Source organism: Bidens hawaiensis, unplaced genomic scaffold (genome assembly GCF_021521415.1).
Source record: "Bidens hawaiensis isolate Kalapana, Puna unplaced genomic scaffold, B.hawaiensis_p1.1 tig00000369_1, whole genome shotgun sequence".
Classification (NCBI taxonomy): domain Eukaryota; kingdom Viridiplantae; phylum Streptophyta; class Magnoliopsida; order Asterales; family Asteraceae; genus Bidens; species Bidens hawaiensis.
Genome location: NW_027491028.1, coordinates 2869306 through 2941394, shown reverse-complemented (window position 1 = coordinate 2941394; position 72089 = coordinate 2869306). Strand labels below are relative to the sequence as shown.

The following is a 72089-nucleotide window of genomic DNA, read 5'->3' as shown; positions in this document are numbered from 1 at the left end:
ATACTAGGTCTAAGGTTTATCTTTAAACAAGCCGCACCTATTGCAGGTCCTGTAAGTTCGTTTTAGCCTCAAGTTTACAACTTTATGTTTCATTTACACCCAATCCATTCTCGTTCTAAGTTTCAAGGTTAAACGTTAATAAAAACGTAAACTTTAAGGTAAAAGACGTACCTTTAGTGCTCGTTTGGATTTCGTTAAACTTGGTTAACAACTCTAGATCTTGTATGTAGCTTGTGTGATAAAGATCTACTTGAACTAGCATCCACTCGATCTCTAACTTCGCTCAAATCTCTCGGCCGTGTATAGTGGTGTAGGATGTGTGTGTTTTTGAGTGTGTAGAGAATAAGATGGAAAGAAATGAGGGTTTAGGGTTTAAGGGTGGTTTAAGGGAGTATTTATACTCCTAAGGCCCATGGACCCTAAGCCCATCTTATCCATAATCCCATTTTGATTAATCTAAGCCCACGATCTTTTAATTATTAACGCGAAATCACTAAACGTAACTTTCTTTATTAAATATGAAAATTTAGGATGTTACAAGTCTTCCCTCCTTGAAGAGGTTTCGTCCCCGAAACCTAACTATCTACTTAAACAAATTAGGGTAGAACTTGCGCATCTCATCCTCAGCTTCCCAAGTAGCATCTGATCCTTTTCGATGCTTCCATATTACTTTTACCAAGGGTATAACCATTTGACGAATTTGCTTCTCCTTGCGATCAACGATCTCTATCGGTTACTCGATGTAGTTCAGTTGTTTATAAACGTTGAAGTCCATTAAGGGCACGTGAGACGTGTCATCAGCTAGACACTTCCTCATATGAGAAACATGAAAGGTTGAATGTATTCCTTCTAAAGCATCGGGTAAATCCAGCTTATAAGCTACTTCACCCACACGATCTAAGATTTTAAATGGTCTGATGTACCTCGGACTCAACTTCCCTCTCTTTCTAAAACGAATAATTCCCTTCCAAGGTGAGACCTTGATGTAACATCCCGAAATATCTAAGAATAAATAATTAATATAGTATTTATTTAAGAGGGAAAATTTTACTTAAGTTAGTAGAGAAATAAAATAATAAAGATGGAAGGATAAGTAGTCTAATTAGATGGATTAATTATGGACCAAAAAGGAAAGATGGGCTTAAGGGAGTATAAATACCCCTTAAAACCCTAATCCTTTCCATTTTCATACATCTCCACACCATAGCCTACACCATCAAAACACACACTTAACACAATTCCCATTTTTGAGAAAACCACCCACAAAGACACAAAGATTCCCGGAGATCTAGCTGTCGGATCGGTCTCAAATTTTAACTGAGTGTTCAAGGTATATAAATAAAGATTTCCACCGATTAGATCTTTGATCAGAGGTAGGGAAGTCCGATTTTTATAAGCAAAACCATAACAGCTCAAAAGTGAAGATTCCGGCAACTGTTCAGGTGTTCCGGCGACTTTAACGGCGGTTTCCGGAGAAGGTGAGCTGATGGGTTTGTAGATCGGGACGAGACGGTTCCGTGGACGCTTGAATCATCAGAGTTCTTTTGAGATGGTTTTGAGCATCTCGAGCGATTTCATACAAAAACCTCAAATGTACGTTTTTGTTAAAAAGGCTTACTTTTCATGAACGGATTTACATGAAAATTGGTAGGATGATAGATCGGGTCATGATTATTGATAAAGTAATAAACATGATAGTAAACGGGTTAGTTGGTTCGTTTCGGGTATAATGAGTAGTGTTCGGTTTATGAAAAGGACGGGTTAACGAAGTCGGTTTTGCATGAAACTTGGTTGGATAGTAAATCGTACCTATTATGTGAGAAAGATGTAAACTTTAATCTAAATAAGTTGTTTTGAATGAAAAACGGGTAAATGGGGTAAGATCCCGGTTTTCCGGCGATGACGGCGCCAGAAAGACGTATACAAGGATGAAAAGAATATTAAAACCCTAACCCTAATTCGTTATGTGAAACTAACGAATTAAAGGTAACTCGTTAACAGACTAGCCTTAATTCGTGAACTGATTCGTTAATGAAGGAATGAAGAACTAGCTCCGATTCGTTAAATAATTCGTTATGATGATTCGTTAAGGAAGAACAACGAACTAGCTTCAATTCGTTAAAGCCAGTTTGTTATAAAAGATCAGTTCGTTATAAAGAGTCCAGTTCGCTATATTCTGAATAACGAATTAGAAGTTTGAAAGAATGACAGAAAGGTCCTTGGACTTAGAATAAATGGCTTAATTACATATTAGCCCCTGGACTTTATTAATTTATGAAAGATACCTTTAAAGGTTAACGTGTAACGATTAACTAACCGGGTAATGACTCAATGGAGTAACATCGGCTTAGACACTTAAGATTAGTTAAGAAGGGCTAGAACAATATTTAATATTGTAAGCAGTAAGAAGGGCTAGAACAATATTTAATATTGTATCTATCAAACAGTTAGTCGCGCACTGCAAAGGAAGGGAATAACCTTAAACGGCGGACGCAACCGAGATCAGGTGAGTTTCTAGGCCCATTCCTTGTTATGTTTTCGGAGTTGTGTGCATACTCGATGTGATTAGTAATACACTTACATTAAGTGGTAAGTGTATGCCTTATATGATTTATGAATGTTTGACGGTGCGTGAACGATCTTCGGATATTGCATGAACCGCCAGGTGATAGTTTGAAGATATGATTGTTATATATGATGTGTAAATGATGTGTGTTTGTATGAAAGTTATAATTATGAATATATAGAAAATTATGGTATGGTTGTATGGAAGAAAGGGAGACCGGACCCTAATAATATCCGAGGATGGAAGGGAGACCGGACCCTAATAATATCCGAGGATGGAGGGTGACCGGACCCTAATAATATCCGAGGATGGAGGGTGACCGGACCCTAATAGTATCCGAGGATGGAGGGTGACCGGACCCTAATAGTATCCGAGGATGGAGGGTGACCGGACCCTAATAATATCCGAGGATGGAGGGTACCGGACCCTAACAATATCCGAGGTATGTAGGACGAAATGCTCTTTATAATGTAAGGTTAGTTATGTGTGTATTGTGTATGTTAATGAAAGAAAGCACGAACGAATGAAAGTGTGTGTATGGCAGAACGATGACCATGTTAAGTATGTTATATGTATCTTCGGATACGTATATAAGTAAGTATGTGAATGTATTGTATGTTGCCTGGTTAACTAGAACTCACTCAGCGTAGCTGACTTTTAGTATGCACACATGTTAACAGATTGAGACAGCTGGTTTGAGTAGGACACATGGCAAGATTGTAGAGGCTGGCATCTAAAGATTTGTCGTGATATTTTGATATTATCGATTATGTTATGTTTTAAAAGACAAGTTAAAAATGCTTGTAATAAATGGTTGACTATTATTATTATTATTATTATTCCGCGAAAGCTTTAATTAACTCTGATATTTAGAACTGTGTTTATGAGTAAATCCAACACCAAATGTAGGGCACCGGGAGCGGGGCCTTACAAGTTGGTATCAGAGCAAAGTTCGAGAGATTTAAGCATCCTACATGCTTAGACTCGAACAGAGAATACGATTTAAGTAAGAAAAGAAAGAAGATGCCGGTCCAAGAAATCCATGTGTCACTCAAGCAAGCTCGGTAAAGGTAAAGTATATGATTAATTTCATGTATAATGTAAGAATGTGTAAGGAAGTTATATTAATTGCTATAGAAAGAATATTTGAATGTTAGCTTAATTGCTATAGAAAGAATATGTGTATGCTAGCTTAATTGCTAGGGATAAGAATGTAGGTTATATGTATGTTATGATTGTGTGTGAAGTAGAAACTAGCACAAGTGAAATCCCAAAGGGAAATATGTAGAACCTGAGGAGTAATGTAAAGAGTTAATTACACTTCGCCACTGTCATTAACTACTTACCTTACGAATCATGTGTTAAATAATTCGTAGAGTGATAACGTTTGTGTTTCCTTAGAGATAAGATAGATGACTTACAAAGGGACGAGCGCGAAGAGGTCGTATTGGACGCTGTGGTAAGACATGTGCCAACCAGACACCTGTTGAAGAAGGTGTGACAAAGTAATACACGAAAACAATAGGACTTCGACTTTAGGAAGAAAAGAAGAAGGATCACGCCTGGAGCTTGTAATCATATACACCAAGGGAGTTGCTCAAATGTTTCGCACTACAATGCCAACAATGTTCGCCGAAGCATCAAAGGTAGCCCGAACTGTGAAGTCCAAATGGAAGTAGCATGAAAGAAACAAAGATAAGCCAACAAGAATGAGTCAATATATGTAGTATGTCTGCAATATTAACTCCATAAAGGAACTTGCTGGGATCGTGAGTAACGAAGCGAATGACGAGAAAGTAGAGATGATCGAGAAGGACGGGTGAAAGTCGAGGCATCCTAATTGAAAAGGAATGAAAGTACGAGACTACATAGTTTAGCAAATATGAAAGAAGACGTTAAGAAGAATGTAGTTGTGTACCTGATACTTTATGGAAGAGACCAATAGCGATACTTTCGTCAAAGTATGAGAATGGCTAAGAATTGTAAGGTAAAACTAGAGGGACGTGAGTTCCTTTCAACTCTTTATGATTGACCTTAAAAGAGTTCGATGTCGGTTAGGAATCGATTTGACGTCTGAGTTAAAGATCGTATAGCATGTAAGAGTAAGTTGATAAGGTTTATGTCATTGGATGGTGGTACAGTGACGGTTTATGGTTATAAGGAAAGTTCAAGGCCTAACGTCATTCCGATGATAGAAGCTGAAGGTTTGTTAAGGTGAGGGTGCAGTGCCTACCTGGCATATGTTGTCAAAGCTACGGCCGACACGAAAGAAATGAAAGATGTTCCTGTAGTGTGTGACTAACCAGAAGTGTTCCCGTAGGACCTTCCGGGGTTACCACTGGAACGAAAGGTAGGATTCCAGATAGAGTTAATACCAAGAGCACAACCCATCGCGAAAGCACCTTACCGTCTGGTGCCGTCCAAGATGAAAGGGTTAATGTCCCGACTACAAGAACTCCTCGACGAAGGGGTTTTATGCCGAGAATTTCCCTACGAGGTGTACCAGTGATGTTCGTGAAGAAAAAAGACGGAAGTATGAGAATGTGTATAGATTTCTACTAGTTGAACAAGCTTACTGTGAAGAATATATATTTGTTGCCACAGATTGATAATTTGTTTGATCAAATGCACGGTGTGAGTCGGTCCTCGAAAATAGACCTCAGAGCAAGCTATTAACAGTTGAAAGTGAAAGAGGCAGACATCCCTAAGACAACGTTTCCGACACGATATGTACACTAAGAATTTCTCGTGATATCGTGTGGATTGAAGAATGCTCCAGCAACGTATATGCTTATGATGAATAGGGCGTGTCATCCGATCTTGGACAAATCTGACATTTGATTTTGTTGATGATAATATTGAAATATTTAAGGATAAGTCCGATCATGCTGAACACTTGAGAGAAGTGTTGGAGACGCTGACGAAAGAGTAATTGTATGCTATGTTTTAAAGGTGTACCATTGATACATGGATACCTCTTCAATAGGAAATAACGGAATTCGAGGCAAGAAGATGGGCAAGGCTGATAAAGGATTATGATTGTGAAAACAAGTATTATCCTAGAGAGGCTAACGAGGTCACTAACGCACTAAGTCGTAAAGGTGGAGATGTTATCACGACAATTAAGTTGTATAAATTAGTTAGTACTTCGGATTACATGAGCGAGATCCACGAGGTTCAGCTAAAAGTTATAAAGGATTAGAGCAAGATGAAAAATAAATGAATTCTCTAGTTACACCAAGAGTTGAAAGATAATACTTATGATGTAAAAATCAGGTTTGGTCGCCTGAGGATTCCACGTCATGGATATCTTCGAGGCCAAATCCTAAATGAAGGTCATAAGTCTAGATGTCGGTTATAATGAAGGCATATACTAATAGAAGTGAAACGCTTAAGTAGAAGTCAAATGAAGACTAGTCCATGATAATGTATGGTTGTGGATAGACATGATACCTTGCCTACACAGATAAGAACAACCCCAAGTGTTATGAATGTGGAGCCGAAAGTCACACCACAAGAGGATGCTAGAAACCAGGGACAAAAGGTGCAAAGACATGCGAGGAAAGCGTAGATATGGTTTAGACTTATGTCTACCTGAATTGAGTCTTGACACAAATGATTAGTGTGTAATTGATAATCATGTGATCATGGAAGGGAAGTCCTCTGGAATGGAAAGGATAGGAGAGTATTATAAACGAAGGTCGAGACGTACCCGAAGGGAAGTCGGTTGAGGTAATTGGTTATGATAAGATAAGGCAGCCTGATATGCAACGGAAAACAACAATGGATTCATAGGACAACGTGAGACTTGATTAGTCAAGAAAAGGTAGATTTATCGTCATGGACTTCATGATCAAGCTACCTTAGACAGCTATAACTCAAGAACCCTACGTGTTGATACAGTTCTGAGAATGAAAGAAGGTTTAAGTGGTAACTTAAGGAGTTCTCCAACAAGTTATGCAATTGATGTACTCAAGGATTGCAAGAAGTGTGCTACCTTAAGGGATAGACAAAGGGGTTTCAAAAAATATTCATTAAGGAGGAACTGGGAGTGCTTCCTTATGTTTTGAATGCATCGCAAACAGTATATTTTCTAAAGGTTGCAAATGGACAGAATGGTCATTCAGTGCTCAGTGTAATGATAGTAAGTGCAATATTTCTATTTAAAGGACAAGAAAGAAGAGTATGCTTATGGAAGTGATATGCACTAGCAAAGTCTAGATAAGGAAATGTATCATCAAGGACATCATGGACAAGCTACCTAGAAAGCTAAAGCTAATTAACATTACTCGATGATTGTGAGACAAAGTATAAACCGCTAAGTTAGGAAGCTAAGCCGGTTCAAGAAAGAATGTGAATATAGGAAGTAGTCCTTTTACAAGGACTAAGTAGGTAATAAGGATGAAACCTCTTATAAGGAGGGTAGACTTGTAACATCCCGAAATTTCTAAGAATAAATAATTAATATATTATTTATTTAGGAGGGAAAAGTTTACTTAAGTTAGTAGAGAAATAAAATAATGAAGATGGAAGGATAAGTAGGCTAATTAGAAGGAATTAATTATGGACCAAAAAGGAAAGATGGGCTTAAGGTCCATGGGCTTAAGGGAGTATAAATACCCCTTAAAACCCTAATCCTTTCCATTTTCATACATCTCCACACCATGGCCTACACCATCAAAACACACACTTAACCCAATTCTCATTTTTAAGAAAACCACCCACAAATGCACAAAGATTCCCGGAGATCTAGCAGTCGGATCGATCTCAAATTTTAACTGAGTGTTCACGGTATATAAATAAAGATTTCCACCGATTAGATCTTCGATCAGAGGTAGGGAAGTCCGATTTTTATAAGCAAAACCATAGCAGCTCAAAAGTGAATATTTCGGCAACTGTTCAGGTGTTCCGGCGACTGTAGCGGCGGTTTCCGGCGAAGGTGAGCTGATGGGTTTGTAGATCGGGATGAGACGGTTCCATGGACGCTTGAATCATCGGAGTTCTTTTGATATGGTTTTGAGCATCTCGAGCGATTTCATACAAAAACCTCAAAGGTACGTTTTTGTTAAAAAGGCTTACTTTTCATGAACGGATTTACATGAAAATTGGTAGGATGATAGATCGGGTCATGATTATTGATAAAGTAATAAACATGATAGTAAACGGGTTAGTTGGTTTGTTTCGGGTAAAACGAGTAGTGTTCGGTTTATGAAAAGGACGGGTTAACGAAGTCGGTTTTGCATGAAACTTGGTTGGATAGTAAATCGTACCTATTATGTGAGAAAGATGTAAACTTTAACCTAAATAAGTTGTTTTGAATGAAAACGGGTAAATGGGGTAAGATCCCGGTTTTCCGGCGATGACGGCGCCAGAAAGACGTATACAAGGATGAAAAGAATATTAAAGCCCTAACCCTAATTCGTTATGTGAAACTAACGAATTAAAGGTAACTCGTTAACGGACTAGCCCTAATTCGTGAACTGATTCGTTAATGAAGGAATGACGAACTAGCTCCGATTCGTTAAATAATTCGTTATGATGATTCGTTAAGGAAGAACAACGAACTAGCTTCAATTCGTTAAAGCCAGTTCGTTATAAAGAGTCCAGTTCGCTATATTCTGAATAACGAATTAGAAGTTTGAAAGAATGACAGAAAGGTCCTGTTCCTTGGACTTAGAATAAATGGCTTAATTACATATTAGCCCCTGGACTTTATTAATTTATGAAAGATACCTTTAAAGGTTAACGTGTAACGGTTAACTAACCGGGTAATGACTCAATGGAGTAACATCGGCTTAGACACTTAAGGTTAGTTAAGTAAGGAGTAAGAAGGGCTAGAACAATATTTAATATTGTATCTATCAAATAGTTAGTCGCGCACTGCAAAGGAAGGGAATAACCTTAAACGGCAGATGCAACCGAGATCAGGTGAGTTTCAAGCCCCATTCCTTGTAATGTTTTCGGGGTTGTGTGCATACTCGATGTGATTAGTAATACACTTACTTTAAGTGGTAAGTGTATGCGTTATATAATTTATGAATGTTTGACGGTGATTGAACAATCTTCGGATATAGCATGAACCGCCAAGTGATAGTTTGAAGATATGATTGTTATATATGATGTGTAAATGATGTGTGTATGTATGAAAGTTATAATTATGAATATATAGAAAAGTATGGTATGGTTGTATGGAAGAAAGGGAGACCGGACCCTAATAATATCCGAGGATGGAGGGTGACCGGACCCTAATAATATCCGAGAATGGAGGGTGACCGGACCCTAATAGTATCCGAGGATGGAGGGTGACAGAACCCTAATAATATCCAAGGATGGAGGGTACCGGACCCTAACAATATCCGAGGTATGTAGGACGAAATGCTCTTTATAATGTAAGGTTAGTTATGTGTGTATTGTGTATGTTAAAGAAAGAAAGCACGAACGAATGAAAGTATGTGTATGGCAGAACGATACCATGTTAAGTATGTTATATGTATCTTCAGATACGTATATAAGTAAGTATGTGAATGTATTGTATGTTGCCTGATTAACTAGAAATCACTCAGCGTAGCTGACTTTTAGTATGCACGCATGTTAACAGATTGAGACAGCTGGTTTGAGTAGGACACATGGAAAGATTGTAGAGGCTGGCATCTGAAGTATGCACGCATGTTTTGGTATTATCGATTATGTTATGTTTTAAAAGACAAGTTAAAAATGCTTGAAATAAATGGTTGACTATTATTATTATTATTCCGCGAAAGCTTTAATTAACTCTGATATTTAGAACTGTGTTTATGAGTAAATCCAACACCAAATGTAGGGCACCGGGAGCAGGTCCTTAGAATTGAGCATCACATTGTCACCAAAGTTAAACTCAATCGGTCGTCGCCGCTTGTCAGCATACGACTTCTGTCTGTCTTGAGCGGATTTCATTCTTGCTTTGATCTGATCAAACTTTGAAGATGTTTCTTGAACAACTTCTAAACTTCCCATCTCCTTCTGACCAATCTCTCCCCAACATACCGGGGTTCTACATCGTCTACCGTAAAGCATCTCAAATGGTGGCATACCAATACTTGAATGGTAGCTGTTGTTATAGGAGAACTCTGCTAGATGCAGGTGATCGTCCCAACTTCCACCAAAGTCTAAAACACAAGCACGTAGCATATCCCCAAGGGTTTAGATCGTCCTTTCTGACTGCCCATCTGTTTGAGGATGATACGCCGTACTGATATTCAATCTCGTTCCCATAGCTTCATGGAACTTCTTCCAAAACCTCGAAGTAAACCGAGTATCTCTATCGGACACGATCGATAACGGCACTCCATGTTTAGATACAACCTCTTTTATGAACAAGCTTGCTAACGTTTCTGACGAGATAGCCTCCCGTATAGGCAGAAAGTGAGCACTCTTGGTCAAACAGTCCGCAATCACCCAGATGGTATCATGATGCTTAGCTGTACGAGGTAGCTTAGTTATGAAATCCATGGTGATGTGTTCCCATTTCCACTCAGGTATCTCAAGCGGTTGCATTTTCCTATAAGGCTTCTGATGTTCGGCTTTGACTTGTAAACAGGTTAAGCACTTACTAACATAATCCACCACATCATTCTTCATTCCTGGCCACCAGTAGTCTCTTTTCAGGTCTTGGTACATTTTGTTGGATCCTGGATGAATCTAGTATCTTGACTTATGAGCTTCATCTAAGATTAGACCTCTAAGATCTCCATGCGTGGGATCCACATGCGGTCAAATCTAGTCTTAACGCCATGAGTGTTTACCGTCAACTCATCTTGCTGGCCGTAAATTCTTTCCTTTTTCACTAACCCTTCATCAGCTAATACTTCTGTCTGCACTTTGACGATTTCTTCAAAAAGGCTTGAGTTCATAATCAGCTGGTAGGACTTCACTGTTGCAATGACCTCCTCATTCTTACGACTTAGCGCATCGGCGACCACATTAGCTTTACCGGGGTAATACTTTATGTCACAATCGTAATCTTTTATCAGCTCCAACCACCTTCTCTGCCTCATATTCAGTTCTTTCTACTCAAAGAAGTACTTCAAGCTCTTATGGTCGGTGTAGATAGTACACTTAGTACCATATAAGTAGTGTCTCCAAATCTTGAGAGCATGTACAACTGCCGCTAGTTCCAAATCATGCGTCGGATAAGTACTCTCATGGACTTTCAACTGTCTAGATGCATAGGCTATCACTTTTCCTCGTTGCATCAACATGCAACCTAATCCTTGATGCGAGGCATCAGCACAAACAACTAAATCCTCGTCACCATCAGGTAGAGCAAGGATTGGTGCTTGTGTGAGCCTTTTCTTTTACTCTTCAAATGCTTCTTCTTGGAACTTTCCCCAACTGAATACTACCGACTTTCGGGTCATACTGGTCAACGGCGCGGCTATCTTGGAGAAACCTTTGATGAATCTCCTATAGTAGCCAGCTAACCCTAAGAAGCTTCGTATATCAGTCGGATTCTGCGGAGTCTTCCAATTTGTTATCGCTTCAATCTTTGCGGGGTCTACCATAATCCCTTCCGGATTAATCACGTGTCCTAGGAATTGCACTTCTCGTAACCAGAACGCGCACTTTGAAAATTTAGCATACAACTTCTCCTTCTTCAGAGTCTCCAATACCTCCCTCAAATGATCGGCATGATCAGTCTCATTCTTTGAATAAATCAATATGTCATCAATAAAGACGAATACCGATTTATCCAACATAGGTTGCCATATCCTATTCATCATGTCCATAAATGTTGCGGGAGCATTCGTTAGACCGAATGACATCACGAGGAACTCGTAGTGTCCATATCGCGTCCGAAACGCTGTTTTTGGGATGTCTGCCTCTTTCACTTTCAGCTGATGATAGCCTAATCTGAGATCTATCTGTGAGAACCAACTTGAACCTTGCAGTTGGTCAAAGAGATCATCAATCATTGGCAAAGGATACCTATTCTTCACCGTCAGCTTATTCAGCTCGCGATAATCTATGAACATTCTCATACTTCCATCCTTCTTCTTTACGAACAACACCGGTGCGCCCCACGGGGAAACACTTCGTCTTATGAAACCTTTGTCGAGGAGTTCTTGCAGTTGGGACATCAATTCTTTCATCTCGGACGGTGCTAGACGGTAAGGCGCTTTTGCGACGGGTTGGGCTCCTGGTACTAAATCTATCTGGAATTCTATTTCTCGCTCCGGTGACAACCCCGGAAGATCCTCAGGAAATACTTCTGGATAGTCGCACACGATAGGAACATCTTTCATCTCTTTAGTCTCGGTCGTAGCGTTGACAACATACGCCAGGTAGGCACCGCACCCTCGCCTTAACAAACCCTTGGCTTTTATCATCGAAATGACATTAAGCCCAGAACTTTCCTTATCACCATAAACCGTCACCTCACCACCATCAAAAGACTTTAACCTTATTATCCTAATCTTACATACTATCTGAGCTTCAAACTCAGATAACCAATCCATCCCCAAAACTACATCGAACCCTCCTAAGGTCATAACGTACAAGAAGGGAATTCATGTCCCTCCAACTCAATCTTACAGTCCTTAACCATTTTCATTATTTTAACCGAAGTGTCACTAGCGGTTTCTACTATAAAAGCTTCAGAAACTCGGCAATATTTCATTTTAGCTAGTTTACTAAATGGTGTGGCTACAAAACTCCTATTCGCACCCGAATCAAATAATACTGAAGCGGAAATACCGTTTACTAAAAACGTGACGACATCCGGAATCTGCTTGGCTTGTTCTTGGGTCAGCATGTAGGCTCTAGTTATTGGCCTAGCCTGATCAGCATCTTTCTTTCCACTACCTCCAGCTCTACCATCAGTACACTCCCTCGCCATATGAACCGTCTTACCATATTTGTAGCATGTGGGTTTTGTATCATATTCATTAGCATAGTTCCCCACCTTCCCACACTTATAACAGGCATTTGTTCCCAGCCTACACTCTCTGCCATGAGCCTTTCAACACTTGTGACACACATCCGAACCAGTACCCCACTTGCACTCACCACCGTGCACCTTTCCACAGGTCTTGCATGTCCTTCTCTCCCACACCTTCTGCTTCTTGTCCTTAGGGTTCCACAGCTGAGTACCGGGTCTTTTAACAGGAGCGACCCACTTCTTGTCTTTCTTCTCTTCCCCCACCACAATATCGTCCGCGACCAGGTCTTCATAAACCATCTCTACGAGTTCGAAAGCAGAGTCAAAAGTAGCAGGTTTATTCGCCCTGACCAGCATGCGAACTTTCTGTGGCAATCCCCTCACGTAGCACTTGATTCTCTTCGCCTCAGTGTTGACCATATCGGGCACAAACCTGGACATTCGGTTGAACTCAGTGGTGTACTCACGATGTGTCATCGTCCTAGCTTACAAGTTTAGGAACTTCATCTCCGCCCTCTCAACCTCGGTGTCAGCACAAAATTTCATCATAACCAGTTCCTTCAGATCCTCCCACTTCAAAGTCTTGATTTCTTCCGGGCTCTTTCTTTGCTCAACCACTTCCCACCAATACATCCCCTCATCTTCAAATGATTGGGTGGCGTAACCGACAGCTTGGTCAGGGCGACACTCGCTGATTCGGATAATTTTATCTATAGCGGTTATCCATTGGAGAGTAGCGATTGCATCTCCCAGACCAGTCAGCTTCGGCGGGTCACATCCCTTGAAGGACATATAGTTGCACCCACCTCGGCCTCTCTTCCTGTCACCGGCTTTCACAGACCTAACTCCACTCGAGGCCTCCCTCTCTTCTTCCTCATTTTTCTCACCATCACCACCTGCCCCTCCAGCAGTTCTTTCACGGCTTCCAGCAGACCCTCCCGGAGTAATATTCTTCACAGCAGTGGCTACAGCTTGAACAATAGCTGCCTGAATTGCGGGATCCAGTTGAACCCCTTCGTTGTTGACTGGACCTCCTCCAACTGCACTCCCTCCATCTCTGGTGTTGGAAGCTGTCTCAACCGAAGATCGCTGGGCACGACGAGGCCTGCCACATCGTCCAGTGTGAACTCCTGCTCCCACATTTCCTCCCATTCCAGCCATCGTATTCTAAAAAGGGAAAACACAAACATCATCACTCAAGGAATTATTTAGTACAAGGATAGTAAGGCTAACAGGTAATAACAGTGGCCAGCTGTGATTAGCTGATCACGTTACTATCCGTGTCCTATACACTTCCCTTTATGAGTCTATTTGTGTTGGTTCTACTTAAACAGTTAGTCAATCAAAACAATCAATTAATCATATCCCTATCGTTCACATATTCTATCTTTATCACTTAACATACATCATTTAATCATACATCTTACCTTTACTGAGCTTGCTTGAGCGACACATGGCATTCTTGAACTGGCACCTTCTTTCTTTTCTTACTTAAAATCTCATTCTCTGTTCGAGTCTAAGCATGTAGGATGCTTAAATCTCTCGAACTTTGCTCTGATACTGTCACACCCGGCCCTAAACGGCGGAAACAGCCGGGTGCGCGCGAGTGGGAATTGATGCACGGGTCATTGCAAACATTCAAATAAATTTTCCATTGCGCATGAAATGTCTAGTACAAAATACATTACATTGTTTAGAATTACATATAAAAAACATCCACATATGAAAAACGTTGAAGATTTCCGCGCCATATCCCCTTACACGGCGGGAACAACCACGCGTGTGGAAGGGATAGAACTAAAATCTTCCAAAAACCATTTTTATAGATGTTCTGCGTGAAGTGCTCTATGTGTGACTCCTTGCGCTACTAATTATCACCTGAAAGACACGTAAAAACATTTGAATCAGTATAAACTGAGTGAGTTCACAAGTTTTGGTGACTTGATAAATCGTATTGCATCATATCCTTGATAAAACCATATTGAAACATATTTCTGATAACATCATTTAAAACATATGCTTGATAAAGCCATATTGAAACATATTTCTGATAACACCATTAAAACATATGCTTGATAAAACCGTCCCGCGGGTTACGCGCGGACATTTCTGTAAACCGTGCTCGTCCATGCAAAGTGGCGCTGCCACTACGAGCTAAAACAATACCGTCCCGCGGGTTACGCGCGGACGTTGTGCTCGGAAAACTAGGCGCTCGTCCATGCAAAGAGGTGCGACCCCTACGAGCGGGCTTTACAACCAGTAGTACTACCCCATGACCATACTAGGCACTCGTCTATGCAAAGAGGTGCGACCCCTACGAGTGGGTTGATCAAACACTGTAGTCCCTACCCTTAGAGTTCCATGACAAAGTGCTCACTTTCTAAATCTTGCGCACTCATTGAAAACCAAGATAAACACCATGAACAGATAATCGTTTGCATTGCATGTAAATATACCATGATAAAACATAATTTAAACACGTGTCCCTCACCCCGAAAACAGTTTAAAAACAGTGAAAATAGGGGCTGTGAGACTCACCTGTGATTCTTGTTAAGTGATGGTTTAGAGAGAGATTAAACGAGATTCGGGTTTCCTGATGTTAGCCTCGAAATTGGAAGTCTAGAATATGTTTAAATAACAAGAAATATGTGTATTAAGACCAATTAATCGAAGAATATAAGGGCTGGTCAGAAAACTAAATCTCAAGACTAAAGTTTCGGCTTACCTAGCGATGGAACTGGAAACGGATGCTTGGGAGATGGTTAGTGCAGAATTATAGGTTTAAGAGAGGAGTTTGAAGTGTGTTTGTGTGATATTTTTATTCAAGAATTGATACTTATTTATAGGCAAATTCAAGGGAACACAATCCCTTGATTTAGGGGATTGAAATCTTATCATATTGGGTGTAATGATGACAAGGTATTGGGGTTTATTATTATTTATTTTAGGGATGGGGGTGATGGTCCTAGGGAGTGGTTATAAAGATTCTGATGGATTTGACAGTACATGCAGGACTTTGGTTGGTGAGAGTAGGTGCGGCTGACAGCTGACATTTCGTGTTACAGTATACTTTTCCTGGTACTGTTGTCAGTGTGCAGTCAAAAGGTAAAAATCTCTGAAACACGCAACTGGTTCTTTCTGGGCGGGGGTAATCCCCTTACATCTGAAGAATAGACTAAGTGTTTTGTGCGTGTAGCCTTGCGCGTATAGCCTTCTGCGTGAAGGCCATTTCTTTGAACGTTGTAGGTCCGGCGGCTCCAGTTGGTCTTCGCGCAAGCGTCCTTGTAACGAATCCTGCGCGTATCACTGCGCAGGCGTCCTTATAAGGAATCCTACGAGTCCATCTGGCTCTGCTGGAACCAGCGTTCTCAGAGTTTATTAATAGGGTGAACTTTTGGATTTAAGCGAGAAGGTGGTTGGTTTCTGTGCAGACGTTCATGCGTAAAGGGTTTAGTTTTAAGGTGTCCCGCGGGGATTCTTCCCGCAGGTGTCTCACATAACTCCTTTTTATTTGATGCGGGTAGGTGCGTAACCTTCTCGTAGTCAGGGACGTTGAGTTTCATTTGTAGATTCTCCATGAGGTCTTGGTATTTCAACATAGTGATCAGTTATGTTGAAGTCAATTCCATCTTGGAGCTTCACACAAACTAGCTCTCAATGTTCCCGCCATGCGGGGAGGTTAGTTCCCTTTTTCCACGCGTGCATAAATGATTTGATTATTGAAGAGGCATGCACCCGCCTAAGCATCAAGCGAGGCGGCTAACCCATTAGACAAACGACATGAAATTAAGTTATGAAAACACAAAACCTGTGCGCGTGGCGCACATAACATATGCCCGCGCTGATCCTAACATGGCGCGCATCGCATCCGCGCATGGCGCATATAACATATGCCCGCGCTGATCCTAACATGGCGCGCATCGCATCCGCGCATGGCGCATATAACATATGCCCGCGTTGATCCTAACATGGCGCGCATCGCATCCGCGCATGGCGCATATAACATATGCCCGCGCTGATAATGGCGCGCATAACATTCACAATCACCTAATAGTTAGGTTGATTACTTGGTTTATGGGATTGGGAAATTACCGGGTGTCACATTCTCCCCCCGTTAGGAGAATTTCGTCCCGAAATTTAGGAGGTGTCGCTGGTAGGAGCTATTCCTTGGAAGAGGTATGGGTACTTTTTTGCGCATTTGGTCTTCTCTTTCCCACGTGAATTCAGGTCCACGCTTTGAGTTCCATTGAACCTTTACTAACTTGATTCGGCTCCTTCGCAAATTTTGTTCTTTCCAATCGGTTACTGCTATAGGCTCTTCCACGAAGTGTAGCTGTTTGTCGATATGAACCTCGTCCAACGGTAAAATTAACGTTTCATCAGATAAGCACTTCTTGAGGTTGGACACATGAAACGTGTCGTGAACTCCACTAAGTTCGGCGGGTAAATGGAGTTTATAAGCAACTGGACCGATCCTTTCAAGGATCTCAAATGGTCCGATGTATCGCGGATTTAACTTTCCTCGCTTGCCGAAACGGGGGACTCCCTTCCATGGAGAGACTTTCAAAAGTACTCTATCCCCTACTTGAAATTCCAACGGTTTTCTTCTCACATCTGCATAGCTTTTCTGTCTGTCGCGCGCTGCCTTAAGGCGATCCCGTATCTGGAAAATTTTGTCCGTCGTTTCTTGGATCAATTCTGGACCAGTCATTTGCTTGTCACCCACTTCAGCCCAACACAGTGGGGACCTACACTTGCGCCCATACAAGGCTTCAAATGGCGCAGCCTTGAGGCTTGTGTGATAACTGTTATTGTATGAAAATTCAACCAATGGGAGATGAGTATCCCAGCTACCCCCGAAATCGATTGCGCACGCGCGCAACATATCTTCTAATGTTTGAATGGTTCGCTCGCTTTGTCCATCCGTTTGGGGATGATAAGCCGTACTCATGTCAAGACGAGTACCTAAAGCCCCTTGTAACGATCTCCAAAATCTTGAGGTGAAACGACTATCTCTATCAGAAATGATGGATACCGGAACTCCGTGTTTTGAAACTACTTCTCGAATATACAATCGGGCTAACTTTTCCATCTTATCGGTTTCCTTGATCGGCAGGAAGTGTGCTGACTTAGTTAGCCGGTCTACAATAACCCAAATCGTGTTGTAACCCCCAGGTGTCCTTGGCAGTTTGGTAATGAAGTCCATGGAGATTTGTTCCCACTTCCACATGGGAATTTCTGGCTGTTGAAGCAGCCCCGACGGTTTCTGGTATTCAGCCTTCACCTTCGAACACGTCAGGCACTTACTGACATACGTCGCGATGTCGCCCTTAAGATTGGGCCACCAATACAGCGCTTTAACATCTTGGTACATCTTGTCTGCGCCAGGATGTACGGAATACCGCGCTTTGTGAGCTTCGCTTAACACTTGCTCGCGCAATCCTCCCTTGAGAGGGACCCATATGCGGTTAGCAAAATATCGAGTGTCGTTCTCTTTGAGCTCCAAATTCTTAATCATACCCCCAAGGGATTCGTTCTTGACAAACTCTGATTTCAAGGCTTCTTGTTGAGCTTCTCGGATGCGGGTAGTGAGGTCTGCGCGAATGGTCAATCTTAGAGCCTTAACTCGTAGCGTCTTTGCTCGCTCTTTCCTACTTAAAGCGTCTGCTACCACATTCGCCTTTCCAGGATGATACTTTATTTCACAATCATAATCATTCAATAATTCAACCCATCTTCGTTGCCTCATGTTTAAATCCTTTTGATCAAATATATGTTGAAGGCTCTTGTGATCCGTAAAAATCAAACACTTTGTACCATAAAGATAATGACGCCAAATCTTTAGCGCGAAAACAACTGCTTCAAGTTCCAGATCATGCGTTGTATAATTCCTTTCATTGGCCTTGAGTTGACGAGAGGCATACGCTATGACTTTGTTTCTCTGCATAAGGACACATCCGAGTCCTTGATGTGAAGCGTCGCAGTAGACGACGAGGTCGTCCGTCCCCTCGGGTAGCGACAAAATTGGCGCACTACATAACTTTTGCTTTAACATTTGAAACGCTGCTTCCTGGTTTTCGCCCCAATCAAACTTCTTATCTTTCTGAGTTAGCGCAGTCAGAGGTAAAGCTATCTTGGAGAAGTTCTCAATGAAACGTCGATAGTAGCCAGCTAGTCCTAGGAATTGCCTCACCTCAGTTGGTGTTTTTGGCGCTTCCCAATTCTCGATGGCTTTGACCTTGGAAGGATCGACGTGTATTCCTTTCTCGTTTACAACGTGACCGAGAAAGTGAACCTCTCTAAGCCAAAACTCACATTTAGAAAACTTTGCATACAACTTTTCTTCCTTCAGTAACTCCAAAATTAATCTCAGATGTTGTTCATGCTCAGCTCTGGTTCGGGAATAAACCAGAATATCATCTATAAATACAATCACAAACTTATCCAAGTATGGTTTGCACACACGGTTCATCAGATCCATGAATACAGCCGGCGCATTAGTTAGCCCGAAAGGCATCACTAAGAACTCATAATGGCCGTATCTAGTTCGGAAGGCTGTCTTCGGCACGTCTTCCTCATGGACCCTAAGTTGGTGGTAACCTGACCGTAGATCTATCTTCGAGTAATAACTGGATCCCTGCAACTGATCAAATAAGTCGTCAATCCTTGGTAAGGGGTACCGATTCTTGACTGTCAGCTTGTTCAGTTCCCTGTACTCAATACACATTCTAAATGAACCATCCTTCTTCTTTACAAAAAGCACTGGAGCTCCCCAGGGTGAAAAGCTTGGGCGTATGAAACCCTTATCCAATAGTTCCTGCAACTGATTGGATAGCTCTTGCATCTCGGATGGAGCTAGTCGATAAGGTGCTCGAGCTACTGGTGCAGCTCCTGGAACCAAGTCGATTCGAAACTCGACTTGTCGCGGTGGCGGTAATCCGGGCAAATCTTCAGGGAAAACTTCTGGAAATTCGCGCACCACTGGTAAGTCTTCAATCTTTCGCTCATCTCCTTTCTTCTCTACTACGTGCGCCAGGAAGGCGTAGCATCCTTTCCTCAGGCACTTGCGCGCCTTTAGACACGAAATGAGTTTTATCGCAACTCCACTTCTTTCCCCTTGAATTACTAAGGTTTCCCCGCTCAACAGTGGGATCCGAACCTGCTTCTCATGGCAAATAATTTCCGCGTGGTTCTCGACTAACCAATCCATGTCTACCACAATGTCAAAACTTCCCAAGTCTATCGGCAATAAGTTAATATTGAATCCGTGACCTCCCATGACCAATACACATTGCTCGGTCCTCTCGTTCGCGCGTATCTGCCTTCCATTGGCTAGTTCTATAGTATAAGGCGTGTCTAGCCTACTGGTTGCTAGGCGTAGGGAGTTTTTAAACTCAGTGGATATGAAACTTAGGTCAGCGCCAGTATCAAATAAGACAGATGCAAAATGGTCGTTAAGTAGAAACGTACCGGTTACCACATTCGGTTCTTCTTTTGCTTCGCCCGCGCCGATCACAAAGGCTCTCCCACGAGCTTGGTTTCTCTTTTGCGGGCAATCCCGACTGAAATGTCCTGGCTTCCCGCATGCGTAGCAGTTGTCGTTTGCTCCAGCTTCCTTATGGCAGTTTATCGCCTTGTGCCCTGGTCTGCTACATTTGGCGCATACGATGCTTGCGCATTCACCCTCGTGGTGATACTTGCATCTGCTGCACCATGGGCGAGGCCCATTATACCCTTTTCGTGATGGCTCCAGGGCTTGTATCGCGTAAGCCCTTACGCTCTCCTGTTTCTTGAATGGTGGTTGCTTGGAGTCGGACCCTCGGTGGTGAGAGTTCCATTTTCTCTTGGGGTCAGAGGTTCGCTGCTCGTTCCCGCGCGAGGTCAACATGCCCGCACGGACCGTATCTCTTGTAAGAGTGATGGCCCGCGCCACTGCCTCATCAAAGGTTGGAGGCGCTGCGGCATTGAGCGGAACTCTGATAACATGGGGTAACCCAAAGATATACCTCTCGATCTTTTTCTCCTCCGTGTTCGCCATATCCAGCACCATCTGGCAAAGTTCGTTGAATCGGTTGTTGTAGGCGTCGATATCAGTTCCTATCATGGTGTGGTTCCAAAATTCCTGCTGTAGACTCTGAATTTCGGCGCGAGAGCAGAACTTTTTCATCATCATTTCCTTCAGCTCCTCCCAGGTCTTGTGGAGAGCAACTCCTCGTCCCAATGTTTTCACTTGAAGCTTCCACCAAGACGAGGCCGCTTCTTGAAACATGCAGGTCGCGTAAAGGACCTTTTGATTTTCACTACACCCGCTAATGGAGAGAACCGTCTCCATTTTGTCGATCCAGTTGTAGAGCCCAATGGCCCCTTCGGTGCCCTTGAATGGCCAAGGCTTACAGGCCATAAATGTCTTATAGGAGCATCCTTTGTCCAAAGCTCCTGATTCGGGTTCTGGGGTTTCGGTCTCTTGACGACCCTGACTTGATTCGGCCTTGCTGGCCTCATACGTTGCGATCACCTGTGCGATTATTTCTGCGAGTTCCTCGGGTGTCATGGTAATTCCCTTGGCTCTGGTTGGAGGCATTCTCGTTTTTCTTAAAAGAGAACGAAAATATATCAAAGTTAGCGCATGTACCCTGAGCACATAATGTTCTTATCCCTAGTGTTCACTAGACATTGTGTGACCCGTGTTCCTAAGTGTGTGTGTGGTTTTTCTTTTGAAAATATTTTCTTTGCAAATTATTTCATGCGATTCCCCTACGGTTATAGTCTAGGTTAAAACTTCTTTCCTAGTTCGCTATAACCAGTGCTCTGATACCAATCTGTCACACCCGGCCCTAAACGGCGGAAACAGCCGGGTGCGCGCGAGTGGGAATTGATAATCAAGCACGGGTCATTGCAAACATTCAAATAAATTTTCCATTGCGCATGAAATGTCTAGTACAAAATACATTACATTGTTTAGAATTACATATAAAAAACATCCACATATGAAAAACGTTGAAGATTTCCGCGCCATATCCCCTTACACGGCGGGAACAACCACGCGTGTGGAAGGGATAGAACTAAAATCTTCCAAAAACCATTTTTATAGATGTTCTGCGTGAAGTGCTCTATGTGTGACTCCTTGCGCTACTAATTATCACCTGAAAGACACGTAAAAACATTTGAATCAGTATAAACTGAGTGAGTTCACAAGTTTTGGTGACTTGATAAATCGTATTGCATCATATCCTTGATAAAACCATATTGAAACATATTTCTGATAACATCATTTAAAACATATGCTTGATAAAGCCATATTGAAACATATTTCTGATAACACCATTAAAACATATGCTTGATAAAACCGTCCCGCGGGTTACGCGCGGACATTTCTGAAAACCGTGCTCGTCCATGCAAAGTGGCGCTGCCACTACGAGCTAAAACAATACCGTCCCGCGGGTTACGCGCGGACGTTGTGCTCGGAAAACTAGGCGCTCGTCCATGCAAAGAGGTGCGACCCCTACGAGCGGGCTTTACAACCAGTAGTACTACCCCATGACCATACTAGGCACTCGTCTATGCAAAGAGGTGCGACCCCTACGAGTGGGTTGATCAAACACAGTAGTCCCTACCCTTAGAGTTCCATGACGAAGTGATCACTTTCTAAATCTTGCGCACTCATTGAAAACCAAGATAAACACCATGAACAGATAATCGTTTGCATTGCATGTAAATATACCATGATAAAACATAATTTAAACACGTGTCCCTCGCCCCGAAAACAGTTTAAAAACAGTGAAAATAGGGGCTGTGAGACTCACCTGTGATTCTTGTTAAGTGATGGTTTAGAGAGAGATTAAACGAGATTCGGGTTTCCTGATGTTAGCCTCGAAATTGGAAGTCTAGAATATGTTTAAATAACAAGAAATATGTGTATTAAGACCAAGTAATCGAAGAATATAAGGGCTGGTCAGAAAAGTAAATCTCAAGACTAAAGTGTCGGCTTACCTAGCGATGGAACTGGAAACGGATGCTTGGGAGATGGTTAGTGCAGAATTATAGGTTTAAGAGAGGAGTTTGAAGTGTGTTTGTGTGATATTTTTATTCAAGAATTGATACTTATTTATAGGCAAATTCAAGGGAACACAATCCCTTGATTTAGGGGATTGAAATCTTATCATATTGGGTATAATGATGACAAGGTATTGGGGTTTATTATTATTTATTTTAGGGATGGGGGTGATGGTCCTAGGGAGTGGTTATAAAGATTCTGATGGATTTGACAGTACATGCAGGACTTTGGTTGGTGAGAGTAGGTGCGGCTGACAGCTGACATTTCGTGTTACAGTATACTTTTCCTGGTACTGTTGTCAGTGTGCAGTCAAAAGGTAAAAATCTCTGAAACACGCAACTGGTTCTTTCTGGGCGGGGGTAATCCCCTTACATCTGAAGAATAGACTAAGTGTTTTGTGCGTGTAGCCTTGCGCGTATAGCCTTCTGCGTGAAGGCCATTTCTTTGAACGTTGTAGGTCCGGCGGCTCCAGTTGGTCTTCGCGCAAGCGTCCTTGTAACGAATCCTGCGCGTATCACTGCGCAGGCGTCCTTATAAGGAATCCTACGAGTCCATCTGGCTCTGCTGGAACCAGCGTTCTCAGAGTTTATTAATAGGGTGAACTTTTGGATTTAAGCGAGAAGGTGGTTGGTTTCTGTGCAGACGTTCATGCGTAAAGGGTTTAGTTTTAAGGTGTCCCGCGGGGATTCTTCCCGCAGGTGTCGCACATAACTCCTTTTTATTTGATGCGGGTAGGTGCGTAACCTTCTCGTAGTCAGGGACGTTGAGTTTCATTTGTAGATTCTCCATGAGGTCTTGGTATTTCAACATAGTGATCAGTTATGTTGAAGTCAATTCCATCTTGGAGCTTCACACAAACTAGCTCTCAATGTTCCCGCCATGCGGGGAGGTTAGTTCCCTTTTTCCGCGCGCGCATAAATGATTTGATTATTGAAGAGGCATGCACCCGCCTAAGCATCAAGCGAGGCGGCTAACCCATTAGACAAACGACATGAAATTAAGTTATGAAAACACAAAACCTGTGCGCGTGGCGCACATAACATATGCCCGCGCTGATCCTAACATGGCGTGCATCGCATCCGCGCATGGCGCGTATAACATATGCCCGCGCTGATCCTAACATGGCGCGCATCGCATCCGCGCATTGCGCATATAACATATGCCCGCGCTGATAATGGCGCGCATAACATTCACAATCACCTAATAGTTAGGTTGATTACTTGGTTTATGGGATTGGGAAATTACCGGGTGTCACAGATACCAACTTGTAAGGCCTCGTTACCGGTAGCCCTACTTTGGTGTTGGATTTACTCATAAACGCTGTTCTAAAATCAGAGTTAATTAAAAACTTTCGCGGAATAATAAAACATCAACAGTCGTTACAAACATTCAAATTTGTCTTTAAAACATAACTTAAAACATATATTTTAGTTCAACATTAACAAGTAAAACTTCAGATGCCATCTTCTTTATTAATCCGCCATGTGTCTCCCTTCAAGCCAGCTGCCTCATCCTACTCACCTGCGTGCATACTAAAAGTCTGCTACGCTGAGTGAGTTCTAGTTAATCACATAATTTACTTTTCATACACTCGTACGTGCCTTAAGGTACGCATTAAATACATAACCTGTACTTCGTTCATCCATACTCATGCTTTCATTCTTTCTTACTTTCTTTCTTTAACATACACAATACACACGTAACTAACCTTACATTATAAAGAGCATTTCGCCCTACATACCTCGGATATTATTAGGGTCTGGTACCCTTCATCCTCGGATATTATTAGGGACCGGTCACCCTCCATCCTTGGATATTATTAGGGTCCGGTCACCCTTCATCCTCGGATATTATTAGGGTCTGGTCACCCTCCATCCTCGGAAATTATTAGGGTCCGGTTACCCTTTCTTCCATACCTTCATACCATACATGTTCTTACATACTTTTCTTGACAATACGTATAATCTCCGAAGAGCGTTCACGTACCATCAACATATCATACATACATTATGCATACATCATATATATCCATACATACATCTTATCTTACATCATACATGTCAATCACATCTTTAGCTAACACCTGACGGTACATGCAATATCCGAAGATCGTTCACGCACCATCAAGCAATCATTATACATAAATCATACAAGGCATACACTTACCACTTAAGGTAAGTGTATTAACTATCACATCGAGTATGCACACAGCCCCGAAAACATAACAAGGAAGTGGGGCTAGAAACTCACCTGAATGCAGTTAAGTTCACCGTTTATGGTAATCCCTCTCTTGAGCTGTTCACGACTAACTGTATAACAATTACACGTATCAATTTCTATCACTACCCATAACTTCTTTCTAGTTCAATTATTACCCACAACGAACGAGGGTCTGGGGGCAGCGCCCCTGGAAGCGGGGTTCTAGGGGTGGCAGCCCCTAGAGGGGTCCAAAGGGCAGAGCCCCTGGCTGGGGTTAATTTATTTCCTAATTCGTTAACTAATTCCTCAGAACAATTTAAGTCTGATTCGTAATCCGATTCGTTACCGAACTTAACTTCAGCGAACTTAAGGTTCAGCGAACTTAAGGTCCAGCGAACTTAAGGTTCGACGAACTTATGGCTCGGCGAACTTAAGGTTCAGCGAACTTATGGCTCGGCGAACTTAGAGTCCACCGATCATAGGGTTCAGCGAACTTAAGGTTCAGCGAACTTACACATGGTGCGAACTTATCTACGGGCGAACTTGTCTAGCGAAGTTATCCGCAGCATCGACGGGATTTCATTTTTAACCATTAATCATTTCTGATTCACTCATGCCAACCTTGAGGGGTCGTTAATCAATCCCGTAAACACTCCTAAGGTAATTTTCGGATAAGACTCGGCTCGAAAACATATAAAGTTTGGACCTTTATGATACTAGTGCTAAGGTTTATCTTTAAAAGAGCCGCACCTATTGCAGGTCCTGTAAGTTCGTTTTAGCCTCAAGTTTACAACTTTACATTTCGTTTACACCCGATCCATTCTCGTTCTAAGTTTTAAGGTTAAATGTTAATAAAAACGTATTCTTTAAGGTAAAAACGTACCTTTAGTGCTCTTTTGGATTTCGTTAAACTTGGTTAACAACTCTAGATCTTGTATGTAGCTTGTGTGATAAAGATCTACTTGAACTAGCGTCCACTCAATCTCTAACTTCGCTCAAATCTCTCGGCCGTGTATAGTGGTGTAGGATGTGTGTGTTTTTGAGTGTGTAGAGAATAAGATGGAAAGAAATGAGGGTTTAGGGTTTAAGGGTGGTTTAAGGGAGTATTTATACTCCTAAGGCCCATGGACCCTAAGCCCATCTTATCCATATTCCCATCTTGATTAATCTAAGCCCACGATCTTTTAATTATTAACGCGAAATCACTAAACGTAACTTTCTTTATTAAATATGAAAATTTAGGATGTTACAAATGAACAGTAGCAAATATATATAAAGTGATGAACATGTTCATATAAATCTGATTACAAAATGTTTGAATAATTAAAGACCAAAAACGAACTTAAAATCATGAAAATAGTCAAAACCGGCAACCGAATGATAAAAGATAAAAATGTAAGCTCGTCCTCCTTGGCTTCTTCCCTAGAGAAGGTGTGGTGGCTGGAAAGATGAATCAAAATCGTTCATAGGGTATAAACCCTTTATATATATGTTTAAACACCTCCTTCCTAATATAAAATAGGTTAAAACAAGCCCACAAAGCCCATTAGAAGACAAAATAGTCGTTTTTATGATTTCCGGCTGTTCTTGGGCACTCTTGGCAGCCTTTGGGACATGTGGGATGCCGCGTAGCGCGACTAGAAAGGCCCACCTAGTCGCATAGCGCGGCTAGGCCTTCGGGTCATTGTTTTTCGTTATTAGCTTATTTTACTCGTTAAAATTCCTATATGTGCATCGTCTTTGATCCAATTCTCGGGTGAACGATATCCTTCACTTTAAGACTTCTTTTCCATGCTCTCTTCACCCATGATCCTATATCAAACATAAACATGTAAACACCATCGCAAAACGGATAAACAAATGCTAAAACACAATGAAAATTATGACAAAACAAGCTTGAATATGTGTGTATTTAATAGCACATCACGGATTTAAGCCTTTAGTGAGAGAGATTGGATATGATATTTGGGTTTATAGGTGGAAAACAACTGGTTCTGTACATTCACTGGTGGAGATAACCTGGAACTGGTTCCGGGTCATACTCAATATGACCAAAACCCGGTTACGACCTGATCCTACCTGGAAGTTCCTACCCAGTTCCACCCTTTATTCATAAATGTTCTTACCTAGTTCCGGTTCCAACTCATTCTAGTTCATACCTGAGATACTCGGTTCCACCGAGCTTAACGTTACCGAGCTCAAAAAGAGCCATTGGAACCGATTTTTGGCCTCCTCCAAATGTATAAATATATGCTAGATCAATTGGTTGAGTATCCAAGTCAAAAACACATTTACAAATGCCAAAAAAAACAAAAAGACACACTAATACATTCATTTTACACTCATCTATACCTCCATTTTTTTTCACTCCGACCACCACTAGTTATGGCAAGTGCAACCAAAATCAAAGGAAAAAAGAAGTTGTCTTATTAATCTTTTTTTATAGACCCGGTCAATGTACACGATGACCTGAAGGTTGCACGGGTCTTACCTCACAACCGCAACCAAGATGTATGGTGAACCTGGGATTTGGTGGAGTTGGTCAACCGGAATATTGAGGTTCGTTGCAAATATTGTGGCACTTTCTTAAAGCAAGATTCGAACTCAAATTATAAGAAAACATATTGATAAGAAATTTTACAAGTCTTTAAAAGAAATTCCCATCGGACCAAGCCGAATTGGGTGGAGTTGGTACAATATTTCGTTATAACATGAAATCAGTTCATGATAGAGTTGTGAAGTTTGTCTTTCAAGAAGGTTTGTCGTTTAACCACTTTGACAACCCTCGTTTAATGTTGGTACATGATGTCAGTAGTTCAGTGTCTAGTGTCTGTAATCGAGTTAGTTGGATTTGTGTTTTGGATGTAAGCGAAGTTCTCACAAGTTCGCTGATATAGGCGAACTTGTGGAACAAGCGAAGTTAGGAACAACTTCGCCTAAACATGCTAGGCGAAGTTGTCGTGTTTATAAGCTGCTAGGTTACGGCTTGTTTAGCAATCAGTATTGATCGAGTTGTAACGAGTCCAGTGTTTGTGATTGATATCACGTGTTTTCGGTTGCAATACAACGTGTCTTTGTTTATTGTAACGTGTGTTTGATTGTGTTAACTCGTATCGTCTTCTACGCTCGTAACGTCTTACGTAGGGATTCCGCACCTACGTAGAACGAGATATTCAGTGTAGATCCGGCTGGGAACCTACAATTGGTATCAGAGCCTTAGGCTCTTATGCTATGGTTCGAGATCTGCGTTTTGGTGTTTCTAGCACGTTTCTGATGCGTTTTTGGCCGAACAGCTGCCGCAGGCGAAGTTATGGGGTTCAGGCGAAGTTTTCGCTTAAATTTTAGGGTTTAGGCGAAAATATAAGGTTAAGCGAAGTTATGGACAGGCGAAGTTATGGACAGGCGAAGTTAAGGAGGGGCGAAGTTGACCTTAGGCGAAGTTATAACAACTTCGCCTACTGGCCCAAGCCCAAGCCCGCGAAGTTGTTTCGATATATATATATATGTGTCTTGTTTAGGTTTGAGTATCCAGAAAATTAGAGTATTGTGTGTCCAGTTCAAGTAGCTAGAGAGAAACCGAGAAGGAGAGTCGTGTGGGACGGCCCGAGGTAGAGCTCACCTCGGGTCGGCCGTCATTCGTTTTCGTGTTTGGTATGTAATGTGTTTCGGTTATTATATAAATGATCTGCAGATGTGTTTACCCCATTCGTGTGTTTTTTCGTGTATGTGTTTGTGTGTAATTGTGTTCTTCGTCTTCCACACCATTAAACGGGTCTAGGAGTGCGGAATCCTCCTAGACTCGTTTAATGGTGTGGAAGACGAAGAACACAACTACACACAAACACATACACGAACAAACACACGAATGGGATAAACACATCTGCGGATCATTTATATAATAACCGAAACACATTACATACCAAACACGAAAACAAATGACGGCCGACCCGAGGTGAGCTCTACCTCGGGCCGTCCCACACGACTCTCCCTCTCGGTTTCTCTCTAGCTACTTGAACTGGACACACAATACTCTAATTTTCTGGATACTCAAACCTAAACAAGACACATATATATATATATTGAAACAACTTCGCGGGCTTGGGCTTGGGCCAGTAGGCGAAGTTGTTATAACTTCGCCTAAGGTCAACTTCGCCCCTCCTTAACTTCGCCTGTCCATAACTTCGTCTGTCCATAACTTCGCTTAACCTTATATCTTCGCCTAAACCCTAAAATTTAAGCGACAACTTAGCCTGAACCCCATAACTTCGCCCTCGGCGGCTGTTCGGCAAAAAACGCATCAGAAACGTGCCAGAAACACCAAAACGCAGATCTCGAACCATAGCATAAGAGCCTAAGGCTCTGATACCAATTTTAGGTTCCCAGCCGGATCTACATGGAATATCTCGTTCTACGTAGGTGCGGAATCCCTACGTAAGACGTTACGAGCGTAGAAGACGATACGAGTTAACACAATCAAACACACGTTACAATAAACAAAGACACGTTGTATTGCAACCGAAAACACGTGATATCAATCACAAACACTGGACTCGTTACAACTCGATCAATACTGATTGCTAAACAAGCCGTAACCTAGCGGCTTATAAACACGACAACTTCGCCTAGCATGTTTAGGCGAAGTTGTTCCTAACTTCGCTTGTTCCACAAGTTCGCCTATATCAGCGAACTTGTGAGAACTTCGCTTACATCCAAAACACAAATCCAACTAACTCGATTACAGACACTAGACACTGAACTACTGACATCATGTACCAACAGACTCCCCCTTGGCAGTAGCTTCATATCTTTATCTTCAAACACGTGTCTTGTAATCCTGAACAATCTTGTATCTTCATCTTTAAGCATGCACTCCTTCTCCTACACAAACCGAGACAACTCTTTGATATTTCCTCGCTTCTTCTTTCCAAGCAGGAATATAAAATATCTTCTTCTCATTCAGCACCTGCAGATCAGCTTGAGACAAGTTCACTAGATGCATCGGATCATATACTCTCAGCAGCTCTTGTTCATCTTCGTCCTCCATTACTGCTTCAGCTGTTTCACAATCTACATACCACCACTTCAGATCTTTGAGCACATCCTTGGGCATTTGTTTCATCGGCACCTCTTTTAGACACCGGATCGGCTTATACTTCATAATCATCCAAGGCTTGCCATCTGCTCTCATCCCTCTATCTTTGTCTTCGATAAGTTTTCCCTTTTGTGGTTTCAACAGCTCGAACTTCTTCTCCTTTATACTTTCCTTCCAAACAATCTTCCCAATGACTCTAGCCATATTATCATCACTCCTGTTTATTAACCCCAATCTGGCTAAGTCTTTCACTTCACATTCTTTCAATGTATTCAACGATCTCAACAGCCTTTTGAAGAACTGAACACCATCATATCTCTTAATCACAAAGAGCCTCAACTGCTCATCATATATCCAGCATATAATCCCCTTTCTCGATTCAGCATAACCTCTAACGTTGTAACTCTTCTTAAACATAGTAGGGACCGCTGGTTTCTTCGTTTTTACGAACCACTGAGCGTAGCCTTCTTTCCATCTTGGCTGCTCTTCCCATTCCGTCTCATCATTTCCCATATCTTTACTCATATCTGCCTTATCAACATCCGGAATCTCATGCTCAATATTCTCTTCTATAATCTCTCCCTCTTCAATATCATTATCAATAACAATCTCTGCACCAATCTTCTCTATCTCTTCAACTGGTAATACATCATCATCACCTATAAACTCATCATCCACCTCAGCATATCATCACCTGTACCGCCAACTGCACTCGTTGACTCCCCCTGAGATGTGGAAGTCCCAAGAGCTTGTTCAGTTCTTGGCAACTCTCCACCTGCACCTTTCGATGCATTGGGATCATCGTCTCGATCATTTCACTTCTTAGTCCTCAGCTCATCGCCCTTACAGCTCGTCTCCCCCTGAGATGCCAAGAACTTCTTCAAAGCCTCAATGATTTTGCCATGTTCTATCAGCAGGGATGACTGTATCTGATTCTCTGCAACGAGGCGCTGAATAGCATGGGTCTGGATAAGATTCACCCTTGATTGTTCTGCCACGACCCGTTCGAGTGCTGCTATTCGTTCTGAGTCGGATAAGGTTGCATCGAAATCAAACCTCAGATGTGATATATCTTGAGTGTACTGAGGAGGGATTTCCAATGTAACCGGGACCTCAGAAGTAGGCGTAAACGTAACCGCCAACCCAGCAGTAGCTACAACCGTCGACTCAATAAATCTTGCCACGACCTCCGTTGGAGTAAGAGTTGGAGGTGGCAACGATACAATCTCCGGAGTCGATAGCTGGAATGTAGTGGGTGGGAGGCCGAATGCAGATGAGGTAGCCACCACGGGAACATCCGTGGCGCTTGGCCTTGTAACTTGTAATGATGAAGGGACCATTGTCATACCGGACAGTGCGGGTGGGGTGAAACGTACCACCCTTGAGCTCTCACCAGCTCCCGAACCTGCACCTGTCCTCTCCCTTCTTGATCTACGAATCAACTGATGTATTTCTTCTTCAAAATCTGACTCGCTGTCATCATCAGTTCTCTTTCTTTTCCCATGAATTCGTTCTTGAGTTACCATAATTCGTCACGCTTCAGCCACATCATCATCTGAATCAGAATCAGCCACCGTCTGAGCTGGCCTAGCAATATTCACACTCGAAACCCTTTCAACTGAGACTTGCACATTTTCCTCTGGATCAACCCGATCCATATCAAAGAATCCTTGACCGCCAAACGCAGCATGAAGGTCTACGTTCTCCTCCGGTGACACAACAGGAGCAGCAGGTGAAGCTGGTTGAGGTGCTCCAGCCTGTTGTGGTGCCGGGTCCCGAAACTCGTCCCCACGAGCTGGCACATACTCCGGGTTGATCAAGTACCCGAATAATGGAGTATGTCGAGGATGGAGCTCAGGTTTACTCCTCGCACTGGAAGATCTGCACTGGGCGAAGATCCTTTTACTCACACTTTCTACATATCTGATCGGGCGGCGCTGAGGTAACATTGAAGCAACGTGATTCAAGATCATCTGAATGAATCTTGGATACATAATAAATCTCTCACGCTCCACCGCTCTTCTCTGTCGATCTATCTCGTAGAAGACCATCTGACTAAAGCTGTAACGCTTATTATAAGTCAGAGCAGTCATCGCCGACTGCATGGTCGCGCCCATAAGTAGAAAAATTTTAAACTATAAAGTACACGGGATCAAATTTCAGTCTCGACAGGGACTACCATGTTATAGAAAAGATCCGAACAGGAATCATACTAATTAAGTGACTGTCACACAGATCCGTGTTCAGCTGTATTATGACATAAAGAAACAGGTTGTAAGCAGGTAAATAACTTAAAATGGTTTTCATCGTTTCTGTGATACGGGATAGGTTCAATTAAGCTCAAAACTTAAGTGGGCAACAACTCAGAGATTATGATGCCTCCTATCTATTCTCAAAGCGTATTTGGCTTTCCCCAAGTCACCCCGAGTTGACCTCGACCCGTAGTGTCTGATTAAATAGTAATTACTCTTTGATCTTCAGACTCTTCTTCCCGTTCTCTATCTTGCATCTTGATTGAGAAGTCTTAACATTATGAACTCTAGAATGTCTCAATAACACACATTTTTTTTTAAGTATTTACACAACTTCAGAGTAGTAAACAACTGCAAGTCCCGAATCTGGATCACTGCAGTTTCTTGACACGCTATCTTCACGGGAATCAGAACACTCACGGGCTCGTGTATGACCGGGTAATCGCTTTTCTGCCTATCATACGGAAAGATATATATGGAGACATGCACAACTCTTAAGGAGTTTCCACGTAAAATCGAGTAGATTTAGTTAGTATCACTTCTACTTTTACGCACCATAAAAAGCTACCATGACATACAATGACTGTTCTAAAGTATTTTAGGCCTAATAACTTCACTAGTTAAGCACACATAATCAATATATCTATCACTTTCCAAGGTTGGATCAATTTTCTGTTAAACATGGTAAAGGAACTTCTTACGAAGTAGTAGACTTGAAAAATAATTTCATCTCCCTTAAAAAAAAAAATTAACTTCTATCACCCCGATCAAGTCAAAGTCTTCAGGTTAACGGCTATCCTGAAGATCCAATGGATCAGCTGGACTGACCACATACAAGTATGTGTCCTTCTAACTAAGTATGAACGACTAATTTTCAGCGAAAGAATTAAAAACACATCATAACCGCCCCGGTCACTTTCAGTCATCTGGTTAATGGCTATCCTTATATTCTACAAGTAGAAATGAGGACCAAACATATCCGAAGATATGTCCTTCAAACTGAGGCAACCGACATAATTCTAAGCGATAGTGATGTTTTTTTTTTTAACACATTCTCAAGCAAGTAGTCGGATAAAGTTGAGTACCAGGCACGAGGGGCCTGATGTAGCCCATACAGTGCTTTACTTAGCTTGTATACGTGATCAGGAAAGTCTGGGTCAGGAAAACCCGGAGGTTGCTCAACGTACACAACCTCATCGACTTTACCGTTAAGAAACGCACTCTTCACGTCTAACTGAAATACCTTCATCTCCTTTTATGCAGCAAATGCCAAAAACAATCGAATGGCTTCCAATCTCGCCACAGGAGCAAACACCTCATTGTAGTCAATCCCCTCTTGCTGATTAAAACCTTTTACAACCAGCCTCGCCTTGTTCCTGATAATAATTTCTTCCTCATCTCTCTTGCATTTGAAAACCCATTTGGTGCCAATCGCATGCACATTCTTCGGTTTTGCAACCAAGTTCCATACCTCCATCTTTTTGAACTGGGCTAACTCTTCTTGCATGGCTTCGACCTACGAGCTGTCCTTGAGAGCCATTTGATAGTTCTTTGGTTCAATCTGGCTGATGAAGCAAGTGTACAAGCATTCGTTAATTATGCCCGTATCTTTAATGCTTGTGTAAACACAGGTGTGCTCATTCAAGCTTTGTCTTGTTTGTACACCGTCGGACAGATCACCTATCACGTTCTCCAAAGGGTGATTTTTGTGAACTCTCGTAGTCGGAACCGCACTGACTTGCAGATTGTCTTCCAGGTTCGAAGGTAGCTCATCAATGGGAGATTGTTGTTGAGAGTGAAAAGGATTGAAAAATTCCTCTTCGGTAGAGGCAGCAGGGGTATCGACAGCATTTGACGAGGAAGGTTGACATTCATCATACAGCGGTCTTTGCACAACATTGTCTTCCTCATCGTAAAGCATCTTCGTAGCTATTCTTTCATCAACTTCTGCACAATCCAAGTAAGGTATGTTAAAAGATTTAAAAAGCCTATCATAGTCGAAAACCCCAGCGGGTCCCGTGCTTGGTTTTGGTGATTTGTAACTTGTGATATCAGTGTTACACACCACCTCAACCTTGCTGGTCGATGTATTAAAGACTCGTCTGTTGGGAGTCCCAACAACATATCCGACTAAAATGCCTTCGTCGGCTATTTCACCAAATTTAGAATTTGTCTTTAATATCGAACACGGGGACCCGAATGGTTCGAGACCACTCAAGTTGGGCTTTCTCCGATGCATAAGTTCATAACATGTTTTATTTAGTCTTTTAACAGTTAAAACTCTATTAAGGATATAACAGGCTGTTGCAACAGCTTCAGCCCAGAACACCACAGGAAGTTTCGAATCAGCCAGCATGGTTCTGGCTCCTTCAATTAACGTTCTGTTCTTCCTCTCAGCCACTCCATTTTGTTGCGGAGTATACGGAGCGCTGTACTGGTGTTCTATCCCTTTCTGTAAGCAGAAGATCTCCATCTGATAATTTTTGAACTCAGTCCCATTGTCACTCCTGATGTATTTAACTCTTTTTCCCATAATATTCTCAACTTTGGTAATCAAATTTATTACCATCTGAACCGTTTCATCCTTTGACTTCAGGAAATATACCCAAGAGTATCGAAAGAAATCATCAGTGATCACCAGGCAGTATGATGTTCCACCTAGGCTTTTTACATTCACGGGACCGAAGAGATCCATGTGAAGTAGGTCTAGGGTACTGACTATTGAATTAACCTTCTTGGTGTGATGGGATTTCTTGTGTTGCTTTCCCTTTTTGCACGATAAGCATTGGTCTTCAAAGTTGAAATTCTTCAAGTGAACACCCAACACAAGCCCATTCTTGACAATGTAGTTCATTTTCCGAAGATGAATATGCCCCATTCTTCTATGCCATAACTCGGACTCCGATTCAGTTGCTTTTGACAAAAGACAAGATTCTTCTGTTGCCATCTCAGTCGACCTCATGTCCATAATATACGTATTCTTTTCTCTTGGAGCCTTCATAACTATCCAATCCTCTGGTATCTTGAAACCAGGATACAGCACGATCGCTTCATTCTTGGTAAAGTGCACGGTGTAATCTTTGTCACAGATCTGCGATACACTCAGCAGATTATGCTTCAGTTCTTCAACGAAATTCACTTTCTCTAACGTCATTTTTCCGTTAGTCAGCGTCCCAATTCCTGTGATCCTTCCACCGCTCTCTCCAGCAAAACTCACTCTTCCTCCCTGAACAGGTTTCCATTCGTGTAACAAATTCTTGTTACCCGTCATGTGCCGGGAATAGCCGCTATCTATAACCCATAGATTGTTTGCAGCCCTGTTCAACTGTTCCTGCACGATTAAAGCAGAGGATTAAAATATGGGGACCCAATACCTATTGGTCTTGGGTCCGTACTTTGGCTGTCCAAAGTTTGTATTAGTATAATTTCTGTAAGTCCTAAAAGGATACCTTCTTGTAGATTGACTATGAGGCCATCCAAACCTTCGTGAATTAAATGAATTATTACTTATGGTTTGGTTGTTAGCAGTGAAAAACTGAGATCGATTTCTTTGAAAACCTGGATTAGTCCAATGTCTGAACTTTGATGAGTTTTCATTTTTACCATTATAGTGATTACCGTTAGTTCTATTCTCAGTTTTTGAAGACCTCATACCTCTGAATCTCTGCTTCAGAGGGCAATCAGCAATTAGGTGTCCTAATTGATTACATCTGAAACAACTCATGTGTTCAACTTTCTTTTCAATAGTTGTTTGAGATGTTGAGGCTGCATTACTGCCCGTTTGTCTCACATATGGTGGGACATACGGGTTTAGTGGAGATTTCTTTTCAGTTGTTTTATGTTTCTCTTCACTTTTTGGTAACACTGCCTTTTCTTTTGTCTCACTCGACTCGGATGACTTGTCTGGGTTTGATGAGACAGGACTAGGAACAGAAATCTTAACACTCGAAACAGGCTTACTTGTTTCGCCTTTACTAACTTCTGGTTCTTTAATAGTAACCTTAACCGGAACTGTCTGACCAAAATCAACATCAACAGATTTCTGATTACTAGGATCATAAGTATAGTTATGATTGTAAGTTGGTGGAACTTCATGATATCCAATTCCTCCCCTTTTAACTGGGGAACCTTGATCACTAACGAGGTGATCAAGTATAGCAGAGGAATTTCTGAATTGCTCAAGTTTCCTGTTTAGTTCCACCACTTTCACCTGGTGATCAGCTATCTGTTTATCCCTTTTAGCTATTAGTTTGGTTTTCTTTTCTAACACTTCATAGCTAAGATCAATTACTTGTATTTTCTCAGCTAGACTGGCTTTAAGACTTCTAATATCTTTCTCACTAGCTTTTATTTTTACCTTATAACTGTTTTCTCTAGCTTTAGTGAAATGATGATCTTCTTTTAATGTTTTAAATTGAGCATCCAAACTAACAAACTGATCAGTTATAGTTGTCAATTGTTCAGACAGATGTTCACATTTAGTACAAGGGAGTTTGGTACTTACCTCGGAGAGCTGGTCTGTCACTTCTGCCATGTAGGCTTTATTTTCTCCAGTTACTTTCTCACTTCCTGCAGTTTCAATGTTCGCTAAATTGGCCTGTTCGAACACTTCCTCAACATGCAGATTCCAGTTGTACTCCCCGTTCTGTCTGGATATCATAGCCCTATTCTCATTACCACCCCCACTCTGTTGTGTAGACCTGTTTTGACTGCGTTCTACATGTTCATTTGTGCACTCCTTCGCAAAGTGGCCATTCTGTTGACAGTTATAACACCGCACCTTTGACTTGTCAAAACCTGGTCTCTCACCAACAAACTTTCTACCTGTCTTTTTCATAAACCTCTTAACCCTTCTGACTATCATCGCCATCTGCCACTGCAGATCCATCTCTTCCAGATCATCAGCATCGATCTGATCATAGTCTTCGTCTAACGTTGCAGGATCAACAATCTTACCTTGAATGTAATTTTCGTACGAAGCAATGAAAGATGCATAGAGAGCAAACTGCTGTTCAGCAGATTTAACACTCATGGGCATCTTAGAGTAGTTGTTGTTTGGAACATTTGAGGAAAAACTACCTTTGGTTGCTTGAGGTTTAGAAGTATTTGATCCACCAGCTACAAAACATACATCACCATTCATGTTGAGAGATACATGACCTTCATGTGTTGAGTTAGCGCCCGAGTCTCCCTTTGAGTAATAAGCAGATGATTCAGACTTCGAACTTGAACTTGAGTTAACTTTTGCACCATACATTCCTGGATCCTGAACCTGATCAGTTGGTGTCTCTTTACGAACCATGTTAAGTTCAAAAGTTCTTAGTTTGTTGACTGCTGTTTCCAAGTCATAGTCGCCAAACTCTTTGTCTTCTCTCATCAAGACAGTGTACATCTCCCATTTCGGTGGGAGAGCATCAAGAAGCTTTTCCACGATCTCATCTTCTTTGTAAGCAATGGAATAATTGCTGAGTTCGGTCATCAGATGATAATATCTCGTGATGATATCATCAAGTGATTCATTCTTCAAGTACTTGAACACCGAGAATTGGGTTTTAAGTAGTTTAATCTTTGATGCACGAATCCTCACATTACCCTCAAATCGGTTTTCAAGCGCTTCCCAAAGTTCTCTAGCAGTTTTATACTTCCTGAAGGTGTGAAGAATCTCTTGTGGAAGAGCCATTGTAATCGCTGCATGAGCTTTGCTTTCAGCCTCATACATTTTCTTTTCTTCCTCTTCCATCTTGTTGTATTTCTTAATCTGATCACGACCCTCATACTCAGCAGTTGGTGGAATGTATCCATCTTGAATGTATACCCACATCTTAGCATCTTGGTATTTGACATATTGTTCAAACCGATCCTTCCACGCCACGAAATCGGTTCCCTTAAGCATCTTTGGTGCCTTAGTAGCTGAACCCGCTTCCACTTCCATCTTCACCAGTTCCGTAATGTTTATAGAAGTCATCTTTCACGAAACACAAAGAAACCCGAAAAACAAAAATTTTATTCTTAACAGTACTGTAGGCGAAGTTGAAGTTAACTTCGCTTAAGTCTGAACTTCGTTTGAATTCGTAACTTCGCTCTCTTTTCTAAATTCGCCTGATTTGGCAAAGTTGTGGATAACTTCGCTTAAGTCTGAACTTCGCTTACTCCTAGACCTCGTGCGGATCTCGTATCGATCGGCGACGCCCCGGGGGGACCTACATTTAACGACCATGATTCGAGAGACGCTCCAACCTCCTTACACTCATGTAAGTCGCACCACCATTATACGTCATTGTTTAAAATTGTGGAAATGTGCAAAAAATATTTAATTGAGTTTTTTCGAACCTTATAAACGAGTGTCAACTTAACTAGTGATGTTTGGTGACACCAAATGGTTTGCTGGAATCCTACCTTTGTGCCAACGCTCATTGGGTCGATCATGTATCTTGGCAAATGATGAAACACACCATCGCATTTTAAAAATTTTCGTGTTCACATATCGCCGTTAAATTGTTTAAAATTCTAAATGAGATAATAACGATTTTAATTTATGGAAAAAAAATATTTTCATTAATGTCGTTTGATAACGTAACAAACAATACCGCGACGGTTGATAAGTTATATTTAAAATATTTATCGCTTGCAACCGAAAGTTTTTTTCACACTCGATGCGTTGTCCATATTATTAATTTGATTGTTTAAGGCGGCCTCGAGCATGAAACCATTGAGGGAGGTCATATATATGTCACTAAGATATTTTTATAATTAGGAAAGAAGACTTCTAAGATTACAAAAATATTACAAGTTGGTGGAAAGAAAATATTTTGGGGCTACTTGGGATGTTCCAATCCGTTGGAATTCAACTTGTCATATGCTCTCATGTGCTTTTGCCCAACAAGAAACATTAAAAGCATTTCATAAAATTCTTGTGGAGAATGCGAAGCCGATATGTTTCCGGATGGTGCTTGGGTAAATATCAGATATCTCTTGGAGTTTCTTGAAGTTTTTATATTACAATAGTTGTGTAATTTGTAACGTTTGGAAAGATTTGTAAAATTTGTGTGTTTGGGATTGCCTATTTAAGTGAAAAAGGACTTTTTGTTAAAAATACTTATTAACTTATGAATTTTTAAAAGAAGTTTTCAAAAAAATGTATGGATTAGCTTATATGTTGGGAAAAAACAAAATGACTAAAAATGACACTCTTTTTTAAAATGGGTGTAAAGTGTAATAGGTTTTGAGGTTAGAGTGGTGTAATAGGTACATCAAACTCATTAAGTTAATAAGTTACATATTTATAAATTTTCAAAACCCCTTTATTTTACTCCATAAGTTAATATTCATAAAGTCTTATGGTTTACCAAACATCATATACAACTTTTTAATTTTTCAAAAAGTTATAATTGATGAAAAAAAGAAAAGCCAAACACCCCTAAGGCTCACCGTAGTGGGCGAGAAAATTAGGCAAATTGGGGCGATTTGTCTTTTTTACACCGCCCCAGGCGATAAAGGGGGTGAAATGTGGGGGTGACGAAAACTTCTCGCTCAGCTTTCTTTTGTTTTTATTATTATTATAATTGTTTGTGTGTGGCTACAACACTATTACACCCTAAAAAAAACCTATCATTTTTCTGAGCGCCACTTAACATAAAACGCCCTATTTTGTATCTTCTCCACTACACCTTTTCTAAGAATAGAAGAGCAAAGACTGATTCAAATGGCGGCAGCATTGAAATACCTCCTACAAGGCTACAATTAGCAATTCAATATCCTCTTCTTTAAGCACTCGGTCAAAACTAATTATCTAATTAATATATTTTTCGAATCGTCATCAATCAATTTGCCCAAAATAATTGAAACTGAACAAAACCTTTGATCAACGCCTCTTTCAGTTTCACATGAACCCGAAGAGAAGAAATCGATATCATGTTGTTGCTAAACTTATTGTTCCGATTCCGAATAACAGCGTTTTTATTGTTGAGCTCAACTTGTGTCACTTCATTAGTGCAATCTATCTGTGACGACGGTTGTGATTTAGCGCTCGGTTCGTACTACACTCAAGAAACAACCCAAATTATCACTGATCATAATAATCTCTATTTATTTGATAAGATTAACCTGCCGTTCTCTTGTGCATGTATCAACGGTGAGTTCTTAGGGCATGTGTTCAACTACACGATTAGGCCCGGGGATACGTATCCAAGGATTGCAGAAGTGTGGCACGCTAATTTGACGACTAGAGAGTGGATTGAGAGATTTAATTCTTATGATCCTAGTCAGATACCTGATTATGCTAATATTAACGTGGTGGTGAATTGCTCGTGTGGGAATAGTTCGATTTCAAAGCATTATGGTTTGTTCGTAACATACCCTCTTCGACAGGGGGAGACTTTGGATTCAGTTTCATCAGCTGCGAATCTTAGTTCTGACTTAATTCGAAGATATAATCCAGATTTCAATTTCAGCAAAGGAAGTGGTTTGATATATATTCCTGGGCGAGGTTAGTATGTGGAACTGTTTAAAAAAAAAAATTCATTGAGCTTACGCACTTTATCAATATTGGTTTAGATACATCTTAATAAATAAATAAATAATGTAGTAAGGAGGGATGAATGAGCATGAGTATTAACACATCATGCTAGTGCACGAATGAGTTAAAATATGCCCAAAAAGTAATATAATTATACAGCAACGTCAACAACACAGTTTCGGCAGGCCTTATTGAACCATGGAAAGAAAAAATATAAATAAAAATGATAGAAGCCGGCCGATATTAGTTTCTGATGGCAATCATATTTATAATTTATTTTTCATGTATACAAGTGCAAGTTCTGTTCTTAATAGCTTGGAAAAGTCTTAAAAGTACGTGCTTGACACAAATGCGCCGGAGCTAGAAAGGGCATATATGGATGTCGGACCAAAGGGTTGAAAAAAATATCAAGTTATGTAAAGATTTCTAAAAACGAAGGGAGAAATCTCTTAGAGTATTATGTTTGTGATTAATTACAAATGAGTCATAAAACCTCTAAGGCAATGCGTAGTGAAGATGTTATAAATGGGGGCAAATTGTGACACGTGACGCCCAGTTAACAAGGAGTGAGAATTGGTTTTTGGGGTGTAATGGTGTATAGGTTACAAACTGGGCCCACAGTATCTTTTTTTATTATTTTCTTTTTATAATTAAACTAAACAAATAAAAACCAATTTATTTAAATAATTAAATAAAAATGCATTAAAGTTAAAAAGAAATACAAAAAAATACATAACTTAAAATTAAAAAAATACATAACTAAAAATTTAAAAAATACATAACTAAAACAAATACTAATATCCATAATATTCGAGCATTTTGTCAATTTGTTGTCGTTGCAATAGTGCAGCCTCTTCGTGTAACCCGGCCGCTTTGAGGGATTCGTATTCTTTACTCATTTCCCGCAATTTCAACATAGCGGCAATCTTTTTGTTTTGATTGTTGGTTTCTCTCATGGCATCGTTGAGTTCCTCGGCACACTTTTCGTGTTTTTTGATGATTTCTCTCATGGTAGCGGTGAGTTCCACGGAATTCGGTTGGTTCGGGTTGTTTTTAGGATTCATTTTGCAAGATTTTTTGAAGAATGTGTATGTTTATATAGATATGAAATGGAGAAGAAGTATATGAAATGGAGAAGAAGGTGTACGTTTATATAGATATATAAATATATTGTTTTAATTAATTTTTTCGTTTGACAACGGTCAAATTATTAAAATATTATTATTTTTAAACAACTTTGGGCGACAACAACCCTCCGCCCCCGCCCCTTTCGCCCAAAAATCGTCGGGGAGGGGGGGCGGTGTTCCAAACCCTTTTCGCCCTAACCCACGCCCCACTACGCACTGCCTAATATGCCCTAAGTTAGATGCCAGTCGCATCATGTAGTTTGCACCGAAGCGTATTGAAACCTGTGGACGACAACTTTTTGCTTAAGAAGTCAACAATCTGGATGAAAGTCAAAACATACCGAACAATTAAGACTATGTTTTGTACCATTGTAAGAATCGTTATCCCAGTAGGCGTTAGTACCCCCAATATTCCATGGGCTGTTGATGGGTTGGCGTTGAAATCCCCTATCGCCTCTCTTCCCAAGATTATATCATAGTGCGGGTGTGGAGTTTCCATGATGAGGAATTCTACATCTTTCGTTCTTGAGTGCACTCCGTCACTGAGTGTCACTGAAAATCTCAACTGTCCCAACGGGTATTCAATACTTTGATTGAAATATGTTATTGGGGTGTTGACGGGGATTAACCTGCGCTTATACTTTTCTTCCAGTAAATCAAAACATTAGCGATACTTGATATCGGATGTGGCTCCCGCATCAATGAAGAAGCGAGGCGTCTGATAATGTCCAAAGACTGCTGTGATTACCAATGGCGCTGTTCGGTTTGCTCCCCCTTTCACATTTGGGAAGATTACCTGTTCCTCCTTCCAGGCGGCATTTTCGACCTGATTGCGCTTTTTGTTCGTGGCGCCTCCTGTAATCATGTTGACATGCAGGTATTTGATTTTCTTTTCTGGCCTTCCGCCATCACGACTTGGCGGTTGCCTTCCTCTACCTTTGATGTTTTTAACCAAATGTTCCAATCTTCCATTTTTGACATACTCCTCGATGGCATCTTTCAGATTCGAACACTGATTAGTTGTGTGACCATGTTGTTCATGATAATCACAATACCGCGTCATGTCCGCATTCGGCCCTGGTTTGATTGGAGTGGGTTTTTTGAGTTGGATGCCTTCCGTATACATTATTTGCGCTGAACTTTTGGTCAGCGGGGTCTATCTGTTGGACGCATGTGTTAGCACCCTTTTCTTGTTTTTGTAAGCCTCCTCATAAGTTGTGTTTTCTTTTGGCTGGGTTTCATGGTTCAACCTTGACCAAACGGAAGCTACCTTTTTACCCTGATAGACCTTGTTAATGTCGTTTCTTGCGTCATTACGCGCCAACTTTTTACCCAAGCTTTTTTTCTAGTTCATGCGTACCTTTTTGCCGTTGTCATGATGGCGTCCAGCTTTGGGGCATGCCGTCTCTTCATGTAAGGGTGCAGATGAGGTCGTTGCACCATACATTTTGGCGGAAGGCTACACGCATGAGTTCTTTGCCAACACCGCAATGTTCAACCCTTCCTTGTTGAATCTGGTAATGAAATATTTCTACGTTTCATTATCTTTTCTTGTAATATTGAGGATATCTGTTGGATTGCTGATGTGGCGCCGTTGTTGGCTGAAATGCTAGGTGATTTTGCTAGCTAGATCATCCCAACTTGTGATCTCCTTCTGGCAACCGCTCAAACAGGCTCTTGCTGCGCCTACTAGTGTCAATGTGAATATGTGGCACCATAGCTTCATGGTCCACCCTGACACTAGTCCGGCTGCGATGTAGGTTTGCAAGTGATCGTCTGGGTCGGAAAGGCCATCGTACTGGCCGACTATTGATGGAATTTTGGGGTTCTCTGGTAGTTCCGCCTATGCGATTCTTTTAACGAACTTTGACCTTTCGGCCGATGTTGTTGGTCAATATCGTTTGGAGAAATCCTCGTTCGCATCTGGGTGGTATTTTATGAGTTTTTTGACAGCTAGGTCTAGACCTTTCCAGCTCTCTTCATAATCTGGATCATCTTGGCGTGTATCCACCAGTTGGCGCGACAACTGTGGTTTTTTATCATCTAAACGGTTGCTCGGTTTAGCGCTTGGTGTTTTGCCTGATGGCGTTTTTGTTCGAATTGGATTTGACTCTTCTTCATCGTCTTCATACTCTTCTTCCGCATCGTTATTACTTGCTTATCCGCCAAACAGCGTTCTTGGTCGAACAACCAATGCCATTTTTTGTTATACTTTAGCCATGAGTTTTTCTTGTTCTTCTTCTAGCCAGGCCATTAGCTGGTGGCAAGGCCGTTTGCGATCGTGATCGCGTTTTCGCTTTTACTGTGACGGTAGGTCGAAGGGTGGACGCATCAGCGATGCCTTCGCCACTACCCATCACGTCAAGGATCTCCAGATTTCCTTCTTGGTTGGCCTTTGAATGTTGGCCCACCTCTTTAGCAGGAGTTTTACCACTCATCTGGATCAAGAATAGAGCGACTACGAGTTTACTGTTCTAGCAATAAGCACGGATGGCGCCAATGAAGAAACACGATTCCACCCTTTAGGTCTAATGACTTAGTCCTAGGTTATGGTTAAGTATCTCCCACGATGGGTTAGAATCCTTCTTAGCGCAGATGAATGTTTCCTACAAAAACAGAACACCGTGAGCTCGTTACGAGGAATATGGGGGGATTCTCTCGTAACCACCCTTCAGGCGTGAGAATCAGTATTTTTTATGTGGTAAGAGTATATAGAGAGAGTATATAATATTGGAATACATGATGCCTTACTATTTGGATATGTTCTCATATTTATAGTTGGTAGGAGAGAGAGAGTATGGCCAACTGTCTTGTCAGGCTCTCCACCAAATATATTCCCCGTTCGTGTGATCTCGGGACTTGGTGGGCATCGTGGCCTTTTAATATTAACGTGTTGTACTAGGTTTACCGTCCTTTATGTGTTGTTTATCCCCTATCAGTTGGGTGTCATTACCGATGTATATTCTTATTTTTTGTCCCATGCTGGTGGAGATCTTGCCGCTACCATTCCCAAGGTTTCATGGAATGTTTATTATATTTGGCCATGTATTTGGAGCCTGGCGCTTGCTCTCTCCACTCAGCGGGACCACATATTATTTTATGGTGGGTTTAGTACCCTACCCCTACACATGTCAATCTCAAGGTGTTTCGTACACGCTGATGAACACTTAATTGACCGATAATATGTAGCGCCAATATTCTCGCAGCACAATGTTAGTGGATTCGTAAGAGGTATACGTAACTCATGAACCACAAAAGTAATCCAGCAAAGCAGAGCAACAGCGCAAGAAAGAGCTCGAGACTAGACCGGATGACAATGTGTTGCTTCTTGGGACTCCAACTGATGAGGTTGTATCCAAGAACACATAATAACATGTGACATATTGACGATTGTTTGGACCAACGAACCAAAATATTATCATGAATAGCAAGAAGATAGACATGGCAATAGTTGGCAAAAACATGAATGCCAAGACTGGTAGATGTGCAAATGGTCGGCGTAAACATGAATGGCAAGACGGTAGACGTGCAAATAGTCAGCCCGTTCATACTGGTACCCTTAAGGCACCCTAGGAATATATGCTTATCGCGATCCAGTGGGTCTTAGTAGGTTTTCAAGAAACTTGGGGAAACCTTATAACCGCATAAGCAATCTTAGATGGGTCAAGAGTCAAGATTAATCCTGCATGGCATCATTAGTTCTCTAGTTTAGGAGGGCATATTCTGCAGGCACACCATACTACTGCTGAGAGGTTTTTTTCGGGAGAGACATGAGTAACCTAAGCGTGTGTTGAGTCGTTGACTGATTCCGGTGCACTGTAAATTTTATTGTAAATACCTTTGTTGAGAAATATGAATAACAACAGCAGAGAATGTGGCACATATAAAAAAAACAAAGTGTGCCAAAACCCTTGAGCATAAATGAAGAGTGTAAAAGCCTAATCGGATTAGCCAAAAATGCCAAGGAACTCTAAGAAATATTGTCATCAACATATACAAGTACATAGCAAGTAACTAAATATTTGAAATAAACAAAACAAACAATAATATATCATAGACACTATAAGTAAATCCAAATGTGATGAGAGATGAGAATAATTTAGAAAACCAAGCTCTTGGGGCTTGCTTATAGCTATTGCAACAAGCATACATGATATGGGTGAGTCGAGTCAACAGACTCGGGAGGTTGTGCCATAAGCATAGTATGCGATAAGCCTCCATGAAGAGATGGGTTATTGACATTGACCTACCATACATCCCAGCCACGAGAAAATGCAATTGATACAACCGACCTAATAGTGATTGGTTTGATAGATGGGCTAAACATATCAGATCAATACCCCAGTTTGATAGGGCCACCACCACCCAAAACAAGCTTACTTTATACCTTCCACATTATGGTGTCTGATAAATAACTTACCAATAATGATTTTGAAGTAAGCAGAAGCTAACACCAATACCTATGTAGGACTTTGTACTATATTTGCCATTTAGAAGCCTAAGTAAATGTGGTGGATTTAGATGTAGGAGTGCATGAAGAAGAATAAGTTTGGGAGAGTGTTTGGGTTGACTAGTGTTGTCAAGAGAACAAGTGACGATCAAATGGAAAAGGCGAGAAAATGGATGAGGCAGATTGGTTGAGGTGGTGTGTATGGGGCGCAGGTGACAAGAAACAAGTAGAAGTGGATGCCATAGATGTAGTTTGATTAAGAAAGATGGTATGGTGGTGGTGGTTGTAGTAGTATTTGTAGTTGTGGTAGTAGTCATAGTAGTAGTAGCAACAGCAGCAATTATAGCAGCAGTAGGAGAAATAATGGCAGAGGCAGAAACGGTTGGAGCAGGAGCATCATGAGTAGTAGCAATAGGAGTAGGAGAAGCAGTGGTAAGAGTAGTAAGAAGTAGGAGTAGCAATAGCAAGTAGGAGATGGAGCAGCAGCAGCAGTAGCAGTAGCAGTTGGCAGGCTCAGAGACACAGCCGATGAGGGAATAAATAAAATTGTCTCATGGTAAATGACATATGTGTACAAAAAGTGTGAGGATCGTAACATAAATACCCTCGGTGGCTAGTGGAATATCCAAAGATAATACAAGGAACATATTTGGGTGAGAGTTTATCGGTTCACATATTCCCAAGGAGTGGATAAAAAAGGCACCTAAAAGTACGTAAGAGTGTAGAGTCATATCTAGATCGTTAAAATAGCTCATAAGAAGAAGAATGATAAAGAGTCGGAGAAGGTAAACAATTTATGATAAAATTATATGTGACATAAGCATCATACTATAATTTATGAGGCAAACGTGCATGGAGAAGTAAGGGTTGAACAATCTTCAACACATGGCGGATTTTTCACTCAATCATACCATTTGTTGAGTCATGCATCAACAGGATCTATGATATTACCATATCGAAATTAGAATGAAATTGGCCCATTGGACCTAGGGTGAGATCGGGAGCACAGTTACACCAAAAGTGTTTAGTGATGGAAGAAGTTAAGTTTTCAACTAAAGGTTTAAAATTACAAATGAGTTGTCAAGGGCTTTGGGAACTATGGGGCAAAGCACGCGTCAAGGTAAACTAAGTAAAACTATTTAACTAGTGAATAAGAAACGGTAACCGAAACGAGAATGGTAGAGAGGGTCCCAAATAATAAGGTGAGTACTTATGACAATGACATACACGTTTAGACTTAGTATTGTGGTTACAACTGGAGTATCACCCACTGTCAGCTCAGCGTTGATCATCTGTGCCAAGGGCAATTGCCCCTTTGAGCGCCACTTAGGTAACGGTGCCAATCTCTGTTACGGACTGAAATCATTTCAAGGTATGGGACTTGTCCCACATCGGTTGTATGGGCGACTGATGTGGGGTTTATAAGACAAATGGGTTCCCTCACCTATCAGACTAGTCTTTTGGGTTGAGTTCTTCTGTTTGGCTTGTAACATTGGTATCAGAGCCAACCTCGGAGTGGTGGCCCACGGAGTGGTGGTCTGGAGGAAGCCAGCCATGACAACAAGTACTCGGAGTGGTGGCCGTGACCAACGTGGTCGTGACCAACGAGGACGTTGGCCCTTAAGGAGGGTGCCTTGTTACGGACTGAAATCATTGCAAGGTATGGGACTTGTCCCACATCGGTTGTATGGGCGACTGATGTGGGGTTTATAAGCCAAATGGGTTTCCTCACCTATCAGACTAGTCTTTTGGGTTGAGTTCTTCTGTTTGGCTTATAACAATCTCCATCTTCCCTGCGGCCTACTGCAACACCCTATCAAATGGATCGAGGGTGAAGGGTGAGGGGCCAAACCCAACTCCACAACACACGGTCTTATGAGTTGTCGATCAAGCCAGGAACAATTTTGTGTAGTGAATAGTTGTTTACAAAAACAATCATCCAGTTCAAAGGACATTATGTCTATGAACAACTAGGAGCATAATTTACACAGGGGAGTTCAAATACTAAAACCTACTATTTTAAGACAATCGTCTAAGACACATTCCTCATCCAAATCTGATTCTTTCCATCTCCCATTACTATATTTTCGTTTGTTTTATCCGATCTTTTCTGCTATATGAGCTTACAGTCTATTGTAATATGCTTTTACAAGCTCCAAAATATTGTTTCCTGCACTAAGCAGTAAGTGTTCTTTGCTTTTCTTTGTTTCCTTTTTTTTCTTTTTTTTTGTTGTCCATTGATTTATTTCATAAAGCTGATTAGCATCCATCAAAATGGAATGTTTTTTTGGGTCTTATTTGACAATCTTTTGCTTTTCATTTTCGTGGTGACGTAAAAAAGGTGTTAAGATTCGAAAAAGCATTGATTGGCAAACGTTTGTGTTTCCAGAAGATAAACTTGTCTTAAAAATTTGTAAGGTTGAGTTATATATCATAAACTTGATTTTGATTAAATAATAGTTACACAACTGCAGTTACTAGTAAGAAAAGAAGTACGTATTTAGGCTAAGCAAGGTTAAAGTCTCGAAACTAAAATTGCAAGTGTTAATAGATGAGGCCTTTAGTCTTGTTATCACTAATTTTTCATCTTAAAAAGTTAAACATATACCTTGGAGAAGAGTGATAGAATTCCTTCTTTTATTGGAAACAAGAGAAATACAAATTTTTGAAACATTGTTCAGTTGTGGTTTGTTTTCCCTTTATTTGTTAGCATTCTCATGAAAGTAGATGTTCTTGGCAGATGAAAATGGGAATTATCCACCCTTAAAAACCAGGTATATTCTTTCACTTGAACCACATTTTATTTGTTGTAATTGATAACCGATTAACCATTATTATTGTTTTAACAAGTCTTTTTCCAATTCATGTAATCTTTTGCAGCTCAGGTGAGTTGACCTTCTTTCACATTATACAACGGCTTTACTCCATGATATTTTCTTGGATAAAAATATGAGTTAATAAGTTAGCATCTACTTTTGCATAACCAGGATTATCAAGTGGGACATAAGGTGAAATAACTGTAGCAGTAGTAGCTGTGATTTTGTTCCTTGCAGGATGCTTAGTTTATAGAAAGAAAAAGGACGAAACAAGTTCAGTATTGATACGAAATGCACAGGCTCAGCTTATGCCTGCTCAAGGTATTTCTCATTATTCATTCGCTTTTTAGTAACAGTATGCTTATAGTATTGTTTGGTAAGGTTATTTTCATCTTGACATGTGACATTTCACACACAGTTTTCGTTTATTGACGTGTCTTCTCTTTCAAACTTAGCCCCCATCGGATCTTTAATTAGAGGTACAAAGTTGAATGGCGTTCCTGCTGCTGGGCTTAGAGGCATAATTGTTGACAAAACAGTGGAGTTTTCATATGAAGAGCTTTCAGCAGCTACATATGACTTCAATGTTGCTAATAAGATTGGTCAAGGAGGTTTTGGTGTTGTTTACCATGCAGAGCTCAGAGGCGAGGTTTGGAATTAGGGTTTTACATATATATTTTTTTCTAATGCTAGAATTATATGATATAGTTCAATCTTTATTCACTTTACTCGGCTCACTATAAACTAGCGGTGAAAATTTAATCATATGCTACACATATTTGTTTTTGTAACTGTATTGGACATTCTTAATATTTATATAAAGCTGTTAAGTTAGGACCAAAAAGTTGTATAAGGCCATGACAAAAAAATTTAGAACTGAAAATCCGTTTTGTATTTTTAAGGAAAAAATTACTTTTTAGCCAAATTCAAACCTATATGCTTCCACCTTTCATCTTTGTTATCATGTATCATCTAATAATGTTCTTTGAACTCAAAAGACTTACTACACCCATGATAATTGATAAGTGTGTATTATCATGTGATTTTATCTTGTCTTTCTAATATGTCAAAGTCTTGCAGAAAGTTTCTATCAAAAAGATGGATATGCAAGCATCTCGAGAATTTCTAGCTATGCTAAAGGTTTTAACTCATGTTAATCACCTAAGCTTGGTAAGAGGTGTTTAATTTGAACTTCTTCGAGAGGTTGGGAAACAGTTCAAATCGGGTTTGAGCTCTGAACGGGTTATTCCTTTAACCCGTTAGTTAAGATACAGGATATCCATAATGATTCGTTTATGGGTTACTGAGTTGATCATTGCCACCTCTAAATTGTCTTGAAAATGGTATACGGAGCCTTATATATTGAGCATATGTAATGCAGGTGCGTTTAATAGGATATTGTGTCAAGGGTTCGTTTTTCTTGATTTATGAATACATTGAAAATGGAAACTTAAGTCAACATCTGCATGGATCAGGTCAGGTCAATTAAACCAAAAACGCAATTATGTTACTGATCGAATGAGTTCGAACAAAGACAATTTATACATTTATTATTTTCAATACCCAGGAAGGGACCCACTACCATGGTCTACTCGAGTCCAAATTGCCCTTGATACAGCAAGGGGTATTGAGTATATCCATGAACATACTGTCTACGTATATGTGCATTGTGACATTAAATCAGCAAATATATTGATTGACAAGCACTTTCATGGGAAGGTTTGTAATTGCATACGATTATGTCATCATAATAAGTTATTTTTGTTTGTATGCTTTTGGTTTATCCGTGCCATGTGTTTTATTATTAGGTTGCAGACTTTGGTTTGACAAGGCTGACTGTAGTTGGAAGTAGATCACGTCTTCTGGGTACATTTGGATATATGCCACCAGAGTAAATCTTCTTTTTATTAAATTTAGTCAGCTGCGTGTATTTTCAATTTTTCACCAAAATGGCCCAGATGTTGATAGTTGTTTGTGGGCATATAAAATCCTGCATCATAGTGGCGGTTGGTTACCAATATTGATATTTGCATACAAATGAATTGAATTTGGGTAGTGTTCTATGACTTCTATCTCAAACTGGCCAGATTAAAACATTTAACTTAATAAAGAAGAGTAAATTACAATCTTCGTCCTTAAACTAAGGGAAAAACAAGAAACATTCTTTATGTTCAAATTTTTGTAATAGATTTTGTCCTTTGTGCATAGAATTTGTCCGTTAAGTCATAAAGGATGTTTCTTGTTGTTTCATTAGTTTAAGGACGAAATATGAAATTTGCTATAAATCTAAAGGACGAAAAATGTAATTTACTAAAGAAAGAATGAGTTAAACTTCAAGTTCGCTCGAGTTTGACCCACACTAAAGTCTACCCGTTCCTATCTGTTACCAGTTTCTAAATCATTTTTGGAGGTCAGTATAATCCTTTGGGCCTCACAAGGATATTATAATTGTTCATCAAGTTTGGTAATTATTGCATGCAGGTATGTACAGTATGGGGATGTTTCTCCAAAGGTAGATGTGTATGCATTTGGAGTTGTACTCTATGAACTTATTTCAGGTAAAACAGCCATAATTAGAGCAAATGGCCCTGATGCTGAACCAAAGGGACTTGTGGCATTGGTGCGTTTTAAATGTTTTCATACCATTTTAGCTGGTTGTGTTCTTTTTTTTAAAATGATGATTAGTCAACCATATAGCAACTAATGAGTTCAATTTGTGATTATTTACAGTTTGATGAAGTTCATAGTCAGGCAAATTCAAAAGACGGCGTGGTCAAAATGATTGATCTTAGGCTGGGGATAACTACCCTTTGAATTTAGTGCATGAGGTAAATAATTTGTGAATAACAAATAAATAAAATGATCTTACTTCCAGATGACTCCAAATATAATATTTGTGAACTTTGTTATAGATGGCTCTGTTGTGTTTCAACGGTGGTTTGGAACGAAAACGGATAAAGCTATTAAACCCGTTTTGGTTAATAATTCGTTTCGATAGTTATTAATCAATATTAATAAACAAATATATAAACGAGTTATAAAAACGCAGCGGATATAAATGATTTAAACGAACCAAAAAAAAGGAAACCCGAACCCGGATCCGATTACAACAATACGAGTACGATTAAACGAATAAATAAATCAACCATAATAAAGATGTCGATATACCTCGGTTATACACAAACCGGGAAGACACCGAAGGTTGACGAGAGATGCTAGGATGACACAATCCAAGATCCAACTGTTCCGGCAGGAGAACGGTGGCGACGACGGCTGACAGCGGTGGCGGACGGCAGCTGTGCAACAGGCGGCGGCAGCGGACGGCGGAGAACAGTAAAGAAAGCAGTAGACAGCAGCTAGGACAGCAAGACAGCAACTCCTCAGCAACACAACAGCAGCAGCACCCAAAATCTTGTTCGCCGGAAAAACGGGGCTCGCCGGAGAAGAAGTTCCAGGTCGCCGGAAAACCGATTTAGGTGTTTAAACAGTACCGGAGCTCGTGAATAGCTGCGGTGGTGTTTGTAGTGACTAAAAGGATGTGCGGCGGTGGCTGTGTGGTGTCAGCGGTGGCCGGAATGGGCTCGCCGGAAAACGGGTGGCCGGATTTCGGCGCCGGAGTTCTTGTATGTGTTAGTTTGTAATTATTTCAGGTTACCATAAATAGTATAAAGCTTATGTATTTATAGTAAACATGGTTTAGGGTTTAACAATTAAACCAACTTGGGCTTGAGCCCAAATAACCAAACAAAGCCTTTTAATCAATATCAAGTCCATCTAATTTATTGTGTCGGGCCTAATTAACATTTAAGTAGGTCATTATCTCGTCACCCCCGGTGTAACTCAGTCCGGGTCACATTCGGGTCGGTCGCGTTGACTTGACCCGAACAGACCATTAAATCCAACAGTCTCCCACTTGGACGGTTTTGGGTCAAGTATCACAACGCTAACGGCCAGAGGCGTTCTAGCTACACATAGATGTCCCCAACCGAATATGACATTTTAAATCCATAACCAAAGTATCTTGGAATACCTTATTGCAAGATAATGAATTTATAGTAATCGTTGTCATCTATCCTTCCTGTATAAGACCTCAACTGAACAATGAGACATGGATCATATCAATCTCATATAGTGTTCAATTATTGTAGTTCTCGATGTAGATTCAAAGTGGTCCATTCAAACACACAATAAGTTTGGAGGAGGCCTCACACTTTACCAGTTTGAATTAACGAGGGCGCCAATATGTCTAACTGTTACATTTAAATGTAAGAGTACAGAATCCCATCTTGACTACATACAACTCCCACTGAACTCCAGAACATTCCCAACCAATGCCTTTATGGCTGGCAGTTACGCAACAGCGGTTGACATGATCAAAGAATATTCCTCGGTAAACGAAAGTTCTAATATGTATCTCAGGTCTAAGGATACTAAATGAGCATACTATTATCAAAACATCTTATGATCAAGATCCATGAAGATGATTTGATGCGAGTTACATCCAACGTCATTCATAATGAAGTCTGTGAGTTTGGAAGTCAACTGCTTGAGTCCAAAGTCAGAATAGTCTTAATTCAGAATCGCTCCCATGAGTCTGACCGACTACGGATAATTTAGAATACAATATTCACGGATTAAACGTATTAAAATGAACACAGTTGTATTATTCAACGTTTGCATTTAACATTAAATCAAAAGTGAACAGAAAAGTACAGCTGATTAAACGTTCATACATCCAAATACTAAATCAAAATAAATCACTAGCAAGTCTAAGCCCGATAGCATCTCTATGCTGATCTTGCTTATCCTGAGTCATCGGCTTAGTGAACGGGTCAGCTAGATTTTGATCTGTGTCTACTTTGCTTATCACGATGTCACCTCGTTCCAATATTTCCCGAATAAGATGGAACTTCCTTAGAATGTGCTTGGTTCTGTTTATGAGACCTTGGCTCTTTGGCTTGAGCAATAGCACCTGTGTTATCACAGAATATCTCGATTGGTTTGTGAATACTCGGAACCACATCGAGATCGGTGATGAACTTCTTCATCCAAGCAGCCTCCTAGCAGCATCTGATGCAGCTATATATTTGGATTCGGTGGTAGAATCCGCCACTACACTCTGCTTGGAGCTCTTCCAATAAATAGCTCCTCCATTGAGAGTGAAAATGAAACTCGACTGTGAGCGAGAATCATCTCGGTCAGTCTGGAAGCTAGCATCAGTGTAACACTTTACAGTGAGCTCCTCTTCCACTCCCCCAAACACCAAGAACATGTCTTTGGTCCTATTCAAGTACCTTAGAATGTTCTTCACAGCAGTCCAATGGGAAATGCCAGGACTCTGATAAAAACGGCTGGTCATGCTCAAGGCATACGAGACGTCAGGTCTAGTACACAACATAGCATATATGATGGAGCCAACCGCAGAAGCATATGGAATTGCTTGCATACGTTTAGATTCAATGTCCGTTGCCGGAGATTGCGATTTGCTCAACACGGTTCCCTCAGTCATTGGAACAGCTCCTTTCTTGGAGTTTTCCATTGAGAAGCGTGCCATCACTTTGTCTATGTAAGTGCTTTGACTTAGCCCTAGAATCCGCTTAGATCTATCTCTATAGATCTTTATTCCAAGAACATATGCGGCTTCTCCAAGATCTTTCATTGCAAAACAAGATTCCAACCATTGCTTAACTTCCTTAAGCATAGGAATGTTGTTTCCAATGATCAGTATATCATCCACATACAAGATGAGGAATGATATAGTGCTCCCACTAGCCTTTCTGTAAACACAAGGCTCATCTTTATTTTTGACAAGACCAAACTTTTTGATTTTCTCATCAAAGTGAAGAGTCCAGCTTCGAGATGCCTGCTTAAGTCCATAAATGGACTTGCTCAATTTGCAAACCCTATTAGGATATTTTGGATCAACAAAACCTTCAGGCTGAACCATATAGACATCTTCAGAAAGATGTTCATTAAGGAAAGCGGTTTTGACATCCATTTGCCATATCTCATAATCATAGTATGCAGCAATGGCAAGCAATATCCTAATTGACTTAGTCATAGCAACGGGCAAAAAGGTTTCATCATAGTCAACACCATGAGTTTGATTAAACCTTTTGCGACTAGCCGTGCCTTATAGGTTTGCACATTTCCATGCATGTTGGTTTTTCTCTTGAAAATCCACTTGCTCCCTACTGCCCGACTATCGGGGGGTAGCTCAACCAAGTTCCAAACTTGGTTATCATGCATGGATTGCATCTCGACATTCATGGCATCTTGCCATTTCTTGGATTCTGGATCCAAGATAGCAGATTTGTAGTTAGTAGGCTCGTCCCCAGACTCGGCTACTAATAAGATTTCGGTATCATCTAGATGACATAAGTATCTAGAATTTGGTACGGGAGTCCTACTACTTCTGCGAACGCTTGTGTTCACGTCTGATGTGTCAGCAACAATAACTTGTTGATCAGACGCTCCAACCTCCTCAGCGGTACTTTGTGATTCTTGAATCTCTTCAAGATTGACAATGTTACTTCCAGTTCCTTGACTAAGAAATTCTTCTTCAAGGAAGTAGCCTTTCCTCCTAACAGAATTCGTATTTGTACCAGGATGAAAGAAGTAATAACCGCTTTTGTAATAGTATCCGACGAAAACAACTTTTTCGCCGCGGGGATCAAGTTTTTCATCAGACTCACTTGTGATGTAAGCATCACATCCCCATATAAGATAAGACAATTTGGGTTTCTTTCCCTTATACCATATCTCATATGGAGTTTTGTCTATCTTCTTAGTTGGAGCTAGATTGACAATGCGGGCGGCGGTCATAAGGGCGTAACCCCAAAAAGAGTGAGGCAAGTTAGTTCTACACATCATCGATCGAACCATGTTTAGCAAAGTTCGATTTCTCCTCTCGCTCACGCCATTAAGTTGGGGTGTGCCAGGTGGAGTGAGCTGTGAAACAATTCCATGCTCTTTTAGATGAGTGATGAACTCTGTGCTGAGATACTCTCCACCTCGATCTGATCGAAGTATCTTAATGGTTTTATCAAGTTGTTTTTCCACTTCGCTTTGAAACTCTTTGAACTTTTCAAAAGTTTCGTGCTTGTGTTTCATAAGATACATATAAGCGTATCGACTATAATCGTCGATAAAAGAAACGAAGTATCTTTCATGGTTTCTAGTCATGGTTCTGAAAGGTCCACATACATCAGTATGTATGAATCCTAACAGATCACTTGCTCGTTCACTTTTATTAGTGAATGAGTCTTTGGCGAGTTTGCCAGCCAAGCAAGACTCACAATTGTTGAAAGAGTCTGGTCCTGTGGATTCAAGAATCCCTTCGGATTGGAGTCTTTTAACTCTTGCATTGCTTATGTGGCCAAGTCGGCAATGCCATAGAAAAAGTATCATTGACACTAGTCTTGATACGTTCTGAAAGATGATATACGTTATTGTCAGGTTGAACATCAATCTCATAAATACCATTTCGAGGTTTAGCCTCAAAATAAAAGATATCATGTAACATCCTAAAATTTATAATGTTGAATAAAGAAAGTTACGTTTAGTGATTTCCGCGTTATTAATTAATTAATATCGAGTAAAGAACGGATCATGGATTTAGATTAATTGAGATGGGTTAAATGAGAATGGGCTTTAGGTCCATGGGCTTTAAGGGATATAAATATCCCCTAAACCAACCTAAAACCCTAAACCCTCATTTCATTTCCATCATAATCTCTACACACTCCAAAACACACACACACCACACACCGCCATATACGGCCGGCGGCCGAGGGAGAGAAACGAGCAAGATCCGAGAGAGAGTAAACGATTAGTTGTGATTAAACAAGTTAAACGAGATCCAAACGAGCACAAAAGGTATGTTCTTGACCTTTAAAGTTTATGTTTTATTGAATGTCCTTAAGCTTAAAGATCCAAGCTTTATAGTATATACGGGATATATATACGAACGAAATGGTTAGGGAACGTTAGTGGGTGATGTCGAACCATAACAAGGGTATTAAAATCGCCAAAATGCTTGATAAAAACAAAACCCGTAGCTGAACTGGGCAACTTCGCCTGCAAACTGGGCAACTTCGCCTGCAAACTGATAACTTCGCCTGCAAACTGGTAACTTCGCCTTCAAAGCTTAACTTCGCCTTCAAAGCTTAACTTTGCCTACGGCCAAGTTCGCCTAGCTGGTAACTTCGCCTAAAGCTAAGTTCTCCTAAGGTTTAACTTCGCCTAAAGCTAAGTTCGCCAAAGGTTTAACTTCGCCTAAAGCTAAGTTCGCCTAAGGTTTAACTTCGCCTAAAGCTAAGTTCGCCAAAGGTTTAACTTCGCCTAAAGCTAAGTTCGTCTAAGGTTTAACTTCGCCTAAAGCTAAGTTCGCATAAGGTTTAACTTCGCCTAAAGCTAAGTTCGCCTAAGGTTTAACTTCGCCTAAAGTCAAGTTCGATTAGAAAATAAATTAAAAACCTAATGGAAAATGTGTTAAGACAGTTAATGTAAATAAAATTTTTCCAAGCTGACCTGGCAGCTCGACCCCAGCCAGGGGCTCTGCCCCTTGGACCCTGCTAGGGGCTGCCGCCCCTAGACCCCGCTGCCAGGGGCGCTGCCCCCGGACCCCCGTTCGTTGTGGGTTGTATAAAGATAGAAATACAACATGAGTAGTAGTAGTTAATTGATACATGTAAATATTATACAGTTAGCCGTGCACAGCTCAAGAAGGGAATAACGATTAACGGAGAGCGTAACAGGATTCAGGTGAGTTTCTAGCCCCATTTATGTGTTATGTTTTCGGGGCTGTGTGCATACTCGACGTGTTGTTAATACATTTATCCTAAGTGATAAGTGTATGCCATATGTGATATATATGATGGATATGAATGATTGCTTGCCGGTACGCGAACGATCTTCGGATATTGCGCGTACTGTCAGGTCAAAAATTAAGGTACGAATATTATATATCGAAGATGTATGAACATTACAAATGAATACTTGTCAGGGCGTGAACGATCTTCGGATATTGCACGTATCGACAAGAGGTATGGTTGTTAAATGAATGATGTAAAGAACGCCTAGAGTGTTCTTATGCTATAATGTAATTATTGTATATGTGAAGTATGTGTATACAGGTACACGAATGGTATGTGAGTTCTACGTTCGACATAGTAAGTTAGGATGGCAAATCCCTCTAGCTTTTGTCGGACATAGACTCGGCTGGTGATGGCGTAGTTAAGGACTGCGGGCCTTATACGTAATGTAGATGATAGATGTAAACGTAGATAGGGACGGTGGGCCTTATCCGTGTTACAGATAATAGATGACAACGTAGTTAAGGACTGCGGGCCTTATACGTAAAGTAGATGATAGATGTAAACGTAGATAGGGACGGTGGGCCTTATACGTGTTACAGATAATAGACGACAACGTAGTTAAGGACTGCGGACCTTATACGTATTATAGATAGGCATCAGCATAGGAAAGGACTGTGGACCTTATACGTGCTGTATTTGTATTGTGGTAGCATAGGGGAGGACTGCGGACCTCGTACGTGCTATGGTTTAGGTTGCAACATAGGGAAGGACTGTGGACCTTGTACGTGTTGTGGATGTAGGATGGTATAGGGAAGGACTGCGAACCTTGCACGTACCATAAATGGTGAACATAGGTAAGGACTGCGGACCTTTTACGTGTTCACGACCTTGAGTATAGGTATAGACGGCGGACTATGAACGTACTCTCGGTAGACTGAGGTTAGTGATTGTAGATATGTATGTATGTATGGTAGTAAGTATGTATGTAGAACAGAAGGGTAACTAGTTAGGTATGGATATGTATCTTCAGATATGTATGTATGTGTATGTATTGTATGGCGTCCGATTAACTAGAACTCACTCAGCGTAGCTAACTTTTAGTATGCACGCAGGTGAGTAGAATGAGACAACTAGCTTGAGCGGGCACATGGTGGGCGAATAGGAGACTGGCATTTGAAGACTCAAGATGTTTTAATGTAATTGACGTTTATTTTGAAAGACAAGAATGTTTAATTAAGACAAGTTTTGGATTGTTGTAACGTTTCATGAAAGTTTTATATTCCGCGAAAGTTTTAATGAACTCTGATTTGTAAGAACTGTGTTTATGAGTAAATCCGACGCTAAAGTAAGGCTACCGGGTTCGGGGCCTTACATATCATTTAAGTAAGCAGAAATAGCCATGCCATTAAGAACATACTTAAATCCTTGTTCAAATAACAACGGAACTGAAATGATGTTTCTGGTCAAGCCAGGAGCATACAAACAATTATTTAATGGAAAAACTAAGCCATATGGACAAGTAAAATGAAATACTCCAGTTGCCAGAACTGGTACTCTCTTCCCATCTCCAACGATGAGTTCCATGCTGCCTTTATTCAGTTTCTTTCACTTCTCAGGCTCCTACAAGACATGAACGATGTGGTAACCACATCCGGTATCAAATACCCATGTGTTGCTAGAGACAGTGAAAAGTTCAATAACGTATATGGAAATACCTCCAGAAGAGCCTTCACCATTGGCTCTCTTCTTCTTGATCTCAGCAAGGTATTCGGGGCAGTTTCTCATCCAGTGCCCCATTTGGTTGCATTTGTAGCATTTGCGCTCCTCAAAGGGCGGCGGCTTTTTCTTTGAAACTACCTTGTTAGTGTTGGTGGCAACATTGGCAGCAACAGTAACTTTCTTCTTGACTTTTCCCTTAAAACCCCGATTCTTTGGTTTTGGCTTCTTGACACCAGCAGATCGAATCATCAGAACTTGATTGGTCCTAGAAGGAATGTTTATCTCAGCCGTCTTGAGCATGTTATGAAGCTCCGGCACTGTCTTCACCCAACTATTCATGTTGAAATTCATTATGAACTGGTCGTATGAGTTGGGGAGAGAGTTGAGAATGAAATCCGATGCCATCTCATCGGGCATGGGATAATCAAGTTTCTTGAGCTGATCGATGTGCCCCTTCATCTTCAGAACATGAGCACTGACGGGAGACCCCTCTGCCATCTTGCAACTGATGAGTTGTTTCATGGTGTCGAAACGTTCTTGACGGGCTTGTTTTCGGAACATGCCCTTGAGTTGCTCAAGCATCTCATAGACACCAAAGTCTTCCAAGCCTTTAGCAAGCTCAGAAGTCATGGTGGCTAGCATAATAAAAGAGACCTCAGCCGAGTCATCCTTATGCTTGTCAAGAACTTTTCGTGCAGCGGCTGTGTTGTTTTCAGGCTCGGTTGGAACAGGTCCATCGAGAACATACAGGCGCTTTGCCATGGTGAGAACAAGTCTTAAGTTGCGGTGCCATTCGATGAAGTTGGTACCGTTCAGTTTATCCTTCTCAAAGATAGTCTTAAGGGCGTAGGGTGAGTATTCGTTTGACGACATCTGATTAATTAAGCAAAAGTAAATTTAATTAGTATTTTCGACGTTGTAGTCCTATTATTAATGACCCAATAACATTAATTAATTAGGAGTATGAGAATCTAGCTTCCAGTTATTAAAGGCAGCTGTAGCACACAACATTAATAAGTGGTTAGGCAGACTTACACTGATTGCCAATTGTGAATAGAGCACAACTCTCGGTTATGAGGCCTATAGAGACAACAATTGTCTGTATAGATACTTTTAGCCTCATCTTTACCAACTTTAAGTCTACAGACAGCTTTAGCACTTAACAGGAGAGTAAAGTAATAGTTGTCCTAGTACCGTGACGTGTGAAAGGGTTGGATGTGTCAAAGAAACGCTTTCACCTTGATGGGATAGGCTAGAAAACAAGTGCGGTGCTGTAGCTCCAAACACTCGAAATTTCGCAGTGTGCCTCAAGTGTGACTTGTAGTATGATTGGCATAAACTATTGGTTTTAAATTGGGATAAAATTAAAATTACCAAAGAGAGTAAAAGTCAAATTTTACAGTATTTATTATCGGGACGAATAGATGAACCATTTCATCTCTCATGACACTTAATTTTAGATAACCAATTAAAAACTAAGTTTGTCGCGATATGACTAACCAATTTTAAGTTAATAGAAAATAACTTATTAGTTTTGGAAATCAAAACGTTTTTAATTTGTAAAACATAATTGGTTAATAAAATGTTTATTTTCAAATTTATTTGGTATTAGGTTGGTGATATTATAATCCTATTATAAACAAACCAAGCAACCACAAATAGCAAATAACAAAAAAGTATGTAAATCCTTATGGCCAAAGGTTGATCGGTCTCGCTAGAGCCAATTAGGGAGACCGATCGGGTTAAGGGGTTCACAACACAAACAACCACAAGGATGGACTTCTTCGTGCATCAGGTCATCTTGTCCGAACTCCCACTAACTCCAAAAGGTCCTCGAGCTCGTCCTCGGTTATCTTCTCGTCTTCTTAATTACAAATTTATAAACTAACATAATATGTCTTATTACAAATTTGAACCATCTTTATGGCCAAAGAAAACCGAAAATTAAATAATAACCTTTTAACAACTTTTGAACCAACCATATGGCCAAAAATAAGCTCAAACACCAAACACAACCAAACAAACACATAGGTCGGGGCCGGATTTACATATTCAAAATAAACGAATTTCGGGTTGTTTTGACTTGGTCAAATAAAATAAACAAAACTTTGACCAACTCAAAATCACCCGAAAATAAATCTTGATCTATAAACTTTAAACGATTTAAAGTTTAAGATGTAGATCCGGTTTTAAACGAACCGGGATCGACTCGTACGTTGTAACCGCGGCTCCGATACCACTGTTGGGTTTCAACGGTGGTTCGGAACGAAAACGGATAAAGCTATTAAACCCATTTTGGTTAATAATTCGTTTCGATAGTTATTAATCAATATTAATAAACAAATATATAAACGAGTTATAAAAACACAGCGGATATAAATGATTTAAACGAACCAAAAAAAAAGGAAACCCGAACCCGGATCCGATTACAACAATACGAGTACGATTAAACGAATAAATAAATCAACCATAGTAAAGATGTCGATATACCTCGGTTATACACAAACCGGGAAGACACCTAGGGTTGACGAAAGATGCTAGGATGACACAATCCAAGATCCAACTGTTCCGGCAGGCGAACGGCGGCGACAGCGGCTGACAGCGGCGGCGGACGGCGGAGAAAAGTAGAGAAAGCAGTAGACGGCAGCTAGGACAGCAAGACAGCAACTCCTCAGCAACACAACAGCAGCAGCACCCAAAATCTTGTTCGCCGGAAAAACGGGGCTCGCCGGAGAAGAAGAACCAGGTCGCCGGAAAACCGATTTAGGTGTTTAAACAGTACCGGAGCTCGTGAATAGCTGCGGTGGTGTTTGTAGTGACTAAAAGGATGTGCGGCGGTGGCTGTGTGGTGTCAGCGGCGGCCGGAATGGGCTCGCCGGAAAACGGGTGGCCGGATTTCGGCGCCGGAGTTCTTGTATGTGTTAGGGTTTGTAATTATTTAGGTTACCATAAATAGTATAAAGCTTATGTATTTATAGTAAACATGGTTTAGGGTTTAACAATTAAACCAACTTGGGCTTGAGCCCAAATAACCAAACAAAGTCTTTTAATCAATATTAAGTCCATCCAATTTTAATTAACATTTAAGTAGGCCATTATCTCGTCACCCCCGGTGTAACTCAGTCCAGGTCACATTCGGGTCGGTCGCGTTGACTTGACCCGAACCGACCATTAAATCCAACAGGCTCAACTCGCAAAAGCATGCACACTAGAGGATCCCAAACTAAGGCCAAGCATGAGACATGTTGTGATTGCGTTGATGAATCTTTCATCCTCCATATTAGATCTGGATGTCTGTATTGGAAGTTAATCCTGAAATGAGTTATCAAGAAAGTTAAGAGGGGCGTTATGAAAGAAAATGAAAGTTAAATGGGCGTTTTAGTAAAATGATAAAGAATATTTACTAAGTTTCTTCAATTTAATTTTGGTATGTTTCTTTAGTATGATGAAAATATTAACTGAGTCTAAATATTGGAGAGAAAGTAAAAGAAAGATTAAAATGATGTATTCTCAAGTTTCATTAATGGAAATAAAGTGTGAAATAAATAAGAAAGTGAGTGGAAAACTTTCTTTTTAAAATGGAAAGAGTTGGAATGAATGGAAAATAAAAAGAGAAGGGAGATGAAAGGGAAAAGAAAGGAAATGAAAACTTTCCTTTTCTTTCCTTTCTCTCGTTAAGTAAACTCGAGAACACAAGGTAAGTGTTATTTAGTTTTCTAGAATATGTTTTCTTATTTTGCAAGATGTTTGGGTTATTAGCGTTTTATATGGAAGTTTTAATCAACAAGAGCATTCTCAACTTATTCCTTAAGTATATGTGAGGGGAATTTATAACTTATATGATATGGTTATAGGTGGTTGTGAGTAAAGAAGAGAAAATTTTATATAAAAAAATTAAATTTGGGGTTTCATTGTTCACATCGTGTAATATTTTAATATTTTTTTAAAGTGCTTGTGAGTGAATGAGAGAAAAATTATAATGATTTTAATAGAATTATATGATATATAGAAATATGGTAAGGAATTGAATGCTCTAACAAGAGTCATGATCGGTGTTGGAATATATATTAAAACCCTTCGGTTTGATAGGACCTATGGACTACAACCTATATATAAAACATGTACATGAGCAAGCCAAATTCTCATGTTTTATCAAAACGAAATTCAAGTCGTGGCAGTGGTCCACTGGTTTAGAACCGAATTTAAGCTAGGGCCGTCCAAACCGCTCGTCGCTCGAACTCGCTCGTCACTCGCTTGGAAATTGCTTGAAAAATGTTCGCTCGTTTTTTCGCTTAATTGAAAAATGAGCCGCTCTGCTCGGTTCGATTTGTAAAAGAGCCAAGCAACGAGCAAAGGCCTGCTCGGTTCGGTTCGGCTCGAATATTTTTAATTTATTTTATATATAATTATATATGAAAAAATATATAAATATATAGACAAAACAAATAAATATAAGCTTACAATTATTTTTACCCATTTAAATTTTTCATATTCCGTCAACTTTATTGTTTTATTTGTTCGATTCAAGTTTTTAAAATACTAGAATTTTGTTTACATTATCATTATATCTCACTTCAAACTTATTTTTAATAAAAATTTACAATATATTACACGTTTGTCTAAAAACTACTAATTTATTTATAAAATATATTATTTACAACCTTCAAATTTGTCTATTATTGAAAATTTTAAAGTGAAAAAGAAATAAATAATGCTCAAAATCGCTCGATGTTCGATCGAAAAATGCTCTATTCGATTTTGGCTCGTTTCGGTTTTCGCTCGGTTCAAATTTCAGCCGTTCGGTTCGGTTCGGTTAGAAACGAGCCAAGCAACGAGCAAGCCTTCACTCGATTCGGCTCGGCTCGTGAACAGCCCTAATTTAAGCCTTTAATGAGAGAAATTGGTTGGGTTGGCTCCGTTTGGAGAGGCCTAAATGGATCTGACAAGCTAAGGCCTCATTAGTTACTTTTCTTCTCACTGGGCCAAAGGCCCAAATCTTTGTAGAAACTCACCTCTGGGCCTCTGGCCTCTCCAGTCTCCTCCTTGTCTAATGTTTATAAAAGTTTTATAAAACACCACTTAATTGGAACAATCACTACGGAAACTTGACAGTACAAGTTGAATCAAAACTCTCAGTTGACATCTGTACTTCTAGGTTGGTGAGTACAGCTCAATCCTTTTGAAGGTTAATTTAAAGGGATAAGGCATCAAAATAACCATTAATTAAGTGGGAAAAGTCTAAATAAATATGAAAAAAGGTCTGGCTATATAGATTTCCTCTAATAGCCAGACCAACTGACGGATCAATAATTTACTGACGCGTGACATTTTTCATATGTAAATTTAATACACGTCATCCTACATATTTTTGTCACACAACAATGTTTCACTTCAAAATCAATCAGTATTTTCTATAACATAGTAATTTTATTGGAAGGCAATCTACACTACAACACACGGATTAATATTACGTACGTAATCCATATATTTGTTTATGTTTGCATAGAGGATTATCGAAAATGTCTCGAGTATTTATCCTTCAACTTTTTTATGCAAATTTCACAACTTCGCCCACTTTTTATTTTATATACTCCAAGGCTCAAAGCTTTGTATTGAGTATCTAATCTGTATATGCTTTTTCGTGCATCTTTTTTATTTTTTTAACTTAATGTCAGTTTTATAAATATATTCCAACATATTTCAATATTGGGTATGCAAAATTGGTTCAATATATTGACAAGTCATGACCACAAAAGGTAAAATATTTTTCTAACAGTTACATAAATATAGCATAAATATTAGACCATGCGTAGTCGCACGTTATTGTGTGTGTTTTGGAGGATAACGCCGGGGGCACCCCCAGGGCGTTTTGGGTTTTTTTTGCCCGGCGTTTTATACATAACGTGGGTTTGGCACGAAAATTAAAAAAAAACTCAGCCCTCCCAACGGTTATATGACCGTTTAAAAAAAATTTTATTTTATATATATTAACCAACTCCATCCCCAATCAAAACTCACCAAATTTATAATTTTTTCTTTTTACTCTATATTTTTTCACACCAACTTCCCTATAAATGGATTCTCCTACTTCTATATATAATCAGTTTTTCAGGACCGACCGACAAGCTGAAGACGACGGGAAGGAAGAGGCGGTTACGAGTACGATTGTGCTCGCGACAACTTATATGAATTTTGTTAGCTCTCCTCCACCCCCCAGTTTCAAAAAGAGTATATATCGAACGAGATCATATCGAAGCCAACAACCAGTTAATGGCGGATTACTTCGGCGACTCGCCGAGATACAAGAACCCGAAGACCTTTAGGCGTCACTTTCAAATGTCTAAAAATTTATTTATGTGCATCACCAATGATTTGGAGCGTGAGATTGATTACTTTAACTAAAAGCCGGAAGGTCGAGGGACGCTAGGATTCACGGCTATTCAGAAGGTTATGTCAGCCGTACACGTGCTCGCCTACGGAAACACGGCCGACATCAACAACGAGTATTTAAAGATGACCGATAAAACAACTCGAGACACTTTGGAGCATTTTTGTTACGGTACGTTTCATTTTTTATAAATAATTATATCACTTGTTGACTTTAATCAATTATTTTATAAAAGTGGTGTAAAATATAGGAATATTGAAACTATATGGACCACATTATCTGAGAGAGCCCAACTGGAACGATCTATAACATCTTTACGAGACCCATGCAAGATTGCATGGCAGCGCCGGCTCTGAAAATTCACGTGCCTCTACCGAGCCGAAAAAAATATGCCCCTTAAACCTTAACATACTAAATAATGCAAACACATTTTCTATACGCCGATTAAAATTATAGCGATTAACATAAAAATTAGAAAATCATGATATTATAATGAGTTTATGACGCACTTAATAGATTAATAGCTAATTGTGGATTTGTGAAGCTCTCATAACATTTTTTTATAGCAAATTGGTGAATTAACTCTTCGCAGTTTATGCTCTCTAATGTTCCGTTCTTGATAACTTTCATCGCCAACCCGCTAAGTCTTTCTTGAGGCATTTTGGGTCGAAAATAGGATTTCAATAACTATAATTTTGAAAAACTCATATTTTCAGATACTACTGTGACTGCTGGTGTTCGAAGTCGACGTGGCTGCTGGTCTTCGAAGTCGTTTTTGCTATTACCGCGCCTATTCGTTTCTTCTATTTATTTAACATATATTGATTAATTAAAAGTACTTGGCATTTTTCAAATTTTTATGGGACTATAAGTCTTTAGTTAATCAAAAAAATCAAGTCTAAAAGGTGTTTGAGTAATATAAAAATAATGATTATAAACATCTGGGTATTCTACATATATAACATCGAAAATTTTTAAAAATTTTGTGCCCCCAAAGAAAACGTGCCCCGGCCGGTCGCCCGCTTTGCACACCCCAAGAGCCAGCCATGTTGCATGGTTTACCCGGCATGATAGGGAGTGTAGATTGCATGCATTGGGAATGAGCTAATTGTCCAACTGCATTGTGAGGTCAATACACACGAGGTGACCAAAAGGGACCAACAGTCAGCCTTCAAGCGATTGCTTCATACGACCTTTGGATTTGGTCGACATTCTTTGGTGTTCCCGGTTCCAACAATGACATAACCGTCTTAGAACAGTCGCCTGTGATTGAGAGTTACATATCTGGGACCGTTCACGTTGCTTCGTCTTGGGCTAACGATAACTTTTACTATCATGGGTACTATCTGGGTGATGGAATATATCCAGAGTATGCGATTATCGTGAAAACATTCAGAGACCCATTGGATAAAAAAGACAGTATTTTAAGAAAGTACAATAGTCTGCAAGAAAGGATATCGAGAGGTGTTTGGGGTTCTTCAACAACGTTGGCATTTTGTTAAAAGTCCTTGTCGTCTATGGTCTTTAGAAAGAATAAAATGTGTTATGTATGTGTGTATCATAATTCATAACATGATCATCGAAGACCAGGGGGAGCAATATGTCCAACTTTCATAACGGACTTGGATCCACCACGAATTCCAGCGGCTACGAAGCAAAGACTCGAAAACTCGTATAGCGTGCGGTCAAGAGAGATACATAACGCACTAAAGAGTGATTTGGTCCAACATGTGTTTGTCTAGTGAAAATGATAATCAAAAGGAGGGCAACAATGAAGACGATGACGAAGACGACAACGACGAGGGTGAAGACGATGAAGACGACAAAGGTGAAGACGGCGAAGACGAGTAGTTTTTTATTTTATTTTAGTTTAATATTTATTTAATAAGATATTATTGTTATTTGATTATTCTTAATAAAAATTTTTAAAAAAATACAAAAAAGTGTAAAAGTGACTGGTAGCCACGTGACGCATAATGCCCATGGGTGGAAAGGTTATGATTGCACCCTCTTTTTGCAAAAAACCATAACAATGACTGAACGACATGTGACGCATAATGCTCAGGGGTGAAGAGTTTTGACTACACATGGTTTTATGACCACTATTATTGTCATTATTAATCTAAAAATATTTTCATTCCATCTTGTTTTAAAAATTTGTTAATATTTTTTTTAAATAACACAAAAATAACTTATTCTGAAAGTTAAAATTATAAATTAATTTAGGCTAAATCTTGACTCCAACAAAGGTATGCACTTTGTCATCGCCACTTTGATGAGGTAGTCATGGAGAATTTTTCTAGAGGTTTCTTTCATAGGGATGTTAGATGTTTGAGTTTTGAAAAAGGCAATTTTACCGGTACCGTTTATGAGATTAAAAGCGTCGGTACGTTGTTAATAAAAAACGAAGGTCTTCATTTTCTTTTCCATAAATAGTTCTTATTTATATTACCGAAAAATGGACCATAACAATATTAATTAAATATTTTTATAAATTTTTTGGGAAAACCATTATTAACAGTTCAGTGGGGACCGTTGCATTTAGAAGAAAAACCTGCAACTTTTTTATCTCTTGGATATCTACATTTTCTTACCTTTTTATGCTTTGTTCAGTGAAGTCTTGTGTTACATACAATAAATCTCAAATATATATAGTAATCGCTAATGCAGATATTTATTAAAATATTAAAATACTCACATTGATGTTACTTCTAACTTTCATTTCGTTCTCAAAACATTTTTTTCTTAACGTAAAAAATAACTTTAATGTAGACACCGACATAATACATGTATATATTCAGATTTTAAGTTATTTTCTCATTAGGACTGAAGGTCCAATGTGGCACTGATTAATTTGTCGGTATAATTTTTTTTTTGTTAACATATCATTATTGAATTACTAAAAATCAATTTGTCATATGTTAAAAGTTACAACATATAATGAAGCTTTTGAGTAGTAGCGTATTAAAGTGTTTGATTTGTACTAAAAGATCATTTACTAGTCAAAATGACAGCCAATGTCTAGTAGGTTTGCACTCACTAGCATGAAAGTGCCTACCCTAGATATAGATAGGTTTTCTAAACAAATTTGGTGGCTTATTTATGTATTGAATTCACATTTTGAATCGACATAGTATTTTGACTATTTTATTTGTAAAAAGTGTTAGTAATCCAGAAACATCATCATGAATCTTTCTCAAGATCTTTTAGTTGAGCCCAATGATTAACATGGATTAGTTTTACTTCCTTCGTCCCATTATAAGTGTTCTAGTTTAACTTTTCAAGTATTTTTTTGCAACATTGACCGTAAATATTTTTGTTTGTGTCATATAATATTTGATGAAAATTATATCGATGTAAAATACATTAAAAACCCAATTCATTCATATATTTTATATCAAGTATTATATAACTCAAACAAAAATATTGTCGGTCATAGTTAAACAAGAAAGAATTGAAAAATCAAACTAAAACACTTATAATGGGACGGAGGGAGTAATATTTATGATAATTATTATGAAAATTATATTATAATGCTATAACAATAAACGTCGAAATAAATCACGCGAAAAATATCGCAAGATTTGCAACATTAATTCAATAATGACATGAGAAAATTTAGAAAAAGAAACACATTATTAATAATAAAATATAATATTAATATTTGTGTCATGGCTTTGGATTATGGACTATACAAAATTTATATGTGCTAATGATGCCCACATGAAGAAATATATATATTAAACACAAACAATAAAGGACACTAATCTTTGTACTTGTAAACCTTTTCTATATTATAATTTCATTCCTTTTTTGCTTCTTTCATGAAAACCTCAAAAGATTGTATGCATATGCTTTGCCCGTATCTTCTCCTACACTCACTTCAATGTCCAACAGTGGTTCATGTCCAGAAATCAAGCACAAGATTGCTGTAAATCACCATTACTCTCTACCTTCATTGAAACTTGAACAAAATGAGCTTACCCTTTTATCCAACAAATCCATGAGTGACCTTAAGTTTTGGGTGTGTAATTTAAATGAATTATGTGCCAACTGTTGTTGATGAAGACAAAATCATGCAGCATCCAATGCAATCAAATCAAATCAATCAAACCAGTACAATTCAATGGCAAATTCTAGGGTTTTTAACAGTGATTAGTGCAAGAATTCAGATATTGAGTTAAAATGTCTACTACATCTATCAAAATTCAAAAAGACTGTGACATCTTTTACCCTCTCCCCAAGACATAAGCTGTTCATCACTTCACACATATTCATAGTTGTAACTTCTAAGTACATCTCAAGTTAATGCTTTTAGTTTGTGAAACAGATCAAATCCTTTCATTTGGTATAATGGTATATATTCACTTTAAACTTTAAAGATTTTCTTGATGATATGCATGCAGGATGAAAACCCTAGATCCATGTCAATCATAAGGTAATGATGAAATAAAGAGTAGAACTAGCTAAAGACATATCTTAGATTCTTGAAGGCCATCATCATGATTACAAAATCAGAATTTATAAACCCACAAATCCTTTTCTAATTAGTTTTCTGATTTCATAGAGTAGCAATGATTACAAAACCTTTTTGGTTTTTGGGTATTTGACAGAGTTAAACAAGATCCATCATCATTACACTCACCTTCTCTCATCTTCATCTGTCACTGATCACTAAACAAAACACACATCAAGAAAATCATAAAAACTATCTAGAAAATGTTTATTTAGTAAAGGAGCACAGACCCACCTCAGAAATTGAACATGTTGATGATAGGAACATGTAGATGCAAGAAAGATGGAATAGTTTAGATCACAAAGAAGCCACAATTGGGGGGAATGAAGCCTGGTCCGACGACACCAGATCAAGAATCTCTCCTGGTCAACGAAGATGGATGAAAAATGATTGAGTTGACTATGATGATATGATATACGTTCATATACAGAGAGATATATATATATGTGTAGAAAGATCTAGGCTTTCTGGTGGCCTCGAGCCAGACAACATTCCCCTCAAAAGAAAGAAAAGCTTCCCCTTTGAATAATTCTTTTGTTAGAAAATGGAGATGGGAAAGAGATGATAAATAAATAAAGAGGTGAGAAGGGTAAGGAATTGTGGTGTGCATAAAAGGACAAGCATAGTCATAAAGCCAAACCAACAAACACCCGCCCACTCTGCAACAGAAATGCATCCTTCAATTAATACAATTCAATTTCACTTCACACACAAATTATTAATTTCCTAACTTTTTACTCAATAGTTTGTTAAAGTTGTTACGTAATAATTTGGTTATGATTATGTCAAAGCTGGCTATCTTCTTTTGTTATACAAAATTTAAATATCTTCTACGTATTATACATAAGAACAAGTATCGAATATTAAATAACACAATAAACATTTCAAGCCAGCTTCTTAAGAAAAAGATACGTATAGTCGCATACTCCTTAAGAAGCCCAAGTAAGGTCCATAAGTGATGCTTTTAGCGGAACAAAAACAAAACAAGAAGCACACAAAAACAAAATCTCTCTAATTTGCAAATCAATTTTTAGGTTCCTGGAAACAGAAGTTATAAAATTAAAACTCTACTTATGGGTTCTTCACTTCACAAATCGATTTTGGGTTACTAAAAATAAAAAGCCATCAAAATAGAAGCAAACAACCACATTTTATTGTTTATTGGAACAAATGAACAATCGCTAATAATTTTACTATTTTTCCCGTCCAATATGCCAGTAGTGTAAATCGTCTCCGATTATAGGGTTCTATCTTTAACTTTATGTGATGTTATAAGCTATAATAGCTAGTTTTATCCCTGACCCGATATGCTGGTGTACATACTTTGGTTGTGATTGTTTGGTGTGACTTTAGTTGTGCAGTGGGTTTGCATATAAGCACCGGTTAATAGATATGCTTACAAAAGATCTATGATATTTAGTTTAATACTTACATATAAATATTACAAAACACTCAAGTACAAAGACTAAACGGTATTGTCAATAAATCAATGAACTAAAAATACACAAAAGAAAAAACATTACTCTATCAATAACTTCTCCAATTATATATAGAATAACAATTATGTTTGTTCAAATTGTGTACCAGTTCATAGTTAATGTTTATGCCACTAATGAAAACTAGGGCTATTTTGGTTATATTTTGATTTGGAGCTAGATAG

At 39.8% G+C, this 72089-nt stretch overlaps 1 pseudogene across 1 annotated transcript; it reads left to right on the top strand.

Annotated features, from left to right (window-relative positions):
- The first annotated feature begins 39990 nt into the window (after window positions 1-39990).
- On the top strand, window positions 39991-62835 carry LOC143622853 (lysM domain receptor-like kinase 3; annotated as a pseudogene). Its single transcript, XR_013151793.1, has 11 exons — window positions 39991-40564; window positions 48912-48947; window positions 49156-49308; window positions 49506-49636; window positions 50068-50157; window positions 50369-50462; window positions 50555-50706; window positions 50796-50878; window positions 51469-51607; window positions 51718-51815; window positions 62710-62835. The product of XR_013151793.1 is annotated as a lysM domain receptor-like kinase 3 (transcript).
- Window positions 62836-72089: the final 9254 nt, after the last annotated feature.